Source organism: Hyperoodon ampullatus, assembly GCF_949752795.1.
Source record: "Hyperoodon ampullatus genome assembly, chromosome: 18".
Lineage (NCBI taxonomy): Eukaryota > Metazoa > Chordata > Mammalia > Artiodactyla > Ziphiidae > Hyperoodon > Hyperoodon ampullatus.
In genome coordinates this window covers 4,908,203-4,979,529 of record NC_136931.1, presented here as the reverse complement: position 1 = coordinate 4,979,529, position 71,327 = coordinate 4,908,203, and the positions used below count along the sequence as shown (strand labels likewise).

The 71,327-nt window shown below is 50.1% G+C and overlaps 1 protein-coding gene across 1 annotated transcript; it reads left to right on the top strand.

Moving 5' to 3' along the window:
• Positions 1 to 41,734: 41,734 nt before the first annotated feature.
• WFDC1 (WAP four-disulfide core domain 1) lies at positions 41,735 to 69,367 on the top strand (the record flags this gene model as incomplete). The annotated part of the gene is made up of 7 exons (XM_079723563.1): positions 41,735 to 41,881; positions 55,875 to 56,058; positions 60,237 to 60,320; positions 61,417 to 61,557; positions 65,936 to 65,977; positions 67,172 to 67,244; positions 68,950 to 69,367. 6 exons carry the CDS (start codon positions 41,735 to 41,737, stop codon positions 67,228 to 67,230), a joined length of 657 nt encoding a protein of 218 aa, XP_079579689.1. The 3' UTR covers positions 67,231 to 67,244; positions 68,950 to 69,367.
• Positions 69,368 to 71,327: the final 1,960 nt, after the last annotated feature.

Sequence of the window (71,327 nt, the reverse complement as noted above, 5' to 3'; positions counted from 1 at the left end):
AAGCCCGGTGAGACCCATTTTGGACTTTTGACCTCCAGAACTGTGAAATAATAAATGTGTGCCGTTTCAAGCTGTTAATTTTGTGGCATTTACTACAGTAGCAAGAGCGAGCTAATAGAAACCCTGACTGGGGGTCACAAACCAGTCATCAGAGGGACTTGCAATTTGTCGAGGAGAAGGTCCTGCCTTGTCTGCACAGCCAGGCCTACCAGCACCTGCTTCCAGAAGTTACGATCCATCAATCCATGCAACAAATACTTACTGAGATCTGCTCTGCTGCAGCCGTCGCTCACTGGCTGTGTGACTTTGGGCAAGTCACCTTTCCTCTCTGTGCCTCGGGAGAGTTGGGGTAATGATAGTCCTTACCTCACAGGGTTAGTGTAAGGCATGAATGGGTAAATGCACGGGAAGCACGACTTCAGAGCCTGGCACATAGTAAATGCTCCACAAGAAATTATTATTTTCATCGTCACTGTCGTGTGTTGTTACAGGAGCTCAAGCCTCCTGATAACAGAGCATGAGAAGAGCAGATGCCAGCGTGTTATGAGTGAGCAGACGAGGCAAATAAACGGTGGCGGGCTGTTAAATGATAATAACTGGCTTTCTGGGGGGGGAGAATGCTGATTTGTAGCATTTGCCAATTACTGTGGTGTAAATACTCCTATCGCGAGACTTCGTGCTGACAGCAAAACATCTCGGCTCTTGCAAGCCCGTGCCCCTCGGCTCCGTGTATCACAGCACACGCAGCTCACCAGGCGACCAGGGTAACACTCCCCAAGCAGGACCCCCCCGTTAGGCCTCGATGGGCAGGTAGCGAGTACGTGATGCAAGAGAGCAGAGAGGCAGGTGGCAATCAAAACCGATGTGCTTCTCTACCGTGCCGAGGGCTACAGACTTTACGCTGGCCTGGGGGAGCCTTTGGTGATGAAAGCTGCGGTTCTCCACCCTGGAACATAATAACATCACCCTGGGGAGCTTATTAAAAAACTCAGAGACTGAGCCACATCCAGATCAGTGAAATCTGATAAATTGCATGCGTTTTTCAGAGCCCACTGTAACTCACTCAGATACTGCTGGAAGCAGTGTAAATTGGCACGATCCTTTCTGTTTTTTGTGTTTTTTGTTTCGTTTTTTTGGCTGCATGGCTTGCGGGATCTTAGCTCCCCGACCAGGGATTGAACCCGTGCCCCCTGCAGTGGAAGCTCAGAGTCCTGACCACTGGACCACTCCCCTGGTACCACCCTTTTAAAGGGCAATTTGGCACTATTGACCAAAACAAGAAATGTGGGTGCCTCTGACCCACAATCACATGTCTAAGAATTTATTTGGCGGATATGCTTGTCTATGTATGCAAAGACAATTGTGTAAAGATATTCATTGCAGCATCGTCTGGGATAACAGTGGATTGGAAATGACTGAAATATCCCTCATTAGGGGGCTGGTCATTTATTTATGACTAAATAAATGGTAGTCATAAAGGCAAGAGAAAACTCTTGCTTTATCTCCGCTGTTAAAAAGAAACAGGAGAGGGCTTCCCTGGTGGCGCAGTGGTTGAGAGTCCGCCTGCCGATGCAGGGGACATGGGTTCGTGCCCCAGTCCGGGAGGATCTCACACGCCGCAGAGCGGCTGGGCCCGTGAGCCATGGCCTCTGAGCCTGTGCGTCCGGAGCCTGTGCTCTGCAACGGGAGAGGCCACAGCAGTGAGAAGCCCGCGTACCGCAAAAAAAAAGAAACAGGAGAATCTGTATATACTGATGTGGAAGGACCAGCACGATGCATAAAGTTCAGGGTGCAGAACAGATCACCCTGAAAGCACTAGTTTGTTTGAAAATAGACAAGAGGGGTGTGTGTGTGTGTGTGTGTGTGTGTGTGTGTGTGTGTGTGTGCAAAGAACAGTTATTTCTGAAAATGGGTAAAATCTAGAAATTGGGGTTGCCTCTGGGGAGGGAAACCCAGGAGTTTGGGGAAGAGGTGGGAGGAGGCGCCACCTCTATCATTGTGTACTATTTTATTTTTAAAAACCATGGACATGTATTGATTGAAAAACTTCTTTTTAAAGTTAACTTAAAAGGCATCTTGGTGCCAGGATGGGAGGAGGCACCATCCGGGAACAAGGAGATCATTTATCAGCACCCTCACTGCAGTGACCTGATCAAGGTCCTTGGACCACTGGGGTCATTCAGCATGACCTCACGAGTGAAACTGAGGCAGCCCAGTAATCTTCATTATGGACTCGCAGTAAAAGCACACTCGGATCACTTCCCACTGAGAGTCCCAAAGTCAAGGTGCCTCCAGGAGCCAGGAGGATGGCCTCAGGCAGGCTGGGCAGGGGTGAGGGGGAACCCAAACCCCAGCTCACAGAGAGGGAATGTGGGTGCCATATTGTGGGACCTTTACAGTTTGAAAGGAGAGCTATAAGCCTGATGTGTATGCTACACCTCTCAAATTCTAAATGTTGCCAACGAATGAGAAATTTATCAAGCGCCGTGGAGCTGAACATGTGCACATCTGCTGACCTAGCCACTCCTCTCCTAGGTGTATACCCATGAGAAACGCGCACAGATGCTTACCAGAAGGCACGGGTTAGGAGGCTTGTCGCCGCACTGTTATAACAGTGGCAAACTGGAACACCCACTAACAGGAGAGTGGAGAATAAGTAAATCACATGTGTTCTCACAGCAGAACGAGGATGCACACACTACAACCATGTGCAACAACACAGAAGCATCTCATAGCCATTGTGGTAAGTGCATGGAGCTGGACGTAAAAGAGCAGCTACAGCGTGACTCCATCGATAGAACGTTCAAAAACAGGCAAAACTCATCCACGGTGATAAAAGCCTGGAAAGCGATTGCCATTGTGGGGGCATAGAGGGTTCTGGAGGCTGATTACACAGTGTTTTAAATCCGTGCAAGTGATGTGTGTACCTTAGTATGTATGTTGTGTTTAATCTTTGGAAGTGGGTTGTTTTTTTTTAAACTACCACTGACGTGGAGGACCAAATAAGCCATGTCAGTGGGCTAATTTCAGTCTTGGCCTCCCCAGTTAGGACTAGATTGTCACATTGAATGTCTTTGAAGTGGCTAGGCTTCCAAAGCTACTCCAGCCCCGGAACCTCTATTTTTTGTCAGTCACCCGTGAATCCTGCAGTTACGCCCAGTTCTGTCTCTACATGGACCATGCCTGCCTTCCCTCCCTCGCATCCTCCTGGAATTCTGATGTCCTAGAGAAAACTCAGCAGTGGAGGTTTGCCCTCTCACCTCCTACCTCCCTTCTACCTTCCTTTTCTGGAAGGAAGGAGAGAGATGGATGGACCAATGACAGCTGCTTCAGCTTTCTGTTTAAAAATATTGCTCAAGATGTAATTATCCCCAGTGAAGGATGCAAGCTCCTCCCAAAAGCAAGGCTGTCCTCAGGCAGTTTGCAGAAGTTGTGGATTGTCAGGGACAAGTCTCTGCTTCAAAGGAGGCATGTGTCATTGCTTCTGAATGCCAGGCAGCTGAGTCCTTTCTATTGGAGGAGGAATCGCCCTCCAAGGAAATCAGATGTTTTATATTCTGGTTGGGGGATTACAGAGCAGAACACATGCCAGGGGCTCAGCTCCCGCCACCCTCCAGGTGCCTGTAGCTTTTTATTATGACATTTTTCAAACAAGCAGAAAAATTGCAAGACTAGTACAATGAGCATTCTCTGCCTAGGCTCATAACTGCTAGCATTTTGTCATATTGACTTTATATATGAATATATGTATATTTTTTTCTGAAACATTTCAAGGTAAACTGCAGGCACTGTAACAATTCACCTTGAATTCTTCAGCATGGATATCTGGAAAAATAATTTCTACATAACCAAAAAACCATTATCACACCAAACTCGATGAACAATAATTAACAAAAATTCCCTAACATCATCTAATACTCAGTCTATAATCAAATTTCCGTGTCTCCAAAATGTCTTGTGTAGCTGTTTTTCAGACCAACATCCAGTTAAGGGTCACATATGATTCTCCCAATTAGATTAGATTCTCCCAATTAGATTGGTGGATTATATTTCTTTACTCTTTTTTTTTTTTTTTGCCTGCATTGGGTCTTTGTTCACTTCGATCACTACTGTGTATCGCTGAGCTCTTTCTGTGTACCACGCGCTGAACGAAATAAACATTTTAACCCTTACAACAGCCTGATGATTGGTGGTAGATTCAATTATTCTCTCAGTTTAGAGATGGAGACACCGAGGCTTGGAGAAGTTAAGGAATTTGTCCGCAGGCATCCAGGATTCAAAACCGGGTCTGTCTGCTGCTAACTCTCTGCTACATTGCACCAACCCTTCAAATTCCAAGACCAAATTTCTGGGGCTGTGTCCCTGCCTCAGGAGGTAACAGAGGCTGGGAGAAGGGTTGAAGGCTGAGTAAGAAATGCGAGATGAGACCAGGTACAGATTAAGCTGCCATTGGTAACCTTAAGGTTACAAAGATCCTGAATTTTACTTTCCATTTAACCTATTTTGAACATTCATGTATCATTTTGAAACCTACGTATGATCATAATGACTTAATACAACAGATATTGGTAACTATCATGAAGTTATTACTATTCTATTAATTTTATTTTTTAATGCTCAAGACAGTTGGCTAGTTTATGGGGCCTGTTACAAAGGGGTCCACGCAGATCATGTTGAAAGTGCTTGGTTCCCGCTGGAGTTACACTCCCTGCCAGGTTCTGCCACAGACACAGCCCAAGGGTGGAGCCTGAGGGGTGATCAGGGGTGAGTAAGACCCAGCCCTGGACTTTAGGGCTGCATGTTGGGGAGACGGACTCACAACTGCCTGCAGCCAAGATTTAGAGAAACGTTAATGGACAAAACACTGAGTTTTAGGAGGACAGGGAAATCTGAGATTGATTCTAATTGGGAGAATCCAAGGAAGATTTTTACAGGAAGGGCCATTTGAGCTGGGTGTGGAGGTATGAGTAGGAGTCTGAGCAGAGTCACTGACAAAGGCCTTTGGGGCTAAGGGGAGTACAGGAGTGAGGGGAAGTGTGCAAAGTGAGACATGTCTGGGAAGTGGAATGTGTGGCCAGCTCGGGAGGACAGTCAGAGATTAGGTCGGAAAAGGATATAGGAGTCAGAGAGAACATGGCTTTGAATGGTGGATTGAACACTTAAGATCTTTTTTTTTTTTTTTTTTTGCGGTACGCGGGCCTCTCACTGTTGTGGCCTCTCCCATTGCGGAGCACAGGCTCCAGACGCGCAGGCTCAGCGGCCATGGCTCATGGGCCCAGCCGCTCTGCGGCCTGTGGGATCCCCCTGGACCGGGGCACGAACCCGTGTCCCCCGGATCGGCAGGCGGACTCCCAACCACTGCGCCACCAGGGAAGCCCTTGGATCTTAATTTGAAAGGCATTACAGAGTCGTCAAAAGAACTCAGGAAGAATATGACCAGATCTGACCTACCTTAGGGAAGATATATTTAGGGTGGGATGCAAAGACCAGATGAAAAGACAGGGACCCCAGTTAGGACACCATGAAAAGAGGGCCTGAGGCAGACAGCAGGGACCAGAAGAGTCAGAGGCAGCAGGAGGGATGCAGACGAGATTCAGAAGCGTCGGCAGGATGCTCGTGAGGACTGGCGAATGGTGGGTGGAGGAGGCTACGTGACCCCAAGATCTCTAGTCTGAGTGGCAGAGTGGATGGGGGGGCCAGTAACCCACCTAGGAAGCAACGGAGGAGAAGAGGTTTACGGGGAAAAGATGTCAGCCTGGTGGTGCTTGTTAGGTTAAGGGCGCCCAGGTGCAAGTGTTTGGGCAATTGCGTCTAGAGCCCAGAGAAGAGCTCGGAGATGCAAGCTCAGGCGTCAGCCTCCTCAGACCCCCTTCCGGAAGCGGAAACACCCTCGGGGAGGTGCGGCTGAGGGGGCGGGGCGGGGAGGACGGTGGCAAATGATGGGTGACCCGGAAGGGATGCTGTGTGGAATTTCCTCTGCGTCCCCAGAAGCGAGAGGGAGGCCGGAGCAGCTCCAGGTCCTGGGAGGCCTGGAGAGCCCTTGAGGGAAAGGGTTTCCCCCAAGGTCAGGTCCCAGACAAGAGGCAGGAAGTGAGTGGGGATCTGGGCTTGAAGGGAGCGGAAACGGGCTGATCCGCGTGTGTCCCGGAACCGCGAACCCCCTGCCTGGTCATGGGGGGCCTGACAGGATTCTCCTCCTGCCAAGAGAACCCCCCAGAGAGCCTTGAGGAGCCCTTTGAGGGCCTCGGGTGGGACAGAGGCCCTTTCAGAGTTTCCCAGGGATTCTGAACGACAGCCTGGCTGAGTCCATTTGGCCCGGCCAACTAAGCTGCCACGGGGGTCACCACACCTCATCAGGCTGCAGATTAGTTCCGGTAAAGAGGTGAAAGAGGGTCTTAGAGGGCCTCCCCTGTACCCGCTACCTCTCTAACTCCCCTCCCCCACCCCCAGGAAGCATTTGAACTTGCATGGCTGCCCCTGAAGACGCGTGCTCCAAGGCCCTCAAGGAGAAGGATGCTGTTCCAGGTGAGTTTGGGGCCAAGCGGTTTCCCCCCCGGGGATCTGCTCAGCAACCTGACCAATCCGATGTGAGAAGTGCCTCTCCTAGACCAGGGGCTGGCTGGCTGTCGCCTGTGATCCCCCCGACTTCTTGCTCCCCAGGGTCCCCCTTTTCGACACGCCGGCTCTCCACCCTCCGTTGTTGGGTAGCTCAGCCTGGTACCCACTGGGCTTGACAGGATCCCTGGCAGGACAGCGAGGCAGCACCGCAGCGGGGGGTGGGCTGGAGTTTCAGCAGGGCCCATGGCGTGGTGGACGGTTCTCCCCAGTGTCATTCTGCAGGGGCGGCGGAGTCTCTGCAGGGGGCGGAGTCTCTGCAGGGGGCGGAGTCTCTGCACGGGCAGAGCTGGGGGGGGGGGTGTGAACTCTGGAGCCCAGGACGCCCCTGTTGGCAGCTGGGAGCCTCCAGGTGGGCACAGGGAGGGAGAGAAGCAGGCTCGCAGCCAGGTGTTCTTACCTTTGGAGGTCTCTCCTCACGGAGCATCCAGCTTCTGAAATGTGCCCCGACCCCTCATCAGAGATGTGCTTTGCTTTGCAAAGATGTGGGGACATACTTCTTTAGTATTGTGCTTTTGCAATCTTTTGGCTGCAAGGAGCTGGCTGAGTTTAGGGTTGGTCCAACTCCTCAGCGTGCTGTTCCTGTTTCAGATAGGCCTTTTCAAAGTGAGACAGGAAAACGACAGATGGGTTTTGATGTAATGAAATATTTTGGATGTCATTGGCCAGTGAACAGATACATAGGTTAACCATCAAAATCTATATTAATAGCAGTTGTATTTTTTCTCATGATTTGGAAGCTTTGCTTTCAGAATCGTGCATCTTTTAGTCGGTCTCTGAGAAGCTTGAGGGTCCAGGGGTCTTGGCCAGAGGGGCCCTAATGGGGGCAAGGGAGGAGGGGAAGCGGCGCCAGGGAGGGACCAGGGGCTTAGGAGAAGGGCTGGGAGCCCAAGGCCTCCAGGAGGACAGTGGCCAAGCGGAGGCAAAGACTCATGTCCGAGTTCAGGAGGACAGGAGAGTTGTCAAGGAGGGGTCCCAAAGTCCCAAGGGCAGCTGGTGGTGTGAGGTCAGCGTGGCAAGGTGCCACCAGGACTAAGCAGGAAGGTGACAAAAAACTTGAGAGTAAGGCACGTGGATGCCTCTCCGTCCTTTCAATGTCACACTACAGCCTCAACTAACAGGCCAGCCCGGGAGTAATTTATATTTAATTCTCTAAGGAACCGTGCCTTTGTTCGACTCACTTATGACTATTCATTAGGGTCCAGATTCTGAAGTGAACATGCTAACTGGCAAATTTGTGTCTGGTAGAGATGAATATGATTTCTCTCTGTTAGCAAAGAAACCCCCAAGGACATGGTTGCGTTGCCCTGCAGAAGGCTCACTGGTTTTGAATCTCACTCAGCAATCTTATCCCGACACTGTCAGGTGCCTATAAACACTAGGTGCTCATGTGCTTCTTGGACCAGCCTTGCCATCCCGTCGGCCCCCTCGTTAATGAGCAAAATAGATTTTCCGCATGTGTTCATCCTACAAGAGACTTTTTTTTTTTTTTTTTGCGGTATGTGGGCCTCTCACTGTTGTGGCCTCTCCCGTTGCGGAGCACAGGCTCCGGACGCACAGGCTCAGCGGCCATGGCTCACGGGCCCAGCCGCTCCGCGGCATGTGGGATCTTCCCAGACCGGGACACAAACCCGCATACCCTGCATCGGCAGGCGGACTGTCAACCACTGCGCCACCAGGGAAGCCCCAAGAGGCATTTAAAAAAAAGCTTTTTGAAAGTTATATTTTGATGCCCTTTCCTAGCCAAACATGCCTGCTGGAGGCCCAGGCAGGGCAGGCCCAGGGGGCTGCCGGGACCTTTTAGAGGATTTTTGGTTTCGTGGTGCCTAGATGCACGTAGAGTAGCACAGAGTTCGGCTCAGTTTGTTTAAGTCAGTCTGTTGTTTCCAGGTACCAAATTTTGTTCCAGGAATCTATTGCTGTAAAACAAACCATCGCGAACTTAGTGTCATAAAATAACGAGCATTTTATTATGCATAAAAAAGCATCATGGATTCTGCGGGTCAGGAATTTGGACGCAGTAAAAAAGGCTAGTGTCTCCTCTGTGATGTCAGCCGGGAGACTCAGCGGCCGGTGTGACTTCAGCATCTGGGGCTGGCATCTTGGCAGGGATGGCCGGCAGCTGGGCTCAGTGGGACCGTTGGCCAGAGCATATCCTGGTGGCTTCTCCAGCACGGTGGCCTCAGCGGGTGGTTGTACCTCTATTATGGCAGCTCAGTGCTCCTGTGGGCCAAAGGGGAGCTACGTGGTCTTTTATGACTCAACCTCAAAAGTCACATGGTGTCACTTCTGCTATACTCTATTGGTCAAAGCTGTCATAAGCCTGCCTACACTCAAAGGAGGGGTCACAGCCCTGCCCCTCAATGGGAGGGGTGTCAAAGACTCCGTGGTCATGTTAAAGCTGCTACTGCTTCTTTAAATTTCTTTCCTTTTTGGCCATTTGATGACTTGTAACCTCCCATGTATCATAATAAACCATGAGGCTTTGTCAGAGCCAAGGGAAGAGCAGACCTCCAGATTTAATCTTTGTTCCCAGTTCTGACTTTCGTCCTTGGGGTTTTTATCCAGTCATGATATCTTCTTTTTCTTGGTTTTCTGATCATGAGGGTGGAAAATATGCCTATTGACATAAGAGAATATTCATTCTACACTTGGTAAGTGAAAGAGGCAAAGGAAAAAAAAAATGGAAGACTATCTACCAAGGTGCTAAGTGGTTATCTCCGAATGGAAGGTTTAGACGTGATTTCTATTTTGTTGTCGTGAATAGGTATTTTTCTTTCTGTACAAATTTCAAGTATCATGTGGAGATCAAGCTTGCAGGCTCTGGAGTCAGATCATCTGGTTTCAAATCTCAGTTCTTTCCATTTCTAGCTTGGGCAAATTACTTTGATTCTCTGAAACTCAGTTTCCTCATCTGTAAAATGGGGCTATCAATAGGACAATAGCACCTACCTCAGAGGTAGGATGGTTGTAGGATTAAATAAGACAATGCATGTAAAGCACTTACCATAGTATCCAGCATAAAGTAAGCAGTCTAGATTCGGGATTATTCTTAGTGGTATTATTACTAACAACTTTTTATAAAAGATAACCAAGCAAAGGTTGTACAATTATACAAAAAAAAGGCAAATTATAGAATTACAGAGAACCCTTAAAAAAATAACTGGGTCTTAACTGTTTCTAATGTCCTGACAACAGCATCTCATGTTGTGTGTGTGTGTGTGTGTGTGTGTGTGTGTGTTATCAGGAGCCTAAAGCCAGTTTTATTGCTGGAAAAATATCTCATAATTTGCTCTCACACCTTTTAAGAGCTGATTGCTCCAGATGTATTCCACCTTCCTGAAGAATTTGAAAATCTAGGGCAGTTATTTTCCTTAGAGGGGAGCGAGAACGTCACAGAAAAGTGTGCTATCCCGTGGATCCTCAATATTCTAGAGCAAGCCCTCAATCGGGCAAGGTTGAGAAGCTAAAAGCAATGAAATAATTGACCTTAATTTTTTTTAAAAATGCAGGGGCTTCCCTGGTGGCGCAGTGGTTGAGAGTCTGCCTGCCGATGCAGGGGACACGGGTTCGTGCCCCGGTCCGGGAGGATCCCACATGCCGCGGAGCGGCTGGGCCCGTGAGTCATGGCCGCTGAGCCTGCGCGTCCGGAGCCTGTGCTCCGCAACGGGAGAGGCCACGGCAGGGAGAGGCCTGCGTACCACAAAAAAAAAAAAAAAAAAAAAAAAAATGCAGAAGCTTTGTTCTTTCTCTGCTGGAACACAAAAACATTTGTTATCCTAAAAAGAAATGTTTCTTTGACTGCTTTTGATGTCAGCAGAAATTTTGGCTTTTGCACCCAATACCCTTTCTAACTAAATAAATAGGAAGGACAGACAGAATTATCAGTTGTGCATTTAGAGCAAGTCTGGAGGAGCAGACAGTGGTGGGGAGGTGGGGTGATGGTCCCCTCATCCAGCCATGGTGGAAGACGGATCCCCGGCAGCACTGTGTCCCAGCAGCAGGGCCGGCCTGGGTCTGACGAGATGGGATCACATCTTACACTGTTGCAGAGGGTAAAGTTGGGCCAGAGCTGGAAGTCTGTCAATTTTGCTCCTGGCATAAGAGCTGGCATGGAATGGACATAGTTATTAGTAATTATATCACTAAGAATAATCCCGAACCTAGACTGCTTACTTTATCCTGGATACTATAGTAAGTACTTTACATACATTGTCTTATTTAATCCTACAACCATCCTACCTTTGAGGTAGGTGCTATTGGCCTATTGATAGCCCCATTTTACAGATGAGTAGCATTGGATGGGTGGATAAATAGAGGAATTAAGTGGAGTTGGAGACACTTTGCTGACCACTGAGCGTCTGGGCTTGGGAGCTATGACCAGAATCCAAAGGAAAGGACACATTTTGGTCATTTTTCTGCATTCCACCTGAGGTTTACCTGGCTAAAGATAAGAATATTTATTAAAGAGCGGCCATCTCTCCCTTAGGGATGTGGTGCTGGGGTTGCAGAAAACAAGATTTATTTTATTCCAAATAAGTTTCCACATTTTCTAGAATGAGCATGTGTTGTTTTCATATATTCATACAAAATTTATGACTGTGTACCAAGAAAGCAGATGCACATTCTCCTCTTAACAAAGCATCACTGTTTTTATCTTGTTGTGCCTATCTCCGGATCCTTTTCGACACATTTTGTATTACATGCTTGAGGGCTTGCTGCACGCTCTTCTTCGTGGCCTCCGTTAGCCACCACCCCCACAGCAACTTTAAGATGAAGGCTTTTCATATTGTCTTTTTACAGATATGAAGACAGACGCTCAGAGAGGTTAAGCAACTGGTCTGAGGTCACACAGCAGCGAGGGGGTGGAGGCTCTGACCTGAGTCCATGCCCTTAAACACCCTCCTGTACTGCTCCATCCTTGCCAACAGAATCTAGCAACATAAAATAAAAATTGCAAACATAATGCAAACATAAAATATGCAAACAAAAATATGCAAACATAAAATAATTAATTTGCAAGTGTAGTTTTTGTGATTTAAAAGGTAAATTCATTCTTTTAATGGGCAAAGGTGAGGATGACAGCTGGCTGTTACGTGCAGAGGACCTGATCATTTCTCTCCCAGACCTGGCGCAAGTGCGTTCAGAGTCCCGGCTCCAACAGCCCAGGGGTGCCGAGGAGGCTAAAGGGCAGAGGAGAGGCACTGCCTTGAGTCTTGAACCCCGGTGGCCAGCCTGTCGTCTCTGTCACTTGGAACTCTTTCCAGAGGGTCAGCAATCACTCTGATACCATCAGGTTCTGTTCTCCAGGCGGTGAGGGTAGAATTTCATTTCGCTGTGGTAGGAATTTAGTTGCTTTCAGTTGTACCGTCTTACACCGACTGCAGGTGTCGGTGACAGGTTTGAAGATTAACGTATGCAGAGAAATTAATTATTTAAGGAAAAGCATTTGAACGTGAGACAGGGTAAACCTAGATTAAAAAGCAGGAGGTCCAAACTGTCAAATACTGCCAGCATATTTTTCATGCTCGACAAAAATGAACAGTAGCCGACACCTGCATGAAGCCTTATAATTTACTAACTTGCACTATGTAGTTCAGTCTTAGGTGATTTGGGAGGTTTCTGATATGGGTGTATCACTCCACTCTCATGGATAAGGATGCCAAGGGCCAGAGAGGTCGAGTACCTGGCCCAGGGTCACACAGCTTCAAAAGACCAGAGCAGGAATTGGAACCCAAATTCAAAGTTTCTGTGACTTTTACGTCCACTATTCCTCTGTGGCTGGTTCAATACCAAGATATATGCATTGCTGCAGAAAGCATTCATTGAGGCTTTTGTGACTCTGGCTTTTCCTATTCATGATATATTGATTTGAGGCTGAGAAACAACCATTTGCAAACGTATTTAGGAATAAAAATAAGTCCCATGGTGTCGCTGGGGACACTTAGGCAATCAGAAAGTACACGGAAGACTCACTGTTGCTTTGGGTAAAACATGGACTCTTAGCTATGGAATCAATTGATGGTGACAACACTATAACGAGACCATTGAATGGGTTCCCACAGCCTCATTCTGATCCTTGTGTATGTGGAGAAGCCAGATGTTCCATTTGAGCTCAATATCATCAAGTCCCATTGTCTCCCCAGCTCAAAGTTATTAAGCGCCTGGGGTTGATGTAATTTTTAGAGGGTGAGATGGTAGCTGTTGCGTTTAATGGGGTAGAATTTGCAATTCTGGTTAAGCCTCGGGTAACTGGACAGACCCATGCAGAAACCCCAGCTCAGCCTCCTCCAAGCAGCATTGCTCAGGGAGAATGCTTCACTTCTCCAACTAAGGCTCTATCCCCTGGTCATCTCAACGGGATAAGGGTAGTGTCTACAGCATAGCAGCACTGTGCAGGGGGGCCTGCCCGGTGCCTCCTGGGTTCGTAGCAAGCCGTCAGTAAACGTTCACCGCTGTTATTATTTTTGTTGCCAAAGGTAGTGGCCATGTGCATGTCTCTTAAGGCCATGAGAATGGCTAGAGATTAGGAATGGGATCTCGCGACCTGAGTTCTCATTTCCATGCAGCTCATTGATGATTCTAAAATCCCAGGCAGGCTTCCCTGGTGGCGCAGTGGTTGAGAGTCCGCCTGCCGATGCAGGGGACACGGGTTCGTGCCCCGGTCCGGGAAGATCCCACATGCCGCGGAGTGGCTAGGCCCGTGAGCCATGGCCGCTGAGCCTGCGCGTCCGGAGCCTGTGCGTCCGGAGCCTGTGCTCCGCAATGGGAGAGGCCACAACAGTGAGAGGCCCGCGTACGGCAAAAAAAATAAAATAAAATCCCAGGCAAGTTATCTTCTTTGGGCTTCCCCTTCTATGAAACGAACTTAACCTAGATTATCTGTAAATTTCCTGTCTATATAAGACATTCTTAGAGTCTGTAATTCCTGTTCCAATTCATGCAGATGGCAAAACCTCACCGGTGGGGAAGGAGCTGGTCACAAACACAGATAGGCTGGGAGGGGAGACAATAGGGAGTGGTGGGGATTGTGGTGAACTGGGGAGGGTGAGTCCCATTCGAAGGGGTCCCTGCAACTCAGGAACAGCTGCCTGCTGCCACATGGGAGAGTGGGCTCCTCGCAGCCAGCTTTCCCTGTTTGTTCAAGACAAGCCAGAGCAGAGATTTTAATATAGAACTCCGCAATTCTTAAATGCTGACCGCTAATTAAAAAGAAAATGCAAAGACCCGACATCCCAAACAAAACTGTCTGAATGTCAGGTTCAAACTTGGCCCACGTTTGTGGCCTCTGAACCAGCCATACCTCCAGGCCAGCATAATTCCCAGGCAAGATCACCCTGGGGACTGGGTGATCTTTTCGTCTAACATTTTCTTTTAACATTTAAGACCCATATTATAGTCTTGCTAGCACCAAGAAGGAGACAGAAAAGGTCCCTGTTCTGGAAATGGTTCATCTGTTTTTAGCCCTTTGGGTTCAACGTGGTTAATTACATCATCCTGCGAGACGGCTCTTTTGGCAAAGGGCTTCAGGGGGGCACCCTAAATCTCCCTCGGCCACCTCGCCTTCCGCCACTAGTGCTGGAGACTTTGACCTCCTTGGACCCACACGGAGTCTCCCAGTCTGTTACCAGACATTTTTTCATAGTACAGATGAGTTTGAGTTCTTTGGGGTGTTTTTTTAAATTTATATAAATAAAAATATAAATTATATAGATAAACATATGCATATTCTAAAATTGACCATTTTCATCATTTTTAAGTGTCCAGTTCTATAGCATCAAGTGCGTTCACGTTGTTGTGCAACCATCACCACCAACCATCTGCAGACTTTTTTTTCACTTACAAAACTGGAACTCTTGTCACTATGAAATGATATGTCTCTATGAATTTGACTACTTTAAGTACCTCATATGAGTGGAATCATGTAGTGTTTGTCTTTTGCGTCTGGCTTATTTCACTTAGCATGATGTCTTCAAGGCTCACCCATGCTGCAGCCTGTGTCAGAACTTCCTTCTTTTTAAAGGCTGTATAACATTCCATTGTGTGTACATATATGCCATGTTTTGCTTATTCATCCATTGATGGACTCTTGGGTTGTTCTTTTGGCTGTTGTGAATAATGTTGCTGTGCACAGGGGTGTGTAAATATCAGTTCATGTTCAGTACTTTTGGATATATACCTAGAAGTGGAATGGCTGGATCATGTAGTAATTCTGTGTTTAATTTTTTGAGAAACCTTTATACTGTTTTTCCAAAGCAGTTGCAACATTTTACATGATTCCAAGCAGTGCACAAGGCTTCCAGTTTCTCCACATCCTCACCAGCGCTTGTTATTTTCTGGTATTTGTCTTAAAAAAAATAATAGCCGTGCTAATGGGTGCGACGGGTGACTTTTTTAAGGGCTCAGGATAAGGGGAAGAGGATGATAAAACGAGGGACCTGGGAGATAGAAAGTCCTTGAGAGGAAACAGTATAAACGGCTCCATCACATGAAACAAGTGCTCCAGAGTTGTGCTCTCCAATAAATGCTACCAAAAGTCCAGTTTCTCTATTGTAGGTGCACGTTTCAAGTGCTCGGAAACACAGGTAGCGACTGGTGGCTGCCATGTTGGACAGTGCAGATCTAGAGCATTCCATCATCACAGAAGGTTTTACTGGCTAGAGCTGCTACAAAGTTCACAAAATGCATGTACACAAATATGCCTCATTTTGATGTTTGGGACTCCAATACTGGCCCTGCTGGTGACTTGATCTATGTCATGCAGCCTCTGGGTGGCAGAATCAAAAGAGGAGTCCCTCAGATTCCTGATCCAGTGTCCCATGTTCCCTTCCTCTTACCCTAAGTTCACGCAGAGCATGGAGGGCAGGTGCGGGGGGTGGGGCGGTGGACACGGGGGAGGGAGTTGATTATAAAGGATGCTGGTCCCACAGCACTTCCCAGGATTTGTTTTTAAAGATGAGTAGGCTGTGCTAATATTTCTTGTCTAGTGGTTTATGAAAAGTAATGCACCAGATGCTCCAAGGATTATATCACCCTCATGGCCTGGTGGCTCTGACAGCCCTTAATCAGCTTCCTGACTGCAGCAGGCTCAGGAGATTCCATGACCTTGTGTAGCCAATTCTCTCTTCTTCCACACTAATATCATGTCAGCGGGGCACATGGCCACGCAGAGCAAAGACTACATTTCCCAGCCTCTCTTGCAGCTAGGTATGGTCATGTGACCAAGTTCTGCCAATGGGATGTCAGTGGAGGGTCAATCTGGCAGCATCTGGGGATCTTTTTTTTTTTTTTAAAAGAAGATGTTGGGGGTAGGAGTTTATTATTTATTTATTTTTGCTGTGTTGGGTCTTCGTTTCTGTGCAAGGGCTTTCTCTAGTTGTGGCAGGCGGGGGCCCCTCTTCATCGTGGTGCACGGGCCTCTCACTGTCGCGGCCCCTCTTGTTGCGGAGCACAGGCTCACGACGCGCAGGCTCAGTAGTTGTGGCTCACGGGCCTAGTTGCTCCGCGGCATGTGGGATCCTCCCAGACCAGGGCTCGAACCCGTGTCCCCTGCATTAGCAGGCGGATTCTCAACCGCTGCGCCACCAGGGAAGCCCCTGGGGATCTATTTTAAGACATGGCTGGCAGGCATGTGCCCTCTGCCCCTCCCTTTCCCTCTTACCCCTTTTTCCATTCTGCTGTCTGCAGCTGTCACTGTGGTTCCTGAGGACAAGACTGAATGTTAGGGATGGAGGAGAGCAGCAGAGCCACCATGCAGCCCTGAACTGCTGACGTTTGGCCTTTTATGTGAACGTGAACCAAGCTGCTGTCTGGGTTAAGTCACTGTTGTTTTTGGTCAATGCTACTTGCAGGCAAACCCAGTTTTAACTGATGAGCTAGGTGATAACAGTGGCTAACTATAGGTCAGGCCCTCTCTATAAACCCTTAACCCTCAGAACAGCCTTAGTAAAGTAGGGATTCTCAACTGGGGATGATTTTGTCCCGGAGGGGACCGTAGGCAATGTCTGGAGACTTTTTTTTTTTTTTTTTTTTTTGCGGTACGCGGGCCTCTCACTGCTGTGGCCTCTCCCGTTGCGGAGCACAGGCTCCGGACGCGCAGGCTCAGCGGCCATGGCTCACGGGCCCAGCCGCTCTGCGGCATGTGGGATCTTCCCGGACCAGGGCACGAACCCGTGTTCCCTGCATCGGCAGGTGGACTCCCAACCACTGCACCACCAGAGAAGCCCATCTGGAGACATTTGTGATGGTCCTGACTGTGTGTGGGTGTGGAGTGCTACTGATATCTCCTGGGTCAGGGCCAGGAATGCCACTTAACAGCCTACAGTGCAGAGAACAGTCCACCCCACAGGAATGATCCGGTTCCAAATGTCAGTAGTACTGAGGTTGTAATGCTCTGCTTTATGTTTTGTTTTGTTACGTATAAGAAAACTGAAGCCAGAGAGCATAAATTACTTGCCTACGGTGACAGAGCTTGTAACTGGCAGAGTCGGGACTCAAACCCAGGCAGTTTCAGTGCAGAGGTGAGGGTTGGTACGTACCGTGGGGCAAGGTGTGGGATGCACCGAACATGCCCCCCCAAACACCCTGCACAGTCCCACCTTGTCTCCAGGAGTCTGGCAGCTCCTGGCTTTGCCACTCACTGAAAGAGTGACCTTGAGCTGGTCACCTCCCCTCTGGGTGCCCCAGTTTCCTCTACAGTAGGGGTGGGGGATGGTAAAGCCCAAGTGCCTGTTGCGTGTATTGGTGAGCCCAATGCAACACCTGTACAGCGGCTCTCTGACCAATCAGAATGGACTTAAGCCCAATGCAGCACCTCTACAGCGGCCCCTGACCAATCAGAATGGACTTAAGCGTAGATCCCAGAGGCCCCAACTGTGCAGAGCCAGCCCTTTAGTTGCCAGACCATGGTGGGGAAGCCGAGGAGGGGGGTGGATCTTGGAGGCTGGAGTCGGGGGTGGGTACTTGAGCACGTGCTGTTTGCTAATTGGTATGGAAAGATTTCAACACTTCAACAACCTGTACGGTTAATTCTTGTACCATCCGCCACATGTCAGCATGAGTAGGAGATGTAGAAATCATTCAGGTAGGGAGGGAGCCTGGCCTCGTTTGGAAGAATGAATCTGAAGAGCTGGTCTCCTTTAACCTCCAAATTATCCCACCCATCTTGGGTTTAAAGAAATTAAAACACGCCCATCATTCAAATGAAAGGTTAGGGGTGAGAGGGGACTGCCTGATGAGCTCTACCTAAGACCAGGAGCTTTGCTGTCGTTTAATTCATTTCATTCCCGCAGCTGTCCTGGGAAGCGGTGTGTTTATTATTTGCTGCCATTTTACAGATGAGGAAACTGAGGCCCAGAGAGAGTTAGTACCACTTCCAGTATTTTGTAGCTGGTAAACAAACTCAGGAATTTATTTACACAACCACCCAGTTAGAAGGCAAGGGGTGGGATTTAGGGGCCTGTGGCCATCTGTGATCTGTGCAGATGGGCAACTTTTAGCACTCAGAAAGAAATAGGGAAAGGACTGGCCTCAAAGTGCATTTGGCTTGCTGAGTTTGCTCAGTTGGGCTCAGCACCTCAGTTCACCAGGGCAGAAACTGACGCATTCCATTTCCGTTTCCTGCCACCTGCCTCACCTTGACCCCTAGCACCCGCCTACCCCATTTGCACTCCCTGACTGGTGCCCTGTCAGCGCCAGCCCAGGGTCTTCATGCCCCTCCTCCACACTCCCTGGCAGGTTTGAGCCACCTCTGGATTAATGAGGCGCAAATGATTTGATATCTCAGCCTGGGATTTAACTGACCTCTTAGCTCAGTTGGAAAAATTTCCTCTCTCAAATAGCTGTTTTATCTTCCGGCCCCTGCCACCACTTTAATTATAGTAACTCCTCATCAGATGCCTCAAAGGAGAGGGGAAAAAAAAGGCAAGAAGACAAGACACTGGCACAGGCTGAGTTGCCTTTCTAGACCATTTGGAACACAATTGCTTGTTATCACCCTCTGAATCAGCAGGTTTCACCTGGAGATTAAAAGGCATCCCTTGAGACCACTTGAAATGAACAATAAGGCATACAGAAGCTTAATCTTCTCAATGGTCATGAAACCTGGGTTTTATGGGACATTGCCTCCCCCAGCCTCCAGTTTCCTGTCTCAGGCCATCAGTTCCCAGGGCAAAAATGGTGCCCTGGTGCACAAAGTGGTTAATGGCACATGAGACCATTTCACAGTGTAACTAGAATGACGTGTTTCCAACCTTAGGTTAACCTTGAGTGGAAGGACACCACTGACTAGACTTGGAACTTTTGAGTTCCAGAAGCTCCCAGGGTGAATGCTTTGCTTTGCTCTTTTCTTCCCTCCCTCCCTCCCTTCCTTCTTTCCTCCCTTTCTTTCTTTCAATAAAATTGAAGACTTTTTTTTGTATGTGTGTGGTACGCGGGCCTCTCACTGCTGTGGCCTCTCCCGCTGCGGAGCACAGGCTCCGGACGCGCAGGCTCAGCGGCCATGGTTCACGGGCCCAGCCGCTCCGTGGCATGTGGGATCCTCCCAGACCGGGGCATGAACCCATGTCCCCTGCATCAGTAGGCGGACTCTCAACCACTGCGCCACCAGGGAAGCCCCAAAATTGAAGACTTTTATTTAAACTTTTTTGTTTTAACATAAATTATAAATCTTAAGCCTTTAATATCAACTAGTCTTTCACAAAATTGGAAAAACCACAAGTTGAAACAACATATTGATGCTAACACATAATCCAAGAACAGTTTCAAGAGAGAACACATTTTTATTTTTTTTTTTTTTTTATTTTTTTTTATTTTTTTTTTTTTTTGCTGTATGCGGGCCTCTCACTGTTGTGGCCTCTGCATTGTGGCCTCTCCCACTACAGAGCGCAGGCTCCAGGCGTGCAGGCTCAGCAGCCATGGCTCACGGGCCCAGACGCTCCGCGGCATGTGGGATCTTCCCAGACCGGGGCACGAACCCGTGTCCCCTGCATCGGCAGGCGGACTCTCAACCACTGCGCCACCAGGGAAGCCCGAGAACACATTTTTAATACAGCTATTTTATAATCGGTGTGATGTCAACAGAACCCAGGCCTCCAAACGCAGTTTCTTAGGGTTCAGAGGGATGTAATAGGGCTTGACCTTCTGAGGGTTGATACAACTTAGCTGTATGAGTTCTGGAATAAGAAACATCAGTGCTAATCAAATGTTCATCTTTAGCAGTCAGTATTTACCAGTGTGAATGGGTTTTGATGAAAGGTGGTAGACCCAGGTTGAGGAAACCTGACAGTGGCCTCAGCAACTACAGCTCACATCTATGCAGCACCCATAAGCCAGGCACTGTGCTAACTGCTTTCCAGGCATTATTTTACTTGATCCTCCCCACAACTCAGTATAAGAGATCTTATTACTGCCCCATTTTACAGATGAGGACATTGAGGTTTGAGGGGCGGACAACTTGTCCACGAATATGCATGCTGCTATTACGTTGCTCTGTGACCTTGGACCATTCGTTAATGGAGTTCTTATATGGCTCTAAAAATGTGGATCAGATTTTGACCTTGGCAGCTTGCAGCCAGGGTATAGCCTGTAGGAGTGTTTTGGGTTTTGGGAGTGTTATTAAAACTATGTGAATGAAGTGGAATTTGGAACAAACACTCTGGGAAACTGGCAGTTTCTACTAAACTGAATTCATGCCTACCCTAGAACCCAGTAATTCCACTCCTGCCTCTTTCCTGAAGACGGTAAATGCTCTTGCCAACCAAAAGACACAGACCAGAAGAGTGTCCACGGCAGCTCCATTTGGAGCAGCCCAAACGTAGAACCACTCAAATGCCCATCAACATGGATAAATTGATTACTCGATTGTCGTACAATGGAAAACTCTACGCCAAAGAAGGTGACCGACCCACTGCTGTGTGTCCACATGAATCTCACAAGTACCGTTGAGTGAAAGAAGCCAGGCATGAACGAATGCACACTGCATAATTCCATTCATAGAAAGGACTAGAAAGGCAAAACTAGTCTAGTCTAGTAGGAGTCAGAATCGTGGTTACCTTTTAAGAATGAGAGGAGAATGCAGTTGTGTAGTTAATGAGATAGGGCGTGGGAAGGGCTCTGGGATGCTGGCAGGGCTCCCCAACTGCTCTGAGTGGTGGTTACGTGAGTCCATTTGCTTTGTGGAAATTCATCAAGCTCAATACTCTTTTTTTTTTAATATCCCTATCATTTTTTAGAACAGCTTTATTTGAGATATAACTCACATATCTAAAATCCACCCACGTAGAGTGTAAAATTCAGTGGTTTTTAGTATATTCACGGAGTTGTGCAACAATCACCACATCTAATTTTGGAACGTTTTCATCTCCTCAAAGAGAGAACGGGTACCCGCTAGCAGTCATTCCCTCTGTACCCCCATTCTCTTGGCCCAGGGCAACCACTAATCTACCGTATGAGTTATATACTATTTTTTTTTTTTGGCTATTATTATTTTTTTAACTTGTCTTCCGATCTTTTTATTTTTTTAATACAGCAGCTTCTTATTACTTACCTATTTTATACATATTAGTGTATATATGTCAATCCCAATCTTCCACTTCATCCCACAACTGCTCTTATTTTTTTTTAATTGAAGTATAGTTGATTTATAATGTTGTGTTAGTTTCAGGTGTACAGAAAAATGATTCAGTTATATAGGTGTATATATAATATATATCTATTCTTTTTCAGATTCTTTTCCTTTATAAGTTATTATAAGAGACTGAATGTAGCTCCCTGTGTTACACAGTAGGTCCTTGTTGGTCATCTGTCTTATACATGGCAGTGTGTATCTGTTAATCCCAAACTTCTGATTTATCCCGCCCCTTTCCCCTTTGGTGACCATAAGTTTGTTTTCTGTGTCTGTGAGTCTGTTTCTGTTTTGTAGATCAGTTCATCTGTATCATATTTTAGATTCCACATATAAGTGATATCATATGGTATTTGTCTGACTGACTTCGCTTAGTATGATCATCTCTAGGTCCATCCATGTTGCTGCAAATGGCATTATTTCATTGTTTTTTATGGCTGAGGAGTATTCCATTGTATATATGTACCACATCTTCTTTATCCATTCATCTGGCAGTGGACATTTAGGTTGCTTCCATGTCTTGGCTATTGTGAATAGTGCTGCTATGAACATTCGGGTACATGTATCTTTTCAAATTAGAGTTTTTGTCTTTTCTGGGTATATGCCCAAGAATGGGGTTGCTGGATCATATGGTAGCTCTGTTTTTAGTTTTTTAAAGAACCTCCATACTGTTCTCCGTAGTGGCTGCATCAATTTAGAATCCCACCAACAGTGTAGGAGGGTTCCCTTTTCTCCACACCCTCTCCAGCATTTATTATTTGTAGAGAGCTATACACCCTAAAGTGTGTATGTAGTTATATTTAAATGAAAAAGTTACTGAAGGGCCAGTGTACCTGGTAGGAATTGCACTGAGCTCCTAAGTCCTATGGTCTTACACTTGCTTGTCTTGTACATTTACATCACCTGCCTGGGTTCCCCAGGCGTTCAAATCTGTGACTTTGGGAATAAACAGTCTTGAAAGTGTTTTCCAACTGGAGTATCTCTTGTTTCTGGTTTCTTTCGCCCGGGAGCAGGTCTGGGTCAAATCATCCCTTAATTTAGACAACACAGTGGAGATGTATTTGACAGCCAGATGTTGAAGTGGGTCAGGTTCCTTCTGTACCCACGTCACAGCTCTCCCTGGAGAGCAGATACCCATCTGGAGGGAGTCATTTCTCTGACTCCTTCAGTGCCCCCGAGACCTGCTGCTCTGGGTGAGTGGGAGATGGCCCTGCCCAATGTGCCTGGCCAGTGCGACTGGAGCCCAGCACCAGGCTGGTCTCAGAAGGACAAGGTAGGGGAGGGAGCAGAGAGTTGTATGCCTGGGCAACTTGAGGATATGAGAGTGGCCTGGCCTTGGGTCACAGTGGATGGGGGAGAAAAGTCGAAAGGAAGAGTTGTTCCCTTGGCTGGTCCAAAATTAAAAACTGGCAACCAATCACTGACCATCTTCCTTACTTTCTTACAACAAACATGGAAGGTAAAAATTGCTCTCCCCATTTTTCAGATGGGGAAACTGAGGCTGAAAGATGAACCAGGCCAGGGACTTAAAACAGCAATGATTTGTGATTTTCCCACAATTCCATGCATTGGCTGGGGCTCTGCTGATGGTTCTGGCTGGTCTCCCCTGAGCCTAGTCCTGCAGCCGGGAGCTTGGCAGGGAGCTCGGCTGGGGCTGGGATGTCCAAGGTGACCTCATTTGCTGGGGCATCTCTCCATAGAGCCCCTCCTTGGGAGGTAGTCCAGCCTGGACCTCTTCAGAGCATGGCAGCCAGGCTCCAAGAGATGTTAGGGGCTATGCTCGGAGTGCCAGCTGGGTGGGAGCTCAGACAGCAGGCAATAAACCTGGACTGGGGATAGACGGAGGGCTTTCTTGCGGACATGGGACCTCCTCTTGCGTGGCTCCTTAGAGAAATGGTTAAGAGGAGGACTCTGGAGTCAGACTGCCTGGGTTCAAATCCTGATTTCAATTGCCGAGAGCTTGGACCAGACACTTGAGCTCTCTGCCTCAATTTCCTCATCTATGAAATGGGCATAACAATCATCCTTGCTTCATGACCCAACAGGATGTTCTGTAAAACACTTAGCACTGTGTCCAGCACATAATGAGTTCTCAAATTTAGCTGCCGTTGCTATTTTTGTGGTCAACATCATGATGATGATGTGATATTGACAATGCGGAGGATTATCCAGACTAAGGGGGATAGGAAAGAGGGTCCTAAGCAGAGGGAACAGCCTCTGCTCCAGCCAGGAGCTGAGAGAACCTGATGCCCAGAAAGCATTGAAAGGAAGCCTACATATAGCAGACGGGCAGAGTTTGGGGGGATGGTAGTCACAGGCTGGAGAGGTGGGGGTGGGTAGACCAGAAAGCCTTTGTGAGGTGAGGAGAGGACTGGGGATTTTATTCTAAGGGCAGCAGAGGCCCATAGGACCGGGGGCCTGCTGGGGCCAGTTTAACACTCGATTATGGTCCTGCTGGCTGCAGTGGGAGTGGCTGGAGGGAGCAGGGACGGGGGTGGGGCAGTGAGTGCGGGGGCCTCTGGCTCATCCATGGCAGAGGGAAGGGGGCTGGGAGCTGGCGGCTGCAGAGAGGGTGATAGGCCAGGAGAGCTTGAAGGCTGCAGGAGAAGGAGGTGCTGATGCTTGGCGTTCGATGGGATGAGAAGGATGGAGCAGAGGGCAGTGTCCGGGCGCCTCCTGAGTCTGTGGTCTGGGGTACGGGGCGGATCCTTGAAGAAGCTGGACAATACAGAAGGACCAGCTTTGGCAGGAGGTGATGATGGCTTCAGTGGTGAAGACGCTGTGTTTGAGGGACCAGCGCTTCCATTCCCTGACAAGTGAGCTTCTAGAAGGAAGGACATGCCCTAGGTGGAGAGAGGGGAAGCCTATGTGCGGGGTCAATAGCATGTATGGGGCTTGGAGGCCTGAGGGAGAAGGATCTGTCCTCAGACCAGAGAGGAATTTCGTATGATGGCAGCACAGGGGGTTTAAGTGACAGGAGCCAGAGGGCGACGAGAAGCGAGACTGGAGGGCTATGCCAGGGCCACGAAGTGAAGGACTTTCAGTGCCTGGAATTTGCACCTGTCCTGTGAGTCACACATGGCTTCCTGAGGATTGTAAGCAGGGAAGCGTTGTGAGCAAACCGTTTTTTGTTTGGAAGGAGGCCAGAGCGCAGAGGGACTCCACTGGTGGCAGGAGAAGTTAATGCTAATGCTTTGAACCGGGATTATCAAGCCCTGTGATAAAGCTGCTAAGTCAATAGCTGGGCGTGGGTGGGGAATTCATTAAATATAGATATTTGCCGATGAGTTAAGATGATAATGGAGTCTGGTTCCAAGGATTAGAGGTGCAAACAGCCTGTTGACTTCTGTCACTTGGCAACAAAAGTCCTCATCAGAAAGGTGTAGAGCAGCCGGGCCCCCTTCAGACACAGATGGGAAGTATTTAGCATCAGCGGTATCTAGCCACCTCAGCCTGGCAGCCACCTCATGAAGATTTCACATCTATCCTTCCTTCCATCCATCCACTCATCTTCTACTCACCCATCCATCATTCTGTCCGCTCCTCCTCCTGTCTTCCCTTCTATCTATATCCTTCCACTCACCTGTCCTCCCATCAGCCCATCCTTTCTTCCGCCCACTCATCTATCCATCCATCCACCCATCCTTCCAACCACCTATCTTTCCATTCATCAGCCTTTCAAGTTTTCCTTTCCTTTACCAGTTTTCACCCACCCATCCTTCCATCCAACCATCTACCCATGCTTCCATCTTTCTTGCCATCTCTCCATCGATCCATTTTCATACTCACCATCCTTGTGTCTTTCTTTCGTCCACCAGTCTTCAATCCATCCCTCCTTCCGTCCACCCACCCATTCATCCATCCACACATCCTTCCCTTTACCCATTCAACATCCTGTCCATTCATCCTTCCATCTTTCCTCCCATCCACCTATCCTTCCCTCCCAAATGGATTTTTTCACCCACCCACCAAGCCTTCCATCCACCCATCCTTCCAATCATCTATCCTTCCATTCATCAACCCTTCCATTTTTTCTTGCATTTACCAGTTTTCCACCCATCCATCCTTCCATCCAACCATCTACCCACGCTTCCATCTTTCTTTCCATGTCTACATCCATCCATTTTCCCACCCACCATCCTTTCGTCTTTCTTTCATCCAACAGTCTTCAATCCATCCATCCATTTATCTCCGTCCATAAGTATTTGAATGCCTGCTTATTTCAGGTTCTGTTCTAGGCACTGGGGAGTGACCAGCACACAAGATAGACAAGGTCTCTTCTCTCGTGGAGCTGACCTTCTTAAGCAGGAGACAGGCAGTAAACAAAGTAAACAAGAAAATAGGAGAGCGATGGATGCTGGAGAGACAGTTGAAATAGGACAATGAGATTGACTGGGTGGCTGCTTTTGCTAGAGTAGTTGGGAAGACCCCTCTCTCAGGAGGTGACATTTGAGCTGACACCTAAATGGTAAGGATACAGACATGCACACTTTTTTTGGTGGGGGGACAAGAGCATTCTAGATGGAGGGAATAGCAAGTGAAAAGGCTTGATCCAGGAATGAGTTTGGTGTGTCTGAGGGACAGCACGGCCATTGGGGCTGGGAAGGGAGAGGCGGGGAGAGAGCAGAGGGTGATGATCTGCAGGAGGATGGAGCCAGGTCTGAGGACCCTGTAAGTCAAACTAAGAAATACATAGAGTGGTCACCACTGGAGGAGCGTGACTCGATCTGACCGTATGAGTGTCTCCAACCCCATCTTTCCTGCCTTAGTCCTGTATTATTTTATTATTGTTGCTGTAACATTTTACTGCAATTTTAGTGCCTTAAAACAACACAAATTTAATATCTTACCGTTCTGGAGGTCATGAATCTGGAGAGGGTTTTACTGAGTTAAAACCAAGTTGTCACAAGGCTGGTTCCTTCTGGAGCCTCTGAGGGAGAAGCTGTTTCTTTGTCTTTTCAGGTTTCCAGAGGCACCTGCATTCCATGGCTCTTGGCCGCTTCCTCCTTCTTAAAGCCAACAGCACAGCATCTTGACATCTCTTTCTCTCTGCTTTCATTGTCACTCCTTCTTCTCTGACACTGACCCCCACCCCTGCCTCCCTCTTATAAGGACCCTTATGATTACTCTGGGCTCACCCAGATAATCCAGAATAATCTCCCCATCTCAAGATACTTAGCTGATCTGAATCTGCAAAGTCCCTCTTGCCACGTAAGGTCACATACTCACAGGTCCTGGGGATCAGGATGCAGATGTCTTTGGGGGGTCTTTATTCTGTCAAGCACAGTTGGGGTCCCATCCTCACAGCCTTTTGCCATCACACTCTTGTCCATTCTCCACAGTTATCAGGAGTACTTTTCTGGGAAATAGAATGGTATAGATGAACTTATTTGCAAAGCAGAAATAGAGACACAGACATAGAGAACAAATTAGACACCAAGGGGCGGGGGTAGGATGGACTGGGAGATTGGAATTGACATATATACACTATTGATACTATGTATAAAATGGATAACTAATGAGAACAGACTGTATAGCACAGGGAACTCTAATCAGTGCTCTGTGGTGACCTAAATGGGAAGGAAATCCAAAAAAGAAGGGATGTATGTATGATAGCTGATTCACTTTGCTGTATAGCAGAAACTAACACAAGAGTGTAAAGCAACTGTACTCCAATTAAATAAATAAATAAATAATAAATTCCTTTAAGGGCTTCCCCTTACCTCAGGATAAGGTTCCAGCTCCTGAGCACATGCCCAAACCCAAAGTTCAAGTCCTCTCCCATTTTCCTGTTAGCTCCGTGACCCTGGTAAACTGATGGAAACCCCCCAAGCCATGGTCTCTGTACTAGATGTTCTGCTGCCCAGAAGCCCCTCACGACTAAAGGACTTAGTCCCCCAGCTACAGGGAACACTGCTGGCAGCACACGGCGCTCAGCTACCAGCCCTCTGGAAAAGTCCTTGGCTGATGTTACGGTTTGAATTGTGTCCTTTCTCCTCGCCCGCCCCCAGCAGCAACGACAAAATGATATGTTGAAGTTCTGACCTCCCGTACCTGTGAATGTGACCTTACTTAGAAATGGGTTGTTGCCGATGTAATTAGTTAAGATGCGGTCATATTGGATGGAGTAGGGTGGACCCCATGTCCAATATGACTGATGTCTCATGAGAAGAGACACAGACCCACCGGGAGGAGGCCATGTGAGGACAGAAGCAGACATGGGAGTGATGTGTCTACAAGCCCAGGAACATCAAGGATGCCGCCCATCGCCAGAAGCTGGGAGAGATGCGTGGAACAGATTCTCCCCCAGAGCCCTCAGAAGGAACCAGCCCTACCGGCATCTTGATTACAGGCTTCTGGCCTCCACGACTATGAGAGAACAAAATAGCCTCTATCTTGTGACGGGTCAATGGGAAAGGGGTCCCCCTGCTCTACCCCAGGACACCTCTGAGGACCATCCCAGGTTCAGGGCTCCGGTGGGGTGGGCACCTCCACCCACGTGCCCCTCTGCCCAGCCGGGCTCCTACCTTCCCTGCATGGGAGTGGTTTCTCCCAGCTTCCCTGATGAGCCTTGGGCCGCAAGGCTCCATCAGAGTCTGCTTCCTGGGAGCCTGACCCAGAACTCCTTCTTTCTAGGGACTTGACTACATCTTTCGCAGTTTTTGTTTCTTTGTTCACAAAACAGAACTAACAGAACCTCCAGTGTCAGGGTTAAATGAGACACTACATAAGCCCGCAGGATCAAATGGCCTGTTAGTGGTAGGGCAGCGGTCAAACACTCCTGTAAATCTTGGTTACGTGTCTCCTTCCCCTGCCAGACCAGAATCCCCTTGGGGTCAGCAACCACTTCTTCCTTCCTTCCTTCATGCATTCATTCATCCATCCCTACCCTCTCTCATTCAGTCATCCCATTCCGTTTCATTTGTTCATTTTGGTCCGTGCACTGGATCCCATCATCCCCTTCCCCGATTCACACTAGCCCACTTGGCTTCATTTTGGGCATCCCACTCCGTTTCATTCATCACTCCCCGTATTCTGCTAGTTCATTTCAGTTCTTACTATGCGACTGTGATGGGAACAGTTGCCCTCTCCCCATTCATCATGGTTTACGATGATACACAAGGCAGTGATGGGCTCTCTTGAACACACATCTTTCCCAATTTGTCTTTATTGCTCTTTGCTTAGCAAATCAGGCAGAGGGAATAAAGTCAGACCAGTTACTCTTCCTTTTTTAAAATTTTAATGTCTTTATTGGAGTATAATTGCTTTACAATGTTGTGTTAGTTTCTGCTGTTCAACAAAGTGAATCAGCTATATGTGTGCATATATCCCCATATCCCCTCCCTCTTGCGTCTCCCTCCCTCCCTCCCACCCCTCTAGGTGGTCACAAAGCACCGAGCTGATCTCCCTGTGCTATGTGGTTGCTTCCCACTAGCTATCTGTTTTACATTTGGTAGTGTATATATGTCCATGCCACTCTCTCACTTTGTCCCAGCTTACCCTTCCCCCTCCCCGTGTCCTCAAGTCCATTCTCTACATCTGCATCTTTATTCGTGTCCTGCCCCTAGGTTCTTCATAACCATTTTTTTTTAGATTCCATATATATGCATTAGCATACGGTATTTGTTTTTCTCTTTCTGACTTACTTCACTCTGTATGACAGACTCTAGGTCCATCCACCTCACTACAAATAACTCAATTTCGTTTCTTTTTATGGCTGAGTAATATTCCATTGTATACATGTGCCACATCTTCTTTATCCATTCATCTGTCGATGGACACTTAGGTTGCTTCCATGTCCTGGCTATTGTAAATAATGCTGCAATGAACATTGTGGTACATGTCTCTTTTTGAATTATGGATTTCTTAGGGTATATGCCCAGGAGTGGGATTGCTGGATCATATGGTAGCTCTATTTTTAGTTTTTAAGGAGCCTCCATACTGTTCTCCATAGTGGCTGTATCAATTTACATTCCCACCAACAGTGCAAGTGGGTTCCCTTTTCTCCTTTCCCCAGCAGCGGCGGGCTGCTTCCAGCAGGGGGTGTCGTGACCCAGTCCTACACCCATCCTTGACACCTGGTACCCACTTCATAATTAATGGTAGGTTTCAGTCCCTGCTGAATATTGCCTGGGGCCGTCCCTAGCTTTCTTAGAGTTTGTTGGCAACTCTGAAATCTGTTGTAGATTTTATATAAGTCTCCCTCTGTCCCTCTCTTCCTTCCATCTCTTTCTTTCTCTTATTCTTTCTGAAGATTCAGTTGTGCTCACTTCCTCTACCCATCTTGGACCGGTTTTCCTAGACTTCTGTTAGACACATTTATCAAGAATCGGAGATGTCGCTCCTTGATCGCTAGAGGGCTAGGACAAGCTAGAAAAGTACATAGGGGGGCTGGGTTTTTGTTCCTAAGGGTGACCCAAAAAAGTTTTGAAAATTTTATCAATGTTATCTAGGGGTGGGAAGGAGAAACTGAGATGCAAGTATGAAGGGACATTGCTGGAAGCAAATTGCTTGCTGCTTGCTGCCGCAGGGTCCTCGCTCAGTGAGCAGACGACATTGGAGGTGGGGAGGAGCAAAGATTCTCTGGTTGAAGAAAGGGGGGTTCCTGGCTCCCGGTGGAGCTGAGAGCCTCATCCATTTGTTCTCCAAGGAGCTGCCACCTCCTCCTTTCCCCAACCCCGAGAGGTCTGGGCTCTGGCACTGAGCAGTAGGATTTAGCTAGAAGCAGGGAAGGACATTTGGGGAGGAGGGAAGGGCACCAGTGAAGGCGCGTGGCCGTGCGTGTACCTGGGCTGCTTGGGCATCCCACACATAGCACTGAGGCTTCACCACTGAGGAGATGCTCAGGGAGGGTCCAAATTCCTGTGCAGTCCTCGGGGAGCCGAGCAGGGTGTGTGGACATTTCTGCCGGTTCTCAGCTGGGCCAGGCTGGGCCAGGCCGACCTCAGGGTGCAGGAGCTGGGTATTGTGTCCAAGTGGAATCCTTGGGTCAGGGAAGCTGGGGCCCCTGTGACTGCAGGTACTTGTGTGTGGGGGTGGGGGATGAGGGGAGTCCATGTCTTGGGCCATCAGGTGACTTGGGACTCATCTCCATGGTGACATGTCAGGGCAGCAAATGGCAGAGCCCCGGGCGACAGTGTTCTGATTATAATGGAGCCATCCCAGCCTTGACGGGCTCGGTGACCCTGGACAAGCTACCTCGGAGCCTCAGCTTCCCCATCAGTGACATAAGGCTTATGACAGTACCTGCTTTATAGAGTTATCATATGCATTGAGCATGTGAAGTTCTCAGCTTAGAGTAAGACTACTTAAGTGTGATTATTGTTATTTTTATTATTAGGATTAGTTATTGTCATAGCTATCATTGTCCTATGCCCTGCCCCAGACCATGTACACAAAATTCACATGTTCCGCATCCCAGGGGGTGAAACTGCTAGGAATAAGGGGTGTGGGTAGCAGTGGGTGGGGTTTTCACAGGTTCTCTGTCACGCCTGGAAGCCTACAGGATCCCAGCTGCTGCCTACACCCCCCAGTTGGGGTGGGTGTCAGGCACCCTCTGAACAGCCCGCTTCACATCGAAAGCTTTCAGCTTTGGTCAAGAGCGCAGCTGGTCCCTTTGACACTGACGCATGTCTTTGTGTCCCAGACATGCTCATCATTCATTCACTCCTGTCTGATTTCCAGTCCTTCTGGCTGATCCAGGGGCATGAGATCATTCCCCAGCTTTTTATTTTTTCCAGTGCCTTTTGCAATGTCACTTTGTGGTGTCCCCAGATCACAAGCACCATGAAAGTTAGTTATTTAGTGACTTTCCAATTTTCTATAATGAGATCACCATGATAAACATGTAAAGAAGCACTGACTATGTGCTATGTTCTATACAAAGTATTTTTTTTAATTTTTTAATTTGCACAACAGTCCTGTGGACCAGGTGCCATTATTGTGCCATTTTTTTTTTAAGATTTAATTTTTTTTCATTTTTATTTTTGGCCGCGTCAGGTCTTCGTTGCCGTGCCCAGGCTTTCTCTAGTGGCGAACAGGGGCTACTCTTCATTGCGGTGCGCGGGCTTCTCGTTGCAGTGGCTTCTCTTGTTGTGGAGCATGGGCTCTGGGCACGCGGGCTTCAGTAGTTGTGGTGCGTGGGCTTCAGTAGTTGTAGCTTGCGGGCTCTAGTCACGCGGGCTTAGTTGCTCCACGGCATGTGGGATCTTCCCGGACCAGGGCTCAAACCTGTGTCGCCTGAATTGGCAGGCGGATTCTTAACCACTGTGCCACCAGGGAAGTCCCTATTGGGCCATTTTTGATGGGGCAGCATGTGAAGCTCAGAGAACATATGCATTTCTGCCCCAGGGGACATTTCTGGGAAGTAGCAGAGCTGGGATTTGAACCCAGGGCCATGCTCTGAGTAATAGGCGATCATTGTAGGCAAATTGGAAACTATATATTAGTAATAATGGAGCTAAAATTAAACCCACCCAAATTCTACCATCCAGAGAAAGCCACCATGAGCATTTTTGGTGGGAGATCCAAGGCTATGAATGGTGTTCGCTGTTCATCCTGGCTTGGGGCTTTCTTCCTGCCCGCTAATGTGTCACAGGTCACTGTGGCTGGTAGAGCTGGGTGCCCCCAACACCACAACTCTCCAACCCACCCTGTACCTATTTGGATTTGTTAATATGCTTGGGAAGGCTTTGCTATTTAGGTTCAAAGAAGAGGAGCAAGAGTCTTTGGGGGCTTCCCTGGTGGCGCAGTGGTTGAGAGTCCGCCTGCCGATGCAGGGGACACGGGTTCGTGCCCCGGTCCGGGAAGATCCCACACGCCGCGGAGCAGCTGGGCCCGTGAGCCATGGCCACTGAGCCTGCGCGTCCGGAACCTGTGCTCCGCAAGGGGAAAGGCCACAACAGTGAGGGGCCCGCGTACCACAAAAAAAAAAAAAAAAAAAAAGAGTCTTTGGGAGGAAGAGCTGCCCCAGAGGACAAAGAGCCTGAAGTGCCTGGGGGGTCGAAGAGGGACAAGCCTGGTGTGTGGTCTCCTGGAGCCTCCAACTAGCCTCCTCTCCAAGAGAACTCGGAACTAGATACGAGCTTGGAGTTTGCACAGCTGGCCAAGATTTCATAACAAAGTGTCTTGATGTGCAGGGTGGAACCAGGAGATCCCACATAGCACGGTCGAGAAGCTGTTGCTTGGTTTTGCACCGCTGATTAGAGACCCTTTGGCATGTCGATTACATTATGATTCTTACAGCAAGCCAAGCTGGTGCTCACCTCAGGGCCTTTGCACCTGCTTTGCCCCTTGCCTGGAAAATGCCTTGACCTTCTCTCCATACAGATGATTCCTTTTCATCACTCTGATCTTGGCTAGGATGTCACCTGTTCAGAGAGGCCTTCCCTGCCCCACCACCCTACCCATCTCATTCTCCCTGCTCATGGCTGTTTTATTTTCTTCACAGTACCCACCACCCTGAGATTATCTTGTTCATTCGTTTCTTGTTCTGATACAGGGAGCAACTCTCCCCACTCCCCCTATTAGAATGCAGGCGCCCCAGGCCTACAGTAATACCTGGCACATTGTAGGTGCTCAGTAAATATGTTTAACAGATGAATGGGAAGTTTCTGCCATTGTTGTTTGGGTTCTGTCAGCTTTTGATCCAGTTAGAGGAAGGAAAAGAGGAGGAAGGGAAGGGAGAAAATGAAGCAGTCACTGTGTGTCTGTGTGTGTGTGTGTGTGTGTGTGTGTGTGTGTGTAAGGGGTGGGGGTTGTTTTGCAGTGGCTACCTGTCTACCTGTGCTGGGCCTGGGCCCGTTTGCTCCTAGATCCACCCTCCTCTCCTGCTCTGGGGGATTTTACAGGGGGACTGATTCTGGTGCGCAGCTTGTCCCCAGCTCTTGTGTCACTGGATTCAGCCAATGGGGAGACCCTGATGGAGGGTGGGAGGGCACGAGGCAGAAGCCAGGGGGTTCTCCCCATCTCTACGCCTGGGGCAGGGCCCCGAGCGGTGGCCATGTCTCCTCTGTGGTTCCAGCATCACCAGGCATCATCTTCCTGTGGTTCAGCTTCTGCCAGGTGACCCCAGATCCTGGGCCTGAGAAACACCACCCCATCTCTTTGTGCCCTGCCCTGGGGATGGGGCAACACTGAATTGCTGTTGTTTATCTCCGGGTCACCTCACTGTCCCATGCTTGGCTTCTCAGCCCTTCTGCAGCCTGTGTAACCAAGTCCCTGCGTTAATCTGTCTGCTTTAAATGCCCATCATTATTTCCATTTTCCTGTGATACAAAATCTATGCCTCTATAATAAGAAAAAAAAGATAAATAAAAGCCAGAAAAGTGGTTCGGGGCTGGTTTTTGAGGAATGAGCAAGGGGGAGGGTAGGACAGGGGCCCGAGAAGGGCTGCCACCTTTCCCGCCCGCCTGCCAGGGCTGGGACCCTGCACGCCCAGCCAGGCAGAAATCGCTTTCTGAATTTATGCGCCCATCACATCATGATTTATGATGGGATAGCTTGTTTTTGCCAAGTGATAGATTTATGTGCACCAGGCACTACATAATAAGGGTCAAAGAGTCTGTCTTTCTCTTCTTTTTTTAAACTCATGTCAAGCTAAAGCGTTCTTCAAGGTCCCTGCGGGGGAGGGGTGTCCTGCTGTACCTGTTGACCACTCCCAGTCAAGTGGCCCGAATCACTGACCCCCAGCAAGGGAGAAAGCAGAAGGAAGAAGGAAGGGTTTGTGTGGAATCATCATGTGGGTTTTGACAGTGGTGTCCCCGTGGTCAAATGGAGCCCAGTCAGGCTCCCGGTCTCTCTCGGGTGGGCTCCTGGCTCGGGGGCTGCTGGTCGTCGGGTAGATCAAGGTCCTTGGCTCTTGGGAGATGCTGGATGTCTGCAGAAAACCCTGGCTCAGCCCAAGCTGAGGCTCCTCCCCTGCCAGGGCAGCACCATCGTGCCTCCAGGAAGCAGGCTGTGGCCAAGTGCCCAGGCAGACCTGGGTTCACATCCTGCTCCCACCACTTGGAATCAGGCAAGTGTCTTCAGCTCACAGCCTCAGTTTCCTCTTCTGCTAAGTGGGGTAACATTGTAGGAGCCACCTCAAAGGGCTGGTCTTAGGATAAAGGAGAGGCCTATGTAAAGTGCCTAGTACAAAGCACAGCACATAGTAGGTGCTCAAGAAATGTGAGTCCCTACTGTCTTTCTCCTTTGCTTCTTTCTCCTTTAGCTTCTGCTTTCATAGATGCTCATCAGTCAGATTGGACGCAATGCAAACTTGATTTGTATCAGTTGGGATGTATTTGGCCGTCAGTAAGAAAAAGCTCCAACTCTACCTACTTAACCCTAAGGAAGATTAGTTTGTCCTTGTAATAACAAGCCCAGAGGCAGGACGGCTCCAAGACTGACTAAATTCAACAGCTCAGCAATGTTCCCAAGAATTCAGGTTTTTTGTTTTGTTTTTTTTCCCATGTGGCCATTTCAGCGTTGGTCTCACTGTCCGATCAGCTCCCCTCATTGTGGCAAAGTGGCTGCTGCAGATCCTGGCATTGCATCCTGACTGGGTAAAGTCCAGACGCACAGAAGAACCACCACTTTCCTGCAGGTCTCTGGGGTGAGGACCACTTTCCCAGAAGCACCTCCCCTGATTTCCCCTCACACCTCATTGGCCCAGATCAGATGACAGACCCATTCCTGAGCCAATCACCAGTAGGTGGTGGGTGAGAATACATGACTGGCTTCCGCCAGTCATCCAGGTGGTTAGGGCTATGGGGGGATCAGCCACCCTCATCACTAGGTGACTGCTCTTTGAAATCCTGCTCCCACCACCCTTTTCTCCAATTCCTCCCTCATCTCTGGATACAGCTAGAGCCTTCTTCTTACCCCTTAAGACCCTCATGACTTTACAATCCAGCAGAATTGGAGCCAGAGGCAGGTGGCCCCTGCCTGGAAGATTCTTCCCACCTCCCATCCCAGACATGTTGCTCCTTCCCATCTCTGGGTTTAGGCGTCACCCCCTGGACACTGCTCCTCCCCACCCAATCTAAAGGGGGTTCCCCATCCCACACGGCACCCCAGAGTCACTTCCTCAGACTTCAGTGTCATTTCAGCACTTAGCATAATTTACCTGCTTTCTTGGTCTGTGTCTCCCCGCTGGACCGCCCCCTTCGTGGCAGAGGGGATCTCCCCCATTTTATCCAGGTCCTACTGTGTCACAGGACACACAGATCCTGGGTACCCCAGGGAAACACAAGATGAGGCTGGTGTGTATGAATGTGGGAAGCATTTGCTTCCCTGGAAAGTTAAGCGTTTCCTCAGGGAAAGGATTGTGAAATCTCCAGCTCACCTCCCAGCCATGTATCAGCAGAGGGCAATGGTCTGACGTCCAACTTATCTGGGGTCAGAGGGTTTTTTTTTTTCATTTTTTAAAAATGTCATCCTTGGCATTTAAACAACATCTTGGATGGTTTCACCTAGCTTAGGTTTTGTGGAGCCCACATTAGCAGCATCCTGGATTGTCTGACCTTGACCCCCATGAGGTTGACCCGGTCGAGCGATTGGCCGAAAGAAACAGCTACATCCTGCTTGTCCTGGTGGTTGAGCTGAGTTCTTGGTGATATTGCTGAGCTGTTGAATTTAGTTACCCCCTTGCCCTGGTGTAGGATACGGGCACAGGTAACTGGGATCTGTTTCTGCCCTAGTCCTTTTTTTTTTTTTTTTTTCCTGGCCGTGCCACGTGGCTTGTGGGATCTTAGTTCCCATGCAGGGGCTCAAGTTTGTCCAACCAGGCCAGGGGACTTGGTGCCAGGCAGTCAGCAACTCGGATCGCTGGCTGGCATTAGGATGGCCCGTCAAAGCCATCTGGGCAGGAGCCCTGGGTGAGGAGTGTGGGAGCACCCATTTAGCCGATCAGTGAGTATTTGCGGAGCCCCTACTACGTGCCAGGTGCACAGTACATGAGAAAGAATAAACCAAAAACAATAAAGATGCTGTCCCTGCTCTTAGGGTGCTTTCTGTCTATCAGGAAAGTCAGGCATGGTAAGAAAGAATTGTCACTTCCACCATTGGGTTGTGTGAGCCCTGTCAAGCAGAGGTACACGGGGCCGTGAAAGCCTGTTCTAGCGGAACTGAGCTATTCTGGAGATCAGGGAATGTTTCTGGGATGAAGGGACTAACTGTTTTGCTGAGAGCTGAGATATGAAGAAGCCTTAACAAGTTTATTCAACAAAGAAAACAGGGAAGAGTGTTGGGAAGTGGGAACAGCATATGCAAAGGCACTGTGGCTAAGGCACGTGGTGAGTGTGTGTAGGGGGCAGTCCAGCACGCGGCAGCAGGGAGAAGCAGGAGGGAGCATGTAGGGACATGTGGCCCCAGAGGTCAGGGTGGGGGCCAGTGGGGGAGAGGCCAACTGTATTAGGGCTCCTGGCCCTGGCAGTTCATTAGAATCAGCTGGGGAGGGACTTCCCTGGTGGCGCAGTGGTTAAGAATCCTCCTGCCAATGTAGGGGACACGGGTTCGAGCCCTGATCCGGGAAGATTCCACATGCCGCGGAGCAACTAAGCCCGTGCGCCACAACTACTGAGCCTGCACTCTAGAGCCCGCGAGCCACAACTACGGAAGCCCACGCACCTAGAGACTGTGCTCCACAACAAGAGAAGCCACCGCAGTGAGAAGCCCACGCACTGCAACGAAGAGTAGCCCCTGCTCGCTGCAACTAGAGAAAGCTCACACACAGCAACAAGGACCCAATGCAGCCAAAAATGAATGAATGAATGAATGAATAAATTTATTTATTTAAAAAAAAAAAGAATCAGCTGGGGAACTTTGGAAACCACCAGTTCTGATTTCCTTGATCTGGGTTCTGATTCACTTGGTCTGTGCTGGACCTGGGTATGGGTGTGATTGAAACCCCTTCCCATGGGTGATGCTCCCACGCGGCCAGGTGGAGAAAGGCCGGGCCAGACCAGCAAGGCCCGTGGGGCACGCATTTTTATCCATATCCCAACAGGGCCATGACAAGGTCTTCAGCTTGGGAGGTGGGATGAGGAGGGGTTTCATGATCACATGTGCTTTGGGGGAGAAACAAAAACAAGCAGCTGAGAAATAAACCATGCTTTGGGGGTGGGTCCAGGTCCTGCAGAAAAAACCAGGAGAAGCCTGTTAGCGACCTGGCCTGGCAGCTAGAGAGGGGCTGAGCCTGCTGATGGAATTGGTACCAGCCTCGGCTGCGGGAAGAAGGGGCTCGCGAGCCAGCCAGCCTGCCCGCCGGACCTTCCATCCATGTCCGTTGGCTTCGTGGCTTCCTACTGCTTGAAAGGGGACCTTGTACTGCAGCAATCCTGAAAGGCACAAGGAAGCGAGGGAGGTCCCACTGGCCAGAGAGGAGGGGTCAGTTCCGGGTGGTGGTGGGGTCTGGCCCTGGACCAGTCACTCTGGGGCGCTGGAGGAGGGGCGCAGGCGGAGGGAAGCTGGGAGTTTCCCGGCTGGGAGGACATGCGCTGTGAATCAAGTGGGGGGAGGGACAGTGAGTGGAGGTCAGGGACAGGGTGGCGGGGTGAAGTGAGGTCAGGGCCTGGCTGTCCAGGAGCGGGCGGTCCAGGGGACATGTGCTTTCATTCACGGGCTGGAGCGGGGCTGGGCAGGGCTGTCCTGCAGGCTGACTGTGCAACTCCAGGGCCTTTCCCAGTGGTCCTCCCTGCTCTTGCAGGGGACACTGCCGAGAACCAGGCACCTCCTATAGAGGCTTTCCTATCCTCTCTATTTAATCTTGGCCCAGAGGGTGCAAAGGCTTACCCGACGTCACACAGCAGTATTTGGAACCAGGGCCATCTTCAGGCATACGTCCCAGGGCCCACGAGACTTTTAGGGGCCCAGGAAAGTGTTTTAAATTCCCTTAAAATTAGAGGAAATAAAAAGAATATATTCCAGGTTGGATTATATTTGTCCTTCTATCAGTGCAGTCATAATAGATCACTGTTAATTTTTTTTTTTTTTTTCTGATAGAGGAAAGGGCCCAGGAAGGCAAAAGCACCAAGGGCTCGTGGAATAACATGGCTCTGTTTGGATGGTGACACCTCCTCGCCACTTAGGTACGGCGAGGCTCTCCCCCTGCCTCCCTCTCCTCCTGGGCATCGGGCTGCATCTCCAGCCCGTTCTCTGTCCAGCCTCGCCCTTCACTTCTCAGATGGGTGGCCACTTCACCAGGGGACCTCTGCTGGCTTCTGTGACTAGGTCACTCCCCCTCCCCCCATATGCCCTTGTTGCAGCTTGGTCCTGTGGACACACGGTGCAATAGTTTTGAGCCCAGACTCTGAAAGCGAGTGCCTGGGTTGCAATCCCAGCTCTACCAGTTATCAGCCATGCGTAGCTGGGCAGGTTGTTCACTTCTCTGACCCTCAGTTCCCTGTCTGTAAAATGGGGATAGTAAGAGTACCTAACTAACAGGGTTTTGATGGATTAGCTGAGGGAATATTTTTGAAGCACTCCATTGTTAATCTGAGACTCAGTCTCATCTATAAAATGGGATGATGATAGTAACTATCTAGTAGAATTGTGATAGATTACATTAGTATTTTTGAAGCACTTGAAACCATGCCTGGAGCCAAAAAGTGTCATCTAAGTGTTTATTAAAAACACTGATTATTATCTGACTCCTCTACTTGTTAAGCCCCATAAAGGCAGGGACTGGGCCTGGTTTTACTCTCCCCGGCATCCCCAGGCCTGGCACACAGTAGATGTTCAAAGGTTTGAATGAATGAATGTTTTCTGCTCCTCCTTGTATGCCTCTGTGTCTGTTTCTGCTGGAAGTCACTCACACTTCAGTATAAAGTATGAATGAGTGCCACCCTGTCCTCTTTCCTAGAGCACTTATTTGCCTGACCTGATCACTGTGGAAGAAATGTTCTGCCTCTTTGGGGAAGGAATGTGGTGCCTCGGTGATCAGGTGGGGGAGTTTCATGGGGGTTGGAAGGGCAGGATTTCTTCCTAGACCCTGGCACCACGAGCCATGTCCTTTGCTCCTTAGAGGGAGGCCCTGAGCACTTGCACCCTTTGTATTTTCTTTTCTTTTTCTTTTTTTTTTTTGGCTGTGTTGCGTCTTCGTTGCTGCCCATGGGCTTTCTCTAGTTGCGGCGAGCGGGGGCTTCTCTTTGTTGCGGTGCATGGGCTTCTCCTTGCGGTGGCTTCTCTTGTTGAGGAGCACAGGCTCTAGGCGCACAGGCTTCAGTAGTTATGGCACCCTGGCTCAGTAGTTGTGGGTTGTGGGCTCTACAGCGCAGGCTCAGTAGCTGTGGTACAAGGGCTTCGTTGCTCCGTGGCATGTGGGATCTTCCTGGACCAGGGCTCGAACTGGTGTCCCCTGCATTGGGAGGTGAATTCTCAACCACTGCACACCTAGGGAAGTCCCACCCTTTGTATTTTTAAAGGAGATATTTTCCTCCCTTTCTGGAGGGAGCAAAGCTGTCAGCAGGCAGCGGCTGTCAGACTCCTGTGGGCAGGCCTCGCTATCTGGCCTCTGGCAGCAGAGGAGTTGAAAAGCCTTGCCAGCTCCAAGGCTTTCCCAGAGGAAACCCCGCCCACGGATCTGCAGGAAGTCACACTCAGGCTTGATGAATCCCAGGAGTGCAGCCCATGAAGCTTGGGATCAAATCCAGGTCTCCAGAGCTCAGATAAACCAGAAGGACCTCCGCCACTTGGAACATAAAGTTCTGAGGCTTGGCAGGAATTGCGGAGGAGTTGCCCGCCCTGACTTCATGAGGGGCCCCAGGCCCTGGCCGGCCCCCTCGGCCCCAGCTGGGAGCGACCAGGCTGGCTGTCAGGCCGGGATCCTGCCTTGTCCTGATCAAAGGAAAGCGACTGCTTTCCTGGGTAGATTTGTACCATGTTTATTTCTCTACTCAGAGCCTTTTCTCCTTCCACATGAAACCCGGAGGGCAGCCGTGTTCCCAGAATAGTCACCCCCTGTCTCGAAGACTCGGGAAGATCTTTTTTTTTTTTTTTTTTTTTGCGGTACGCGGGCCTCTCACTGTTGTGGCCTCTCCCATTGCGGAGCACAGGCGGGAAAATCATTTTTATGAGTTAATGTTTACAAGAAATGAACTGATGGCACACAGCTCGGTGCCTTGGGTCCCTATGGTCTGAATACAGCAGAGGAACTGATGGCTCAATTGAAGAACATTTATTGAGCACCTACTGTGGCCATGCCCCTGTGCCATGTCCTGAGGAAAGCGCCTGGGAGGTCAGTCATGAATGGGGGCTTTGGGAAACATGCTTGACTTTTGTGACCATCTCTTAGTCCGTAGACCAGGGTACGCCTCTGTGTCATGATGATGACATTTATTCTGTGCATTGGGCCAGTGCCTACTGAGCGCTGTGCAAGGCACAGGGGTGCAAGCAGTAAGAGATACGTGGGTACCTGACCTTGAGAGCCTACAACCTGCTCCAGGGTGTAGCAACTAGCCTCTGCCGCTGTAGTGAATGACCACAAACTCAGTGTCTCAGATGAGAGAAGTGTGGAGCAGCGAGCATCCCACAGACACAGAGGCTGAGCTGGGACTCAGCCCAGGGGCTCTAAATCCAGAGCTCGGGTCCCTTCTGCTTCACTTGGTAGCGTGTCACAGCAATCAGATGGGGCTTGGGTTGAGCCCCAGCTCTGCTACTACTGCCTGACTTCAGGCAAGTATTGTATCTCTATTTCCCCATCTGTAAAATGGATATCAAAGCAGTGCCTGTCTTGGGGTTGCTGAGAACAGGCGATAGAGTGTAAAGCTTGTGAAATATGGATCCTTGTATAAAACACACGCAAGCCAACATTTATAGCACAGTTATGATGTCTGTGAAGCACTTTACACACACAATTGCGTAGAACTCTCCCAAGAAACACGTGATGTGAGTAACTGTCCACACGCCCACATTAGAGCGGAGGTCACCAGGGCTCAAGGACGCTCTTCCCACGGTGCCACGCTCCACTGGTCCCCATTCGGCAAGAAGTCTTCCAAAGAAGCTTTTGTGGGCAGAAGAGTTTGTCAGACCAGCTCAGAACTTGGACAAAGTAGCAGCCGGAAGCCCGCCACCCATTCCCTGCGTGCCCACCCCACCCCCCAGAGCCAGCACACCTCCTGGGGAGGGGACCGCCCAGCCTCCAAGGAAGTGCTCCTTGTCCCAGTGTGACAGGGGCACTCCCGGCCACGTCTCCAAGCAGCGTGATACCCCCGCCTGCTGCCGCCGCTGCCTTCTGAGCTGCCTGGGCTGCAGTCGTCTGGCTTGGAGTCTCCGGGCCAGATGCAATAGGGCAAGCTAAAAATAACCTTGTGGGCGGCCCCCATCGGGAGTGCGGGTCGGGGGCGGGGTGGGGGGGTGGGGGCCTGGGCTGGGCGCGGACACATGATCCCCGGGGCCCGGCCGAGTGGAGCTGAGACCGTCCGGCAGATCGTGCACACTTCTGCTCCACACTTCCAGGACCACCCCCCGGCCCCGCCCCGGCCAGAGGGCCCCTCTCCTCTGACCATCTGGGAGGAAATGCCTTTGACCAGCTGCAGGCTGGGCAGCGGCCGGAGGAAGGTCAGCTGGACTCTGTGCTGCCTGCTGCTGCTGCTCCTTGAAGCCAGTTCTGCCAAGAATATCTGGAAACGGGCACTGCACGCGAGGCTGGCGGAGAGGACCCGTGTAAGTGCCCGGGCTGGTGGGGGCTGGGAGGAGATCGGTGATCCCCGCACTGTACGGTGTACAAGCGCCCCGCCCAGATGCGGACAGCACAGGGCAGGCGTCCTTCTTTCTTTATCCGAGTTGTACCAAAGTCGGGTGGGGAGCAGATGGAACTCACAGCCCTCAAAAGACTCCGAGCCTGGGAGTAAAGAAGCCAGGGGCCCCTAAAAATGCGCAGGGGGCCGGTGACGTGCTTTTGCCTACCCATGTTTACTTTCTCCTGACAAAGAGCACCTGATTTTAGAGTCCGAGGACTTAAAACTGAGTGTTTGTCTCAACAATCAATAACCAAATGTCGATAGTCGATAGAATGCAATTATGCTTCCGTGCCGTTCCTGACTCATTCAGTAAACATTTAGTGGAAACTGCTCCAGGCCGAGCGCTCTGTGCGTTCCTGTAGGTACAACATGGAGACACCAGCTCCCACCCTGCAGGGTGGTCGAGTGGGGGAGGCAGTCAGGTGACATGTGACAGCAATACAAAGGGTCGGCACGCCGAGGTGAGAGGCAGGGAGCATGCGCCCTGCAGCCCTAAGTCTGAATCCAAGCTCTGTTGCTCACAGGCTGTGTGACTTGAGGAAAGTTGTTTGACATCTGTGAGCACCTGCGATCTCATCTGAAAAAGACAGATTGATGCGTTCCTTTCAGTTCCTTTCATCACATATGTATGTTTGATCGCCGCTGTTTACCTAGGTCACTGTTGCCCTAGGCTGTGGGGATACAGACTTAGGTGTCCCCAAGCCTTGGGGGACGCGTGTTACCCCCACAGGGCTGGGCTTGCAGAGAATGAATGAGAAGTGAAAGGAAAATGTATACAAGCACACCTGATCTTATTGTGCTTTGCAGATACTGCGTTTTTACAAATTGCAGGTTTGTGGCAACCCTGCCTTGAGGAAGTCTCTCGGCGCCTTTTGTCCAACAGTGTTTGCTCATTTCATGTCTCTGTGTCACATTTTGGTAAATCTCCCACTACTTCCAACTTTTTCATTTTTACTCTATTTATTATGTTGATCTGTGGTCAGTGATCTTTGATGTGACTATAGCGAAACGACTCACTGAAGGCTCAGAGGATGGTTAGCGTTTCTCAGCAACAGGCTATTTTTTAATTAAGGTGTGTGCATTGAGTTTTTTAGACATAATGCTATTACACACTTAATATGCTACGGTATAATGTGAACCTAACTTTTAGATGCACTGGGAAACCAAAATATTCATGTGACTCGCTTTCTTGCAGTGGTCTGGAACCAAAACCACAGTATCTCCAAGGCGTGCCAATAGTGTATTTGGTGACAAGTGTTGAGAAGGGAAATAAAGTAGGAAGGGGACTAGGAGAGAGAGTGGAGGTGGGAAGGGTGTCACTTTAGGTCCCCCACCCCAAAAGGGAGCACAGAGGCATAGAAGGTTCAGGAAGACAATACCAGCACTCTCAGCATGTGGGTGAGCAGTGTAAATGACTCCATATCTGTCAAACAGTGCATAGCGAGTGGTCCTTGCGTCTTGGTGACTTTTACTCAAATATTAGGAAATTGGTTGGTGTTTGCCTCCCCAGGTGGAATGTAGGTTCCTCACAGTAGGGCCTGATTCTGTCTCCCTCAGTGCAGTGTTCCTCGTGCCTGCCATGAAGTAGACGCCCCATACATTCTTGTGGGTAAATTATGGGCAAGTGCAATGGAAGCACAGAAGAGTGTGTGCAGCTCTGCCCCAAGAGAGTCAGGGAGGGTTTTCCAGGATCGGGGACATTCAACCCAGGGCTTTGAAGGATGAATAGGAGTTTTCCAGGCGGCGAAGAGGGAGAAGGGAATGTTTAATGACCCCAGGCACCATGTGAAATGAAACTGTATTGAGGCTAATCTCAGCCTCCAGGGCTCACACTCTATAGGTCAGGCAGGAGGCCACATGGGTGTAGAAAAGCATAGTAGCAAGTGAAATGGTGGTAGGTATTTGGAGGGAGAAGAGAGACCCTTGTCAGGCTGGACTCCCCCGTGCTCTTCGCTGTCCCAACAGGGCGATTTAGGCCTCAAAGCATCCAGCACTTTGGTTCTAGGACCACAGAGAGATTTCCAATACATCATCTGGCCTTATCTCCACCTTGTCCTGGAGCGTCACAGGGGCTGATGCCATGACATCTCACTAGGAGGAACGAGGAGGCTAGGAGGTTGGGGACGATATGCACTGGGGGTCAGGGGGAGTCTCTTTAAAAACACAGGCCTGGGTGGGCTTCAGGAACCAAATTACTTCTAGCCACCGTTTGTCAGAATGCAAGCACTTTGAGTTTGTACTCACTGGACTGGAACTCTTCCCTGCTCTCAGCAGACATCAGCTTCCCTCTCCGGTGCCCAGACATGGGAGAGATTTGTGCCAAGATTGTGCCTCACAGAGAGCCACTGGGGAAAGACAGGCTGTCGACTGGTGGCTCAGAGGATAAGGAAGTTGGGCAGGGCGCCAGGCCTAGGAGTTTTTCAGTGAGGTCTCTAATGAGCTGTGCAGCCTCAGGCTGCTTGCTGCCCCTCTCTGGGCCTCAGGTCGTTACCTGGGAAATGAAGACAAAGGACCGGATGACCTCCAGGGCCCTTTCAGTTCTGATTCCAACATCCATGCGAATGTCCAACAGGAAATGTAGGAGTAATAGGAAGCAGCTCCGCATATTCAGGGTCAAGACTTCTTCTGTGGCTCCTCCCCATTGCCCACCCCAGGCTGGGTCGGCTCTTCAGCCTTGGCCCTGGACCCCATGGGGCAGGTCAGGGCGAGGAGAGGCCAGGTGTTCAGAATTATGCTGAAGTCAGCTCATACCCACTCCAGAGGGTTAAACAGAGCCCTTATTAAAGAGGAAGTCCTATAAACTTATATAATTTACATGAAGAAGGAAGGAAGGAAATCCTCCGTATCAGAAACATATCACTTCCTGATTATTTTGGTTGCATTCTTACCATTCTCCCTGCTCTCGAGGCCATTCACGTCTGTGGCATCTGCGTGGTAGAAACACCATCTCTCGAGGAGCTATTACACTTCTCTTCCCAAGTCCTCATTCAGTGGCCTCCCATTGGTAGCCTGAAATCAGCCCCAGTGAGAGTATTTACACCATGGAAATTGGCAAAGGCTGCACACGGAGAACTGGGTGTTAAAGCGGGACCTGCACGTGGCTGCCTGCATCCTGGCTCCTCCCCTTCTCAAAGCCCCGCCCCTTCTCAAAGCCCCGCCCCTTGACAGAGCGGGCAGAGGGGGCTGAGGGGGTCCGGGGCATTTCCTGGATGCTGTGTGCATTTGCCTGCCCAAGACACAGTGCCTGAGAGGAAGACACGGGGGGCCCTGTAGGGAGGCTTGTAAGGAGAAGAAGGCTTGTTCTCCGTGAGCCTCCGTTTCCTCGTCTGTGGCGTGGGAGGCGGCAGTGCTACTTTGCAATCCAGTGGAAAGACCCCGAGAGCCTTCAGCTTGGTGCCTGGCCAGGGAACACCTCTCTCTGTGTGCTAATAAAAACAAACCAAAGACAGATATTTATGAGGCTAGATAAGACGGAAAGGAATAGGCTAGGAAGAGGGATGTTTGTCAGTAGCCCAAGAGGCCTTCTGGGGAGCTCAGGGTCAGTTCTGTGGAGCTGGGGTTTTGGGATTTGCTTTCCTGCCATTTGATGAAAGTTATAAGAACAGTTCTTTGCTGAGTGTTCCTGTGTGTCAGGCCAGGCTATCTCAGGATCCTCTGAACAAACCTACCAGGTGGGACTTAGTGTAGCCACCATGTCGGCTTGGGGACTGGGTAGCCCCATGGTCCCCATGTGTCACTGTGGCTATGTGTCTGTTTTGTACCCTAAGCTCCCATTCAGGGCAGCTGGAAATGGCTAGGCAGTTTGCACCCTGCCCAGAGGTGCCTGCCCAGCGGAGGGGCAGTGTGGGGCTGCAGCAGCCCAGAGCGAGGATGTAATGCGTCCTGCCGGACGGCGCACCCCTTTGCAGTTGGCCTGCCCAGAGCAGCATCTTCTGCTGACGAGCACAGAGGCCCTGTGCAGGGCGTGTTCCCCAGTCTCCCCAGGCTGCTCCTCCTTTCCCTTGTTACTTCTGTGAGCTCTAGAGCTTTCTGGCGCATCTTTTATTTTTTGCTAAGTTAGCAAGAGTGGGAGAGGCAGGTGCCCTGGAGCTGTGGGTACCTCCCCTCCGCTCTCATCACTCCCTGAGTCCTGAATCCTCACGTTCATCCTGGAAGCTCTGTCCTTGGATCACGCTCGGCCGGCACACAGGACGGGCCAAGGTGCTCGGGTCCATACCGTGGGAGCAAACGGAGCTGAGGGACCACGGCCTGGCTTCCTCAGCCCAGGCTGGGACGCCTCTGAAGAGTGATCTGGACAGTTTCTCAGAGGTTGCCCTTGGGTTTGAGCTCCAGGTGCCCAAGGCAGTCACCTGGGCATTAACGGTCCCCAGATGGCGCCCCCCTTCCCTGCCTCACGTGCCCCCTCCCCTGCTAGAGCTGCCTGGGACCCTCTCACAAATATACCACCTGCACTAAAATCCTAGTCTCAGGGTTTAATTTTGTCTCCCGTACCCCCAAAAAGATCTGTTCAAGTCCTAAGCCCTGGTGCCTGTGAATGGGACTTAATTTGGAAATAGGGTCATTGTAGTGTAATTAATTAAGATGAGGTCATACTGAAATTAGGTAGGCCCTTAATCCGATGTGGCTGGTGAGCTCAGAAGAAGACAAGAGAGATAGAGACACACAGAGAGAAGGCCGTGTGGAGACAGAGGCAGAGATTAGAGGGATGCATCTCAAGTCACGGAACTCCAAGGACTGCCAGGAGAGAAACATGGAACAGATTCTCCCTCACAGCCTCAGAAGGAACCAACCCTGCCGACACCTTGATTTTGAATGTCTGGCCTCCAGAGCCGTGAGAGAACACAGCTCCATTGTTTTAAGGCCCCCAGTCTGTGGTGTTTGTTACAGCAGCCCTAGCACACTCATACGGTCAGCCTCTGGGCACCAACATAGTCAGTTCTGTTGCTTTCAACCAGCAACCCCAGTGGTAGACTCTTCCCAGATGAGGGAATTCCGGCCAGAGCAGAGAGTGACTCACCCCACACCATTCTGGCCATGGACTGGTGAAGCTATCACTGTGCCCTCAGAGTCCTAGAGGCTTTCCTTGCTCCTTGAAAGATGTGAGATTGATTGCACCTCTGCAGGACCCCATCATCAGCACCACTGGGACGCATCCATCTGGAGGGGAGGGGCTGCTCAGTGGGCCCTGGAGCGTTCATGGTCAAGACCCCGCAAGTCCTCCCTGGGGGCTGGAGAGAGGGGACGTGACATACCGCGGTGAAGTGCCCCACTGTAGGCTCGGCCCTCCCCGAGGGCCTAACGCAGAGCCTGACCCGTCACAGACTCTCAGAAACATTTGAAGAACGAGGGGAAGGAGCTGGATGGATGGGCGGGTAGATGGAAGGAAGGAAAAACAAATGAATAGTGTGACTACAGGGGTGACTTCCTCCTCTCTGAATCTGGCTTCTGTACCTGAGGTTTCAGTCCTGAAATTGATTCCAGGTGGAAACGAGCAAGGGGAGAAGTATCCAAGAACCGTGTGGTTATAATCTGGGACCCTGCATGCGAGGAGGCAGGAAAGCAGAGGGAAACTTACCTGTCATAGTGACACTAGTCACGGTAACCAAAGTGGAAACAGCCCAGATGTCCATAAGCTCAGAATAGGTCAACACAATGGGGTCCATCCACACAATGGAATATTATTCAGCCATAAAAAGGCATGAGGTACTGAGACACGCTCCAGCACGGATGAGCCCTGGAAGCATTACGCTCAGTGAAAGATGCCAGTCAGAAAAGGCCACATAGCCTGTGATCTGTCTGTGTGAGGTGTCCAGAAAAGGCACATTCATAGGGACAGAAAGTAGATTAGACGTTGCCAGGGGCTGAGGGGGTGAGGATGAGGAGGGACTGCTTAATGAGAATATAAGTTTTCCAGAAATGAACACAACATTGTAAATCAACTATACTTCAGTTAGAAAGAAAAAGAATTTGTTTGGGGTGATGTAAATATTTTAGAAATAGATAAGAGACAGTTGTTGCACAATATTGTGAATTTAATCAGTGCCATAGAATTGTACACTTAAAAATGGTGAAAATGACAAATTTTATGTTATATTGAGTTGGCCAAAAAGTTCATTTGGTTAGTAAATATATTGATCAATAAAATTCTTGGTGAAAATGAAAAATGTGTCTTTTATTTTTGCTTAAAACCAAACAAACTTTTTGGCCAACCCAATGTATTTTACCACGATAAGTTTTTTAAAAAGCAGTGGGGGGCTTCCCTGGTGGCGCAGTGGTTGAGAGTCCACCTGCCGATGCAGGGGACACGGGTTCCTGCCCCGATCCGGGAAGATCCCACATGCCGCGGAGCAGCTGGGCCCGTGAGCCATGGCCGCTGAGCCTGCATGTCCGGAGCCTGTGCTCCGCAACGGGAGAAGCCACAACAGTGAGAGGCCCGCGTACCGCAAAAAAAAAAAAAAAAAAAAAGCAGTGGGAACCCAAGGTACATCTTAGGGATTCTGTGAGGGGCTCCTGGTCAGGCTTGTCTTAGCTTCATGGTCCCCTCCTCAGAGGCCTGTTCCCTGATCCCCTGTTTAGGTCTCTCTTAAAAGTTTTCTTAACTTCTCGACTTCTTCTTCATAACATTTACCTCCCTTATTATGATCTGCATGATTTGTTTTTATTCTGGCTTTGTTTCAGTTTTTATTACCTACTTTCACAGATAAACAAAAAGAAAGCAATTCGTTTGCTTTCTGTGTGGTGTTGGGTTGGTGTTTGTCACATGTCCTGGAGCTGAGCCACGCGTGAAGGCAGGGCCAGTGTCTTCTGGTTTAGGTCAGCTCTCCTCACATGCAGCCAGTGCCTGGCATGTGGTAAGCCTGGGAACTATGAATTTACCATGAAATGAATGACTAAATTACATTAAAACCTTCTAGAGCAGAAGAGAAGGCATGGAAAGTTCTAGAAGACTCTCAGGTGCACAGCAGGGCTCAGTGGACACCAGCTGGAGGAGTTGGCCAAGTTTGCACTCTTGCCCTCGACATGCACTGGGATGGCTTGTCCTAGTGTGAGATCCTGGGTTTTTGAGTACCTCTCCGAGGAAGTCCCGTTAGCCGTGCACCAAACTCTGCTCCCGTAGCCCAGCGTGTCCTGGAGGTCTCAGGGCATCAGGAAATGGCATTCAATGCACACTGAACTCTAAGCCCTCTGTTCCAGGGAGAGACATATTTTTAGATCTTTGACATCCGAATTCCAGAGGAAGAGCAAGTAAAGCTTAGAAGAAAGTTGGCTTTCTTCCTGCACCAAGCAAACCAGTCCTGGGGTGCATATTTATTGGTCAGGGAGGAACTCTCTGGAACATTCCAAAGAAGGGTGAAGCTCTTGCAGGGGAATGAAGGGGGTGGAGTGCTGAGGGAGGGATGCGGGTAAACCGGGGCAGCTTTGGAGACTGAATTCTTTCTCCTTAAATGGAAATGGTTTCAGCTTTTTTCCGGATTATGAAAACGATGATGTTTACTCTGCAACACATTCAGACAATACAGAAAGTCACAGATAAGTAAAAATATTCTAAATTCTCCGAGACACAAGCTCTGTTGACATTTTGGTATGTGTGAGTGCCTAGACTTTTTCGTGAAGCAGTTACGCTCGGCACACATTGTTTTCTTAATGGTATTTTGCTCATATTGTTTAAAATTTTTTTATTGAGATGAAATTCACATACTATACAATTAATCACGTTACAGTGGACAACTCAGTGGCATTTAGTGCGTCGACAGTGTTGTGCAACCACCACCTCATCTAGTTCCAGAATATCCCCATCACCCCAAAAGGAAAACCCAGACCCTTTAAGCAGCTGTTCCCCACTCCCCTTCCCATCCTCGCCCCCTGGCAACCACCAGTCTGCTTCCTGTCTCCATAAATTTCCCTATTCTGGACGTTTCATATCAACGTGATCATACAATACGTGGAATTTGTGTCTGGCTTATTATTCATATTGTTTTGTACCATGCATATTTCACTGAACGATACATGGTGAATATGTTAATATGATAGATCCGTGTCCTCTTTTCAGAGACTTCTATGGTGTTCCAAGCTGTGGATCTGCAGTTATTTATTTATTTATCCAGCCTCCTTTGGTTGGACATCCAGGCACTTGCTTCAGTGGACTCTGGATTTGGACTAGCGGCATTGGGCTTCCCACTGAAGCAGCCCAGAATTGGCATTTCCCTACCTGCTTCCTGAAGATATCAGAAGAAGAATGGCTTTGCAAATCTATAGAGGCCTCCAAAAAATCCCCCCAGGGTATGAAAAAAAAAAAAAAATAGCCACCAGGTCGAAACCTTAAGGGAACCATCTTTATCCAAGTAAGGCATGCAGCGCTGGGACATTCCTGTCCGAGCTGTACCGTAAATGTATGTTTAGCAGCTACTTTGAAGCAGACTTGCTGTACCATCCTTTTGCGGGGATGAAAATGAAAGATGGAGATCATGGGTTGTCTGGGATGTTCGTGAAGGGGTGAGCTGGGATTTGACGTGCTGTTGTTATATTCTCAGCTGAGAGGCTACGGAGGGCTGGGGCTGGCTGGGGCTGCAGAGAGCGGGGGCCAGGACGAGTTCTTTCCAGAATGTATCCCTTGGGAAGGCAGTTACATGACTACATCCAGAGCTGGGGCTGGTCCAGAGGCGGGCAGGAGGCAGGGGCGTGTGAGAGAGGGGGACCCCGAGCCGACAGAACGGGAAGAATCTCACAGCTGAGACTGAGAAGCAGCTCCCCAGATCCAGGCTCCTGGGACAGGAAATTGCCAGAGTCAGACAGACCCAGGTTTGAATCCTGCCTCTGCTGCTGGCCAGCTGTGTGACCTGGGGCAAGTGCCTTTCATATTTCTGTGTCTCAGTTTCCTCGTCAGTAACGTGGGTTAATAATAGCAGTGAGGGTTATGCTGAGAATTCCGTGAAATTCAGTCTGTGAGGACCTGGCACAGCGCTGGCACACAGTGGGAGCTTAATAAATGCTGCCTGCCCTGCAGTGATTATGAATCAGCCTGCCCAGATTCTGAGCCTGGCGCTTCCCCATATGGTGAGCATGTGCCTCAGTTTCCTCACCTGTACAATGGGGTCAGCAGGTGTAACTACAGGGGAGCGATGGATGCTACCTTAGGGGACCCTCAGGGAGCAGTGCTGGGGCGGCTGCTTCCTCTTAGGAACTCTGCCAGTTGTTTGCCCCCACCGCCCCCCCTCCCTCCCTAGAAATGATGGCACTGCTGCGGGAGGGTTTCTTGCTTGCGCATCTTTAGACCCCAGTTAGATCCTGAACTCCTTGGGGGCAGGGACCGGCTCATAGGTTTCTTTTGCATTTGCCTCAGCATCACACCTAAAGCATCATCAGTGTGTGAGTGAATCGAGGGCGGGAAGGAGGGAGGAAGCAGGAAAGACCAAAACTAAAAGTAATGATAAAACCAACCGGTCAGCGTCGCTGAGCAGAGCCCCCACAGCCGTGATGTCATCTGCTCCCTCCACAGACCCCTGCAGCGGGCACGCACTTCTGGGCCCATTGTGCAGGTGAGGAAAACGGAGGCTCAGAGAGGCCATTGTCTTGTATGATGACACAGCTACAGGGGTCCAAGCCAGACTCATCGAATTCCCACACCTGAGCTCAAATCGCTGACTGTTGAGGAAGTCACGACCTCAGCGCCGTCCATCTTGGTACACTTGAAGGTGGGATGCAACTCCTAAGTTCTTGCCCCAAAGGAAGAGGAGGCATTAGCTGGGCAAGGAGAGGGAAGAGTTCTGAGTGCAAAGGAACAGTGTGCAGAGGCTCCAAGGCGAGGAGGAGTTTGGGGTCCTAGCAAACCTTCAAACACTGACCCCAGACTTATATTCTGGATGCATTATTTTGGCTTCAGGGGGGAGGAGTGTAATATGACCCTTCTCCGCCAGTGGCCTTGGGCAAACCTTTAATTCTCTGAGCCTCGGGGGCCTCATCTTTAGAGTGTGGATAAAATAGGACCTGCCCCTCCTGGACTCACGTGACCAAAGGCACGTGCAGATGCTGGGGGAAAGGTACAGCATTAAACAAACACGAAGGGAAAGCTCCACATCAGTGCAGGCCACCTGGCCTGCGGAGCCACCTTCACAGGGACATTGTGCAGGTTGTGAAACGCCTAGAAGGATGAAGGATGCCTGGCACGCGGTGGACCGCCAGTAAATGCTGCCCGTCACTGTCACGCCTCCATCATTCTCATCATCACAGCTTTCAATCAGCCACAACAGAAATGAACTGAACACCTGCTCTACACCAGGCACGGTCGTAGGTGCTGGGGACACAGGTGGGAAGAGGACCGAGTCCCTAGGAGGACACGTTGTAGGGGGGAGAAAAACAATAAACTGAACAGTGAATCAATACACGGTCCTCCCAAGGGTGATCAGAGGTTTGGAGCTGTGTAAGGCAGGCCGAGGGGAACGGGGAGCGCCAGCTACGGGCACATGTGAGCAGAGACCTGGACCAAGTGAGGGCTGGAACCAGCCGGGCATATCAGGAGGGAGACACAGCACGTGCAAAGGCCCAGAGGTGGGACCTCAGAGAGGCCAGGGCGCTGGCCAGGAATGAGCAAGGGGAGAGCGGTGGGATGGCAGGAGGGAGGCCGAGAAGTGGAGGGGCAGGGGCATGGGGCCAGCTGGGGTCTGACCTTTAGCCCAAGGACCTTGGCCTTTAACCTTTAACCCCCGTGGGCTGGGAAGGTGATCTATTTATTTCGTTTATAAAAGTCCGTTCTTTCTCAGAACACCAAGAAACATCCTTTGTTTAAGACCCTCTGTGAGCATCACCTTGCATGACATGAAATATTTTTCAAAACATTTAATCCTTTAATCTGGGCCCCTCCGTGAAATCGGTTCTTTATCACCCAGGACCATCTGTTGTTCCGGCAGCCATAAATCACTGGGGCGATTTGACTTCTAAGGCGCTTATCTCTTGTTTTCTCCAAATTCTGAGAATCGACATTTGAATTTTCCCTGGAGAGCACCCCTGTTAGGGGCTGCCCTTAGGAAGTCACCCACCTGGGAGGCATTGGAGGTGGGTGGAAAGCGTTTCCCGTCTGATCTCCAGGTTCTGTTAAATTTTATAAATGAGGCTCGATGTGAAAACAGGCTGGGCGGAAAAACCAGCCGTCCCTCCCCAGCCATGCACAGGCATCCTCCCTCACCCTCCGAAGGAGGCCAGGGCAGCTGTCACCTCCGATTAGGATTCAAATGGCGGGGCCCCAACGTGGGTCCGATGTTGCTATTTCTTAAGAAAATGAACTGAGTTAATGGTGCGGGATTATGTGCCCTGCCTGCATCTTGGAAATTATTCCTGAGGATACAGGACTTTGGGGCACCCAGCCGAGCAGAGGATGGCAAAAAGGCTGAACCAGGAGTTAGAAGATCCAGGAGTTACAAGGTTGCCCCTTTATTTTGGCTTCGTTTCCGCCAAATGTTGGCTTTGTATTCATTTTTGCTTTTCACAAATTAAATGATTTATACAAGGGAGAAAAGATGAATTCTCTGGGTACAAACTACTATACACAAAATAGATAAGCAACAAGGGTCTACTGTAAAGCACAGGGAATTATATTCAATATCTTGGAATAACCTATAATGGAAAATAATCTGAAAAAGTATATATGTATAACTGAATCACTTTGCTGCACACCTGAAATTAACACAATATCGGAAATCAACTCTGCTTCTATTAAAAAAAAAAAAAAAAGAATTCTCTGGCTGAAGCAGGGAGGGCCAGGAGCCCCGCCCTCCCCAGACTGCACCCCTCCCCCGCTCCACTTGGTCAAAGTTTCCTCCCCAGCCCCCACCCCCGCCCAGTCTTAGCCCCTGGTTGGGGCGGGGGTGGGGGGGGCGGGTCCCTGGGAGGTAGTTTGAGAACCACTGGTCCTTGTGATTGCAGGCATTGGCAGATGCGTCTGGTCGGGACCTGTTCTCTGTGACCTGACGCCCCCTACTGGGCACTGGGAGCAGCGCGTGGAGTTTGCAGGCACCGCAATAGCTGTGGCGGAAGGACGTTCCTGCATCCTTGACCTTTGAGGGCATATAGCATTGCGTAGCTAGCCTTTTATTTATTTATTTACTAACATAAAAGGTTTTTCCTGTCATTAATCATTCTTCTTAAGTACTTCTACCTTTTAAGGTTTTTTTTTGTTTTTTGGTTTTTTTTTTTTTGCGGTATGCGGGCCACTCACTGTTGTGGCCTCTCCCGTTGCGGAGCGCAGGCTCCGGACGCGCAGGCTCCGGACGCACAGGCTCAGCGGCCATGGCTCACGGGCCCAGCCGCTCCACGGCATGTGGGATCCTCCCGGACCGGGGCACGAACCCGTGTCCCCCGCATCGGCAGGCGGACTCTCAACCACTGCGCCACCAGGGAAGCCCCCCTTTTAAGGTTTTTAATTGTCTTCTTTAAATTGAAAAAAAATCAATGTGTTCATGGCAATATATATATATTGGAACCTGTGCAAAAGAGCTTGCAATAAGGGGAAAAAAGTGTACAATAAGGAGAACTCTCCCTTGGCTTCAGAACCTAATTCTTCTCTCCAGAGGCAATCTTTGACCAGCGGCTGCTGTGTATTCTTGTATATATCCTTCCAAAGATGTTCTAGGCCTGTTAAATATATGCATATTACATGTGTGTGCATATGAATATTTGAAAACATAGGTGAAGAGCAGACAACCTGTTCTGTATCTTAATTCTCTTCATGAACCACCATCTCTTGGGGACCTCTCATCAGCAGGTTTAGTGGCTGTGTGCTACTCCAGTCTGCAGACGTGCAGTATTTACTTGGACAGTACAAGGTGCAGGATTTTGCAATACGTATATGTTGGGGGAGATCGGGGGATCAGCGGGCAAAGCATTTTAGATGGGTGGGGCAGTTCAGGCATAAGCCGGAGGCGGGGCAAGCCAGGGTGGTTTTTCCCCCAAAGAACCTACTCTGTATCTAACTCTGTGCGTGAGTGTGCATGTGTGTGTGCGCACACCTGTGTAGGGATGTGTAGGACCTGCCCTCCGTACACCCCACCTCCATATCCAGAAGCAGAGCAGTGTTCCTGGCACAGATGAGGTCTGGTGTGACTTGAACTCTCCCAGCCCCACCTCTAAAATGCTTATTTTATTGGTAATGCGTCCACACTTCCTATATGTTAAATAGGGTATCATATTTTTAACTCTTTCTGGAAACAGTACCAAAAAGTGTGAAAATCCTGAGTTCAGCTCCATGAATCCCCAGAAAACGAACACACCATGGAACCAGCACCCAGATCAAGAAGCAGAACGGGGCCAGCCCCCAGGGACCCCAGACCCCCTTCAGGTCACCACCCACCAGGTGACCACGCTCCTGTTCTCACACCAGACATCAGCTTTGCCTGTTTTTGAGCGAAAACTATAGATGGATTCACACTATATGTTCTCTTGTGAGCTGACTTCTTTTTTTTTCTCAGTGTTATGCCTGTGACGTTTATCCAAGCCGTTTGCTACGTGAATTTATTCATTTTGTGTGTGATCTGTAAATTCTCAAAGCTCTGTATAAACACATGAATTATAAGAAGTATATAAATATGTGTGTGTATCTGTTGTGTTTGTATACATACATATACATATATATACCGTATTTTATATATAAATACATACATGTACATACATACATATAAACATCAGGATAGTCGCTTAACATACAACTCTTATCCAGATTCATTTATCCTTTTTGCTGCTGATGGGCTTACAGTCATTTCAGTTTGGGTCTATTACAAAGAGAAACAGCATCCTTTCATCCTCAGAGCAACCCGCTGAGGCTGGTTCTGCTGTGATCACGCGAGGACGCGGCGGCTCCGAGAGGCCCAGCGACTCGCCCGTGGCGCACAGCACCCGCCCCCTCCCGCTGACGCCCTCTCTTCCCGCAGGTCGAGGAGGCTGGCGGCCCCCGACAGCCCCGCGCCGACCGTTGCCCGCCGCCCCCGCGCTCGCTGCCCCCCGGCGCCTGCCAGGCGGCTCGCTGCCAGGCTGACTTTGAGTGCCCGCGGCACCGGCGCTGCTGCTACAACGGCTGCGCCTACGCCTGCCTGGAGGCCGTGCCGCCCCCGCCAGGTAGGTGCTCCAGGCGGGGGGAGACGGGGTGGGGGGCGCGGGGAACTGTCCTGCCCGGCGCTGCCCGACTGGAAGAACAGCTGGGCTTAAACCTGGACCACGTGGGCGGGCCGCCCTGTGAGATGGGAACATAGCGCTCCTGGAGCAAGCATCCAGCTGCATGCACTGAGCGCCTGCTGTATGCGGGGCTCGCCACTGCTGGCAGAGAACTACAGTCCAGGGGCTGCCCGTTAAAAGGAAAATACCCCTCTTATGAAGATTTCTCATAAAAAAATCCAAATTTCCAGCTTTTCGTTAAAAAAATTTTTTTTTTTTAATTTTATTTATTTTTGGCTGCGTTGGGTCTTCCTTGCTGCGCGCGGGCTTTCTGTAGGTGCGGCGAGCGGGGGCTACTCTTCCTTGCTGTGCGCGGGCTTCTCACTGCGGTGGCTTCTCTTGTTGTGGAACAGGGACTCTAGGGCGCAGGCCTAGTTGCTCCACCGCATGTGCCATCTTCGCGGACCAGGGGTCGAACCCGTGTGCCCTGCATTGGTAGGCGGATTCTTAAGCACTGTGCCACCACGGAAGTCCTCCAGCTTTTCTTAAAAATACTTGACCGCATTCCCCGGGGCCACCATCTGCTGGAGCCTCAGGTGCCCCTAGATAGCAGCGGGGGCGCCCTCCCGGTTTCCAGGGACCCCACAAGGCCCACTTCACTCATGACGCCTGGCCCTGGGGGTATTTGAGATGGAGACCTGACACCTTAGCGATCCAGGTGGGCATGCAGACTCCTGGGTTCAAATCCACTGGCTAGCTGGTCACCAGCTTAAACCCGCACTTGTAAAGCAGGGCTGAAAGGAGAATGTGCACCTCACGCGGAGCGCCCCATCCGGAAGTGCTCAGCCCCGCCTCCGCCTCCGGCCAGGAGCAGAGAATCAGTAGGATGTTTGTTGAATCTGAACGGGGAATCTCTTTGGGAGACACAGCCTCAGGGGTTCATCTGTGGAGGGAAGGAGTTTCAGATCCCTTCTGGAGAGGTTTGGGAGGGGAGGGAAGGGAGCCTGGGGGGAATACAGGGTGGGGCTGATTATGGGCAGCTGAGTGGAGAAAAGGTGCCCTAAAAGCTTCCTCCGCTCCCAGTTCTGTTCGGGGCTGAGCCTCTGGAGGACAGCAGCCTGTGAGGACTGCACTTCCAGCCAGAGGCTGTGGTCCCCCTGGGCCTTCATTACTGAGGCTTACCCCCTCCTCAAGGCCAAGGTAAGAACGAACACACTCAGTTCTCTTTGGGGTGAGGTCACAGCGACGACAAGGGACTCGGCACCCTTAATAATGCTCATAATTACAGTCTGTGCTGCCTTTGAGTACTGCCTCATGGCCACGCTGGCTCCTACAGGGCCTTTTATGAGAAAGACAAAGTGGCACCCCTTCCTGGTGGAGAGGCACATAAAACTATGCCCATCTGGTTGGACAAGTCAAAAAGGTGCCCCTTCCTTTGGACTGAGACAGGGCATAGGGACTCCAGCCTTACTTGCTGCCTAGAACAGGTGCTTCTGAGCAGTGCCCAAACTGTACAACTGTCCATGACATTCCAAATAGCCTTTCCTTACACCATCTCATTTAATGCTCACTCAGTCCCATGGGGTGGAGAGACCACTATCAGCCCTGTTTTACAGCTGAAGACACAGGAGCTCAGAGGAGCTGAGTACATTGCCCAAAGTCACGTAGAAGGCAGAGCTGGCATTTCAATTTAGTCTTCTGACTGTGGAGAAGTGTCCACTGCCTTAGGCTCTGAGTGTAGGGATATGGGGCCCCAGGCTCATTTGTGGGATCCCTCACTGCCCAGAACATCCTTCCCCCAGACACCCACACAGCTCACTTCCTCACCTCCTTCAGATCTCAGGCAGAGGTGGTCACTTTCTCAGGGAAGTTTCCCTCTCTAAATGGTAATCTTTCCTCTGGCCATTGCTTACTGCCTTCTGGCTTAAGCTTTCTTTATAGCCCAATTTAGAATATTGTATTTCATTTGTTTCCTGACCATTCCCCTGACTCGAAGGTCAGCCCCATGAGGCAGGAAGTTTGGTTTGTTTCATTCACTGCTGTATCCCCACTACCTAAAATAGTCTCTGGACACATAAAAGGTACTCAATGAAGAATGGATGAATCAATGAAGGCCTAGCTTTCACTGGCCAACAGGAAGAGCCGACAAAATATTAGTCAGTCATAATAAGAATTATGATAATAAAATCTAGAACAAGGTTCCTCACCCTTGGCACTCTTGACGTTTGGGCTTGGATAATTCTAGTTGGGGTTGGCAGTGGGGCGCTGACCTGGGCAGTGTAGGATGTTGAGCAGCACCCCTGGCCTCCACCCACTAGATGGCAGTGGTGCCCCCACCCCACACTGGGACAACCAAAAATATCTCTAGACTTTACTAGATGTTTCCTCGGGGGGCAAAATAGCTCCAGATTGAGAACCGCTCATCTAACATGACTTGAAATGCACCAGGCCCTGTTCTAAGCAGCTTACACACTTCCTTGCAGTCAGCCTGTGGGTTTCCTCCAAAGCAGACCCCGAGATAAGGTCTTGAGTAAGGGGAGTTTATTTAGCAGGTGATCCCAGGAAGTTCTAGTTGGGGAAACGAGAGGCGAGGCCCTGGGCCTCCAGGCCTTTAGGGTCTGCATATTGATGGGAGACCTTGACCAAATTTCAGTATTCCAAAAAGTATAGCAAAATGTGTACATTTCCCTGTACAGGAAAAATTAATACATTTCCTATTTAGTAAAAAATAGCACTGAAAGTACATTTTCTAACATTAAGTCCGGGGCGGTGGGGAAAAGGAGGGAAGAACCAGAAGATTGGAAATAGAGGCTCTGGAACCATGTCTCACCCCTCTCGTTTGGAAGTTGTAAACTGCTGGTTCTGCTGTTTCCATTTCCACACTGAGAGCAACCATCTTATAACCATATTGTGCTCTTTTAAAGAGAAAGCTGGGCTTCCCTGGTGGTGCAGTGGTTGAGAGTCCGCCTGCCGATGCAGGGGACACAGGTTTGTGCCCCGGTCCAGGAAGATCCCACATGCCGCGGAGCGGCTGGGTCCGTGAGCCATGGCCACTGAGCCTGCGCGTCCGGAGCCTGTGCTCCACAAAGGGAGCGGCCACAACAGTGAGAGGCCCGCGTACCGCAAAAAAAAAAAAAAAAAAGCTAACTGGTATTTTTACCAATCCCTATCTAGGCACTAGACAGCACATCAATCTCTTCATTTTGGAGTCAGACTAAAGCAGAGGTCATAAACGAATGTGATCCCAGACCAGTTTTATTTAATCTCCAAAGTACTTAAAATTTAAAAAAATTATTTGCCAACATTTAAAACCAAGAGTTTATATTTTTTAAAATATAGACCTAAAGTTAAAAACACACACACACACAAACCACCCAGAAGCTCTGGGAACAGCTGGCCAGAGCTGACCAGCCGCTGACCCACTGAGGCAGGAACACTCTCCAGTTGGCCGTGATCCTACCCAGCCTACCTTCCTCCTTTATGTTACCTATCTTGTCCCCAGAGGCATCTGGGTTTTCAATCCCTGTTAGGGGTTTTGAAGACCTTCCAGTCTACTACATGGTCACTCTTCCTGTTAAAAATGTATTGGTTAGAGAACAGGCCATGATGCTGTAACAAAAAGACCCACAAACTCAGGGGCCCAACCTATTAGACATTTACTTCTCCCTTGGTTAAAAGGCCGGAGTCGACAGGTGGTCCATGACAGGCAGGTGGCTCTGCTCCAGTCACCCAGGGACCCAGGTTCCCTCTGTCTCGTTGCTCCACATGGTGGCTCCCAGTCTGCAGGAAGCGGGAAAGAGAGAGGGAGGGGAGCCGACAGGTAACCATACGAGGGAAAGCTGGGATGTGGCGTCGTTACTTCTGCTCATATCCAATTGGCCAGAACTCAGTCACATGACACACCTTGCTGCATGGGAGGCTGGGAAATGTAGTCTCCAGCTTGGCCAGCCAGTGCCTAGCTGAAACTCAAAGAGTTCTGTTACTAAAAGGAAGGGATGAACTTTTGCTGGGGAACTGAGTTGTTTCTCCTGCGGGGAGGCTCTGTGTTTCATCATGAGATGTAGGCTCCCCATCCCCAGAGGCTGGGACATTTCTCAGCTGCCTGAGGAGGGCCTCGATTTAACCACCGATTATCTTGTCAGTTTTAGACTGGCTAGTGCAGCCGAAACCTCGATGGCTTGGGGGCAACGGCTGGCTCCTGGACGGCCCTGAGGAGGCATTGCAAGGTACCTGCAGGGTGATACCCAACCCGACAGCAGAGCCTGGGTCCCCCCTTCTCAGGTGCCCCCAGAAAACTGATAACCAGGGTCAGCCTCTGCTCCGGCAGGCTGCCTGTCCTCAAATACCTGGCCCGCTTGGACCCTCCCCACCCCGACACGGAAGGGGATGGCTGGGTCTTGGCCAGGCTCTCAGAATCCCCAGAACACTGTGGGGTTTGACTGTCCCTGGCAATGGGGCCTCCTCCCTGGGTGGAGAATTCAGAGGGAGGGGGCTTGGGGTTTTCAGATCCCTCGAGTCACCATAAGGGGTTCACTGTTCCCTGCTGACGAGGCCTCCTTCTGGGGTGGCTGGAGAACGGTTTCTGAAAGGAGTGGCAGGCGGGCCCAGGGGCCTGGACCACTGTGGGGATGTGGCTTGAGGGAGCACCTTTGCGTTTGTGCAGCTGTGCTTGTGACCCTCCATACACCCGAGTGCGTGACCGTGTCTGTCAGGGTGTGCAGCTGTGTGTGAAGCCGGCTGGCTGTGCTTGTGGCCGTGTGTCTGAGAACTTGTGCATCCGTGTTTGTGCAGATGTGTGCAACTGTAGGAGTGTGTGTGTGTGTGCAGGATTTGTGTGCACGTGAACGTGGGTGTGGATATGGCTGTGTGTGTGTATGTGTGTGTGTATACATGTGTTAGGACTTGTGGGATGGTGAAAATGTGTGTATGTGTGTGTATAGGATTTTGGTGGGTAAACATGTATGTACGTGTGATAAGCATGAGCATATGTGTTTCATTGTGTGGGGATGAACATACATGTACTGAGCTGGCCAAAAAGTTCGTTTGGTTTTAAGTAAAAATGACGTTTTTTATTTTTACAAAGAACTTTCCTTGAACAGCGCATTCGCTAACCGAACGAACTTTTTGGCCAACCCAATACGCATGTCACGATGCATGCATGCGAGGGCATGTTTGGGATCATGTGACTTTGGGCTGCCCCTGTGTGCATGTGTGTGTGCAGAGACCCCAGGCACAGCGTGGAATCTGGGGTGCAGATGAGAGGCGGCCCGTCTGCCCCCGTGGGGGCCACCCCTGAGCTCCCCGCATGTGTGTCCCCTGCAGCAGAGGCCTGCAGCACCACAGAGGACGGGGCCGAGCCACTCCTCTGCCCCTCAGGCTATGAGTGCCACATCCTGAGCCCGGGTGACCTGGCTGAGGGCATCCCCAACAGCGGGCAGTGTGTCAAGCAGCGCCGGCCGGCAGGTGAGTGTGGACACGGAGCCCCACCCCACTCTCCCCGGAACCTCCCCACGGGAGACCCGTCCCAAAGGAAGCCCCCGGCCCCTGAGCCTCCCCCGCCCTCCTCCTGTCCCCTCTCTGCCCTGGTCCTCTCCGCCTTTTCCTCCTCATCTGAGCAGGATGCGGGCAAACCCCAGCTCGGCCGCCTCCTGCCTGGCTGACCTTGGGGTCAGTTGTTTCAAATCTCTGAGCCTCGGTTTTCTTATCTGTAAAATGGGGCCACTTCATGCTGGGTTATGGGGATTACTTGAAATCATACGTGTGATGCCAGAGCAGAGACAAAAGGTGCTCAGTAAAAGTTGGATAATTTATATCTATCTATCTACCGATTTTAAACTGCACAGAATTTGAACTGTCTGAGAACCCTTAACTTCTCTCTGCTAGGACTGTTCAGTGTGACTTAATTAGTATTTGTCTTTGGAGACAAGGCGATAAATAGTTCAGTGAAGGGCATGACTAGTGTGGCTTTAGTTTGCAGACTTTTCCCCAGGGGGGCAGGGACGACAGAGGAGGGACTGCGGAGGGTACCTAAAAGCCACTCCTGCCTCATGCAAGGTGTAAGGTCGAGAGGTTAGGCATGGAATTTGCCAGAAATGTGTGGCAAACGAAGAATCGGGAACTTCAGGGAGATGGAAGGTAACCATGTCAAAGTTGAGCCTATTGGAACTTTGAGACCATATCCTCCAGGGCCCACGTCCCCACGTTAGCATCTCTCAGTCCTAATAGCTGAGGATAGCACCTCGGTCAAAATCGAGGATAATCACAGCGACCTTACTGGTCCAAAGGACCCATCACATGCATTATCTGCCAAAGCATTTCTTTTTCCTCATTTGAGAATTTATTTCTCTGAGGTGTTTCAAGAAACACGTAGATGTGAAGTCTGTTACACATTTAGCATCAGCATCATTGCAAGTAATAAAATTATGAGACATGGAGATGTCTCAGGAATCCTGGTTCCTGGAATTCTGAGCTTTGAAAAAAATTACTTATAAAAGGATTGGAACCAGCCAGGAATCTGAGATTTCTCCTACATTCTACTTGCTATTTAGGGTTATGAGTAGGTTCTCCAGCCAGACAGCCAGGCTTCCAGTGGCCACTTGGCCCCTTGCTGCTGTGTGTGGCAAATTGCCCAACCTTTCAGGCCTCACTTTCCTCATCTGTAAACAGGGCTAATAGTAGTTAAGCTACTTCATGGACTCTTTGAGGAGCCAGTGAGTTAATCCATGTAAATAAACCATGTCTGTAGTTTCTCAAGTACCGAACCGAATCCCTTCTGTTGGCACCACTGCTGTCTGTAGACACCACAGTGGACGGAGTACGCAGGTGGACGGGATACACAGTCCTTTGGACATACAACCCCAAGAAGAGGCCAGCCTGTAGGAACCTGCTGGAAGGAGCAGCTTTTTCCAAAAGAGCTGGGGATGGTGGGGGTTAGTCAGGAGTCCTCTGAACCGAAATGTCATTTTTATAACTGGAAAGGCCTGGAATTACGTGACCTTTCTCATCTCCTGATCTTGCTTATTCAGTTATATGACCTCCAAGACCAGAGTAAGCCAGACAGGTTCAAACCCATTCTCGAGGGACCAAACCAGTTCAAAAAGGACCCACTTCAAGGGTGGAGATAAACAAAGAGACAGTCAGGTGACTGTACCGATGACACCCGGGGTTGATTGAGGCCCTTGTGGGCGCTCCCCTAAGCTTCAGTGCGAGCCTGCGAAGGCAGAAATATGACCAGGAACAGCGTCGAGTGTGATTAAGACTGCAGGCCACTGAAATGGGTTCAAATGCTGCGGCGTTCTTCCTGGGTGACCTTGGGCAGCTAACCTAAGCTTTCTTAGCCTCAGTTTCTTCATCTGTAAAATGGAGCAGTGAGGGTCACGATAGTAATTGCTTCTTGGGGTAGTGATGAAGCTTGAATGAGAGAACACTTATAAAGCGCTTAGGGCAGCGCCTGACACATAGTAGGTCCCCAACCAATGTGCGCTGCCGTCACTTGTCTTCCGGAAGAGGGAGGGCTGGAGATCAGAAACGTGCCCAGACAATGCACACACCCAACAGGGAGCAGAGTGAGAATTCCAAGCCTGGCCACCTGCTCCAAAGCCCATGGGTGTGTGCCCTCCCCCATCCACAGGAATGATCGGAGCCTTCTAGATAGAAATGTAATTGAAATTTCCCCTAGCCTTGTCCCCAGAGGGCTGTCACTTAGCAATAATTATTGGTAATTGTACAGGAGTTTGGAAACATCTTAAATTCCAACAACTTCCCTTGGAGCAACAGTCTCGGGGAATAGAGGAGCCCTCTTGTCCCAGGGTAACCACACAAGAAGCCTTGGATTTTAAGTGTTTAAAAAACTGCATATTTGAGGTAATTTCTTTTTTTAATTTTTAAAAATTTTTTGGCCACGTTGGGTCTTCGTAGTGGTACACGGGCTTCTCATTGCAGTGGCTTCTCTTGTTGTGGAGCACGGGCTCTAGGCGCACGGGCTTCAGTAGTTGTGGCACGTGGGCTCAGTCGTTGTGGCTCACGGGCTCTAGAGCGCAGGCTCAGTAGTTGTGGCGCACGGGCTTAGTTGCTCCGCGGCATGTGAGATCTTCCCAGATCAGAGCTCGAACCCGTGTTCCCTGCATTGGCAGGTGGATTCTTAACCACTGCACCACCAGGGAAGTACTGAAGTAATTTCTGACTTACAGAAAAGCGGCAGGGAGAGTCCCTTGGACCCTCCACCCTAATTCATCAATCGTTAAATACTGTTTCCTTTATCGTGCTCTCTCTGCCTCTCCCCCAGCCCTGCACTCTCTCTATATGTAAATCCACATAGTTACTTTTTGGGACTGAGAATAAGTTACAGATCTCGTGCCCACGCCTAAGATGCAGGTCTCTGCTGAGAGCCGGCTGCTACAGGGGGCCAAGGACCGCTCTGAGTCCAGCCTGGACCCTGACGTCTGAGGAGTTCGTGTCTTTCTTGAGAGGAAAATGAACATCAACACAGGCAGTAGATATGATTTCTCGGAGAGCAGGGTCAGGGTCCTCGGTGCATCTTTTTATTTTATTTTATTTTACTTTATTGAAGTATAATTGATTTATAATGTCATCTTAGTTTCAGGTGTACAACACAGTGATTCAGATACACACACACACACACACACACACACACACACACACACACTCCTTTTCAGGTTGTTTTCCCTTAGAGGTTATTAAAAAATATTGAATAGAGTTCCTTGTGCTCTACAATAGGTCCTGGTTGGTTATCTGTTTTATACATAGTCGTGTGTACATGTCAATCCCAACCTCCTAATTTATCCCCACCCCGTGCATCTTCTGAGTGGGTTCCATGCTGCTCCGATACTGACCATCCAAGACTGAGATGTGGGAGATGAGGCCCCCCCCACCCCGACTCTTCCCTCTGACAAAGTGACTTCACTGGATGCTGCCTGGAAAGGATAACAAGGTCGCACAGCCCAGAGCAGGGGCTCAAATCCATAGGTTTATTCTGTAAAAGTGACACTTCTGGTAAACACACCTGGTGTGAGGAAGGGGTCCGGCTCCGCACAGACCACCGTCTCCTGCCCATGGCATCAGGGGCCAGAATTCACCCCCAGGGAGAAGGGAGGAGCAGGAATGTTTCGGAGAGCCTCCGGCCTGGAAGAATTTTGCCATTTGCTTCGGAAAATAGCTGTAAATGGAAATCATTGTAAATAGTAGTCGTTGAGGTTGCTGATTTGAGGTTGCTGATAAGCTCTCTGCCCGAGGGTGTGGATCAGCCGTTGGTTCTGTCGCCTTGTACAATAAATGTCAGTGCTGGTCCTGGACACACACTGATTTTTAGGATAGCCACAGAAGAGAAGGAAACAAGATGCCCGCTGAGTACAGAAATATGATTTTTATTGAGCTATGATTGGCATATAATATTAGTTTCAAGGGCACAAATGTGATTTATTAACCTTATAGCAGTCAGATGAGACTGATGCACAGAGAGGGAGGGGTGAGTTTACCAATAGACGCATTGCCAAGTGAAGCGTCTGCATGATCTGGCCAGATTTCTCTGCTCTCCCACGTTAAATTTCCCCAACTCCCACCAGAAAATGTTTTACTGCCGTGACAGGGTTGGGGCTGAGGAAGGAGGTGGTGGATGACAATCAACAGTGGGAATTGGGTCGTTCTGCTTCTGCATTTAATCGGCTGCAGTGTCACACGCCACTGTAGCTTCTGGAAAATTCCACCGTACACTCGTGAGAGAATGAGAGTGAAAAACACAAATAGTTTCTTAGCATTGTTATGAAAATAGTGTTGGCCTTATAAACTCCCTGAAAGGAGTTTAATCCTCTCCCTTCTTTTCCAGATGGGCGGTTCTTACGACACAAATTTTACAAAGAATATCCAGGTAAGAGAAGAACCATTCTTACTTTGCGGAGTGTACTAAAAAGGGCAGTGGGCATTTCTGGGGTGAAGAAAAGAAACCCAGTGGACTGGTCTGAGAACTACAGTTTGAAGCTGCTATGAAGGAAAATGACTGTATTCTCCCTGGTTGCTTTTATGCTGTCAGATGGCATGTTGGGGGTAAGGTGCTAGGATGCCAGGATGCTTCTGTTGTGAAAAATCTCTCCTCTAGCCTGTGTGCTCCTCCACGTGGGCAGGAGCCATTCCAGGCTGCAGGCTGGGACTGAGGCAGCAGCTCAGGGTTGGCTCATAGGGGACAAAATGGGAATTAGATTGGGAAATAAGGTAGAAGCCCTTTTGTCTGATGGTGGGCAAGAGAGGCTTACAGCAAACACAGCTTCATGCTAAACATCAGAACCTGGGACTAGACCTGCAAGTTCCTCCTGCTTTCATTGAGGGAATTAGAAAATATGGTTGACACCATCCCCCCAGCCAGTCATCCATCCAGTTATCCATCGATCCATCCATGCATCCATCCATCCAGCCATCCAGCCATTCTTCCATTCATCCACCATATCTTTTTAAAGAACTGACAGTACACAGGGCTTCCCTGGTGGCGCAGTGGTTGAGAGTCCACCTGCCGATGCAGGAGACGCGGGTTCGTGCCCCGGTCTGGGAAGATCCCACATGCCGCGGAGCGGCTGGGCCCGTGAGCCATGGCCGCTGAGCCTGTGCGTCCGGAGCCTGTGCTCCGCAACGGGAGAGGCCACAACAGTGAGAGGCCCGCGTACCGCAAAAAAAAAAAAAAAAAAAAAAAAAAAAGGACACCTTATACTAGGATGTCAAGGAAGGCTTCCTGAGGAGAGGATATTGAAGCCCAGTATCGAGAATAAGAAATAGCGGGCAGAGGGACAGCAGATGTGGAAATCCTGAGGTAGAATGAACTTGGCTATCACAGCAGCCCGAGCGCGTCGTGAGCGCGGGGCTGGGGGGGGAATGGCAGGAGTTGAGGGCAGAGCACACGGGCTGGGGCAGCAGCTGCAGGTGGGGACTGGGGGACCTCTTTGGGGGAGGAGAGGGGGCAGGGCCAGGGCGCCGGCCCAGGCTGAGGTGTTTGGACTTGGTTTGGCTGGTGAGCCGTGAGCATCTGAGCAGGAGTTGATGCACCTTCCCTGACCGAGCCCACTTCTTTTCGCAGAGGGTGCTTCCAAAAATGTCGCAGAGCACGGGAAAGGACAGCAGAAGCACTTTCAATAAAGCGATGGCAGCCGGTAAGTGGGAGGCGGGATGGGTCAGTGACAGCAGGTGGCTTTGGGCAGCCAGCTGTCCAAGGTAGCTTTCATCACGAAGCTGAACAGTGGGAGGGCAAGAGTAGGGCTTTACCTGCGGGTAAAATTTGAAAATTCCCTTATAATTTCAAAGTGAACATATGAGAGCTTTGGGCGTGCTCAGAAGTGGAAGTTTTATAGCCCGTGGCCCTAAATCCAAGGACCAGACTAGATTGTAACTTACACATTCCTTTGCCTTCATGCCTCTGTGAACAGACAGACAAGCCCTCCCCTGTCCCATGAAGTTGGTCCCTCTGTCTCCCTCCCTCTGCCCTGCGGTGCTATCCAGGGCCAACTCTCAGGCATGAACTGGGTGCCTAGAGATTCAACAGTCATTCATGGAACTCTCCAGTGTGCAGGCATGGTGCTGGGGGGACGCTGCGGATAAATCAGGGCTCCCGCTCTCGGGGGCTTACATCCTAGTAGGAGACTAAACTGGGCAACCAGTAAATCAGCAAGAAAGGCCCAGCCTGCAATAGTGTTGTGAAGGAAGCTGGATAGACAGGTGATGTGATGCGGGTTAGCCAGGCGAAGAGGGAGCCGCTTCAGATCGGGGCCACGAAGGAAGGCCGCTGTGAGCAGAGCCAAGATCTGACACGGGCACCCAGGCAGGCGGAGTGGGAAGGGCAGAGGTCCCGAGGCAGGAAAGATCTTGCTTTGAGGAACCTCAGGAGGCCACTGGGGTGGGAACAGAATGATGGTGGGGAAGGCTGCCGTCAGAGGTGACCAGGTAAGGAAGGCACAGGCTCTGCTCTCAGATGCCCTTCAAGGTGAGATGCAGGTGGATGCAAAGGTCCAGGAGTCTCGGCCAGTAAAACCTGAACACTCACCCAGCGCTGTGAAAGCTCAAGTCTATGCATGGTAAACAAAAGCCCTTGAAAGGAGATGATTCCCCCACCCACCGCAATGCCCTTTAAAGGCAAACATCAGGTTTGAGATTCAGAATACTCAGGTGTGAGTCCTGCAGGAAAATCTAGAGTCCATGGGGATCGATGCCAACACATCTATTACCTGCTGACGACAGGAACAGTTCTCGGAGTGGGTCTGACCCACCTGAGTCTGTGAACCTTACACAGGGACGTGCTGGGGCCAGTGGGAAAGAACGGGACAGTGAGAGAGGATTTGGGATGGCTCTTGAGAACCAGCCGGCCAGAACTGGGCTTAAATTCCTGGTCCACCACAAGGTGACCTTAGCAAATGACTTCCACTCTCCAAGCCTCAGTCTCCTCATCTGTAAAATGGGAGTGATGTGGAGGGATGCGTTAGGAACTAAGTAAGATGAGACGGGAGACAAGATGGCAGTGGAGGAGGACACAGAGCCCACCTCCCCCGATGAATGCATCAAAGATACATCTCCATGTGGAGCACCGCTCACTGCAAACAAAATGGAAACTGGCAAAAAGATTCTCGTACAACCAAGGTTGTAAGAAAGATCCACACAGAATCAGGTAGAAAGGGAAGAGGAAGATGGAACCTAGAGAGACTTAGCAGTGAGTTAAGAATTTAGTCTTAGTGGAAACTGGCATCTTTCTGGTGTTTCTGGTGGGTGAGGAGGAAGTGGATGACACACACTTTTGACCCCATGTTCTTGGGTTCATATGAACCCAAGCAGTGGTTCATATTCATTCCCTCTTTGCTTCCCTTTCAGCCAACCTGGAAGAACATTCCTCCACTTTCTGCTAAGCCTCAGAAACCGTTGGGTAAAAAATGATTTGACCCCCCAGAGGTCATGCCCAGCTCAACAGAGCATGACCCCAGAGATGCTTGGAGACAGGACCCCTGGCTCTCAACCCCTGGGTGGCCCCACCTGGCAGGGTGACTTCGTGGGAGCCACTCGGCAGTTCCGGGTCCCTGTTTTATTGTCCTGGAAATGAGGCCCACCTAGCAGTCCCCTTGACCTTGCAGTTCCCCAGATCTACCGTGGGAAGAAGTCACTGCCTTTGTGAGCTGTGTGAAGCCCCTTTCTAAGACAGAGGTCAGTGTCTTGGTTGGTACAGATTTCTTCCAGGTGTGACTCTTGGAGGCATGTACCCGTCCCAAATGTCCTCAACATACGTTTGCTCATCATAAATGGAAATGAACTTACCTACTCATGCGTGATTCGTAGTGTTAACCTCCTGATGATCTTAAATTGGAGGTGCTGAAGCCGTGGAGTCCTGGGAGTGGGAGGTGGACGGGTGTGACTGGGATGAGGTTTCAGCTCAGCTCTGCTTCTGGACCCCTGCACTGTCTGGGCCACACGTGTACCGTGTCAGTGTGGGTCCCTCTGAAGCAGAGGGAGGAGGATTTGATTTATTAGGAAGCGATTTATTGGGAAGGTTCCTGGGAAGAACTAGCAGGGGGGTGGGGCAGTGGGACAGGAAGAGAAAGAGGTCCTACCAGGTGATGTAAGATGGTCCCGAGGAGGGTAACTTTGGCGAGGTCCCCTGGGGGTCCCAGAGGCAGCCTGTATCCCACCAGGACCAGCTCCAGGGGCGGCACCTATACAGGTGCTCAGAAGGGCCCCGCGCTTGGTTTAACAGAGTTGAACGAGGGGCCCGCATGTTCATTTTGCAAATGATGTAAGTGGGTTTGAGTCCCACTGTGGCGCTGGCCCCTTCAGAAGGCAAGGGAGCCGAGCCCCGCTCAGTGGTGGGGTAAGGGCTGTCCCTTGGAGGAGCGGTTGTCAATTCTAGGGGCAGCCCACCCCCTGCCAGGGAGGGGACCCAAGAGGACGCGGGCAGAGCCCTGGGGGCATCTGTTACACAATCCAAATCTCAACAGTGACTGCACCCAAATGGACACACACATCCACCGGCTTTTGGGGGAAATGATTCAATTCATCGGGCATGTAAGACAGCCCCATTGGTGACTGATATGGCTCGACGATCAATCATTTGGCAGGGCTTGACCTTTCACATTCCAAGATGGGCTTGTGCGGAGACTCCTGAGTACCCATATTTTAAAAACAAGCATCTCTCCTCACCCCTGCCCCGCCCCTCACGGTCCTCCCCCGGCCCACACATCCACACTTTTTCTCCAGATAACATCCAGACTCTCTTGGAAAACACGCCAAGTCCAATTTAAAGTGGAGATTGATGACCGATGGGCCTGTTTTTTTTTTTGTTTTTTTTTTTGGTCATTTCTGAGCATCCGTGTGATCACATTGCTCAAGAATTATTTTGATGGTTGCTTTGTTTTTGTGTATATGGAACATGAGAGAAAAACAATCAAGCGATTCATGTCAAAGTTGTGTAAAGTGTGCCTTTGTCACACTGGCTGGGGGAGGTTTTGACCTTCCCGTTGATGGAAAAGGAAGACGCCTTTATCCAAGAATGGCAGGTCCGACCAGAGACAAATCTGATTTCCATCTCGGATACTGAGGTTTATGTCAATCCATTCCAGGCATGTTGTGGAATTTATACATGTGATTTCAGGGGTCACAGCGTGGGTCACCCATGAGATCCCCAGCGCCCCATCTGTCTGTGCTGGAGGGTCCATCTCACTGGTGTGGACGGGACCTGAGCCTGCAGTTGGCTGAAGCTCCCTCCCGGGGAGGTGGCGGGCATGAGCAGCCAGACCATCAGGGCCGAGGACCAGAGGTCTAAGGGACTGTCCCCTTCATGGCTGGCCATACGTGGCAGGGGTAAACAGTTTCAACCAGCAGAGACTTGGGTGTCAGAAATCTGAAAGGATTCACCCAAAGTCACACAGCCCGTAAGTGCCAGGGTCTGGATTCCAAACTGGTCTGACCTGCTCACAGCTTGGGCTCCAGAGACCCATCAAGCACATTCCCTCCAGCCGTGGAGGCCCAGAAGGGGACACTGCTGTTGTACGGATCTGCAGAGGGCCCTGGGGACAGGGCGGAGCTCACCCCCACTTCTGGGGGGCTGTCCAGTAGATGGGGTGGAGAGAGTAGAGGCTGGTCAACCTGGGTTCTGATCCTGGGCAAGGCACTTCCCCTTGCTGAGCCTCAGTTTCTTCCTCTGTGAAATGGGTGTGATAAGGGTAACTGCATTTCAGAGTTGCCGGGGAGGATTATGAGAG